Source organism: Triturus cristatus, chromosome 6 (assembly GCF_964204655.1).
Source record: "Triturus cristatus chromosome 6, aTriCri1.1, whole genome shotgun sequence".
NCBI lineage: Eukaryota > Metazoa > Chordata > Amphibia > Caudata > Salamandridae > Triturus > Triturus cristatus.
Genome location: NC_140589.1, coordinates 1,728,821,742 through 1,728,893,830, shown reverse-complemented (window position 1 = coordinate 1,728,893,830; position 72,089 = coordinate 1,728,821,742).

The window sequence follows — 72,089 nt, the reverse complement described above, 5'->3', positions numbered from 1 at the left end:
GCAAAACACATCAACACCACGACAAAATGCCATGCAGCAAATATGTACAGACATTCCCGCCACACAATACAGCCTCTAAAAATCTTCTATCATTGTATGGTGGTAAAAGGTGTTTGCGCAAACTTAGCACTGCTTTAACTTAACACCCAAGGGGCATATGTATCAAGCCCTTTTCCCGTTTGCAAACGGGCCGATTCTCAGAATCGGCCCGTTTGCGAATGGGAAAAGGCCTTTTGGGATGTATCATCCCAAAAGGGAATCGCAAGGTAGAGAATAGCAAAATTTGCAATTCTCTATTTTGCGTTTGCATTTAAGGAATCGCAAATTGTGATTCCTTAAATGCAATGTATGAAGCACAGAAAATGTGCGATTTGGCCTTAAGGAGTCGCAAATTACAACCAACTTCAAATTGGTGGTAATTTACGATTTCTTTGAAAAATGCACTTTTTTGCATTTTTCAAAGTGCCATGTGGCACACATACATGCCTTTAGGGCATGTATGTGCACCACATGTGCACACATACATATTTCAGGGGTGCAACAGCGTGTCCTTTTGACACCCTGGCACCCTTGAAATTGCATTCTCATTTTGCGAATCTCTAATTGCAAATCGCAAATTGAGAAGGTCTTCCCATTCATTCCTATGGGCCTCCTAGCCCATAGGAATGAATGGGAAGATATTCCTTAATTGCGATTCGCAATTTGCTAATCACAATTAAGGAATCCAAGAAATCGCAAATTATTTGCAAAGTTTTCATTACATCCGGTTTTGCGATTCTCAAATAGCGATTATCTAAAAATCGCTATTTGAGAATCGCAATAACGGTATTTGATACATATGGCCCCAAATGTTTCAGATGTTGATGTTTCCTCAGGTTTTTCATTACATGCATTTCTTTACCTACCCATTCCAGGGCAATTATGTTATTTTTAGATTGGATTCTGCAGCCTGATTTCAGCATTCCTGTCTCAAACCATTTTCTTTCTCCTCTAAAGTTTGATCTCAATTCGGGGTTAAGCTGCACTTTGCCTCGGAGCAGTTAACTTGTGCATTAACTATAAGTTGTAATCAGGAGCGAGTAAACCACACTGGAAAACAAAAATACCTGTCACCCTTATATGAAAAGAGGATTTTTTTCAAAGAATAAATCTTCAAAAAAGCAGGTAAACATATCACTGCCCTGTTGTTTGTATTTAGCAGGGTAATGCATCAGGAAATCCTGGCACCCTCCTGTCGAGTTCAAAATATTTTATAAACACTTTGAATAGTCTTGGAATCCCACATATCGTCCTGGTTTTACCATTGACTTTCCGAAAGTCACCATCTCTCCTGTACTATCTTTCATTAGTTGATTGAATAATAAAGAAAGCTCTGTAGGTTGCAGGATTAGATGCACGGACGTCAATGCCACAGAATATCAGTGGCAGCGGAATTTACATTACACACCCTTTAAGCAGTGATGACATCACATCCTGTGCTCCACTCTCAGTCCCTCCCAGCCCTCCTATTTACTGCTGAGGGACCATAAGAAAGTCAAGGTGGGAAACTACAAATCTACAAAAAAGAATGAGGGTCATAAAGTCCTGGTCGATTGCTGTTCCTGTCTCGTCCATCACCACACCTGTATCTTCTGGTAGCAAGAGCACCATCAAAGTACTAAAGGAGAAGCTTTGGGTTACATCATTCTTGCTACCTCTGAGTGACCACGTGAGTCAATAGGGAGAGCAAAGAGCATGTTTAGGAACATTATTTTTAAACAAAGTTATTGTGTTATTTGAATAAATATTAATGAAATATCCTACCCTTCACTCATGTCAACCCTAGGCAACGTTCATGCTGGAGAATTAAGGTCTTTCAATGGCCATTCCACAAGAACACCGGGAGGCTGATGAGTGCATCTCTGCCCTCACTGCCATTGCTGTCCTACATAACAAGAAACGACCAGCGTCATGCATTTGGTGGCAGCAGTTGGATGTGCTACAACACCTCCAGGGCTTGGTGGTATCTGCACAATTCCCTTGACTAGCGAGAAACATTGAGATTGCTTAGGCAGTACAAATTGCATTTCGCAAGTAGACTCCAGTATCATCTACGTTTAGCTTGTATAACTCGTTTTAAATCTAGGGGAGTTAGGGACAGGGAAGGGTTGATGGTGCTTCGATCCTAGCAACCAAGGACTTCATTTAGGCACCACTCAATTACCTCCTTTATGCACCATATTTTCCCAGTGCCGTAACAATAGCCCCCACAACCCCCGTGGTGCAGGGGCTTCTGAGCTCCCAGGAGCCCCCTCTAGCACTGTGCAAGGGGGGGCTGAGAGCTCCTGACTGGGTCTGAAATGTGGAATGCCTCGACCATTCACTTTGCAAGTTTTGTTACACAACTGGATTCTCCAGTCTTCGGCATACAGGGACTGATGAAGGTCATATTGTACTCGCGACTCACATACATTAACCAGCGCTTTTTGGCTAATAAAGCCGCAATCTTTAGCCCATGGGAGACTGACTTCAACTATATATTAAACATCACCTTGCCATCTCTGTCTTTATGCCAAATTCCAAAACCCACAAGCAGAGAGAGGCAATTCACTACAATAAAAATGGGATCACACTTTCAGATGCTCATTAGGCCAGGAAAAGGCCTGTATTGATAGGGGACTGACTGGATCTTTCTGGATAGACACCCTTTCCTACCACCAGCTGGTACAAGTAGGCAAAGCTCTGGATCACCAGCATTATTGCTTTCACATATATCCTAGTGATTTTATAGTCCCTTTGAAATAATGTGAGTATGGAGAGAAATTGAGACTAGATGCAGACTGTGCTTGCTCAACACCATCCCATTCTCTAGACACAGCCATTACATTTTTCAGGAAGCCCACATTAATTTTCTGCAAATGGGGTTTGTAGCTGTTGGGGTCTCTATAAGTGGTTTGAAGGAGAGTAGTATAGGAATGTACACCACAATGGAAGCGCAGGGCCACGGGAGTGGCCATTCTATTGACACCAATTTCTAAATTCTACTTTATCTTTATTCATGAAATTTGAAAGAAATTCTTCATATAAGGGGTGGGGTTGAATATTGTGCCGATTTCATCTTCCAAAAAAGGATGAACCCATTGAAAAGGGTGTCTCAGACTATGCAGGGAACCTGCTGATCTCAAGAAGGATCTTAAACTTCCTTAAATCACCATATTGAACTGACTGGGACATTTATTCTGTCCAGATCAGATTAGTTCAATTCTTCTATGTGGAGGACCAAAAAGGCAAGGAAACATTACAGGGTCTTTAAAACTAAGCAGCCAGACTTTGCACCTCCTAAAAAGTAGGTGCATATCACAAAAGCACTAAAAGAGCTTCACTGGCTACCAGTAGTGCGAAGAATACAATTCACACTTCTATGCTTAGACTTCAAATAACACAAAGGCACTAGATCAATCTACCTGCAAAAGTAGTACATTGCCAGTTGAACTCTAACTTCACAAAAGCAAAGTACATCCCAAATAGCAAAGTAGGAAAACCAGTTCAGTTCAGAGCACACAACTTTGGAACCGTTTACGTCCAGATTGGAGGAATCAATCAAACATGGCATCCTTCAAAGGAATCTTGAAGTTCGGTGTCTTCTTAGAGGCATTCTCCACCACCCAAATACCACTGGGACCCCCACCCCCATGTAAAACAAAGGTCCATAGCGGGGTTATTGCATGCAGCATTGCATGATTGTATTATTGCAATTAAGTCCTTACCATTCTGCATTAATCCCTTATCATCATTCTCTTAGCTGGCTAGATTTAATTATGATTAAGAAGGGGAGATGTGGTACCTAGGCCACCTGTGCCTAGGTAACTAGGTGACCACTGGCGTTCTGGAATCTGGGGATGGAATGGAGTGTGGATGGGAGTTGAAGTAGATTATGTGGCATTCAGACATAATTGGGGCATAATTGTGTCAGTGATGGTTTTCAACTTTTGTGTCCTGAGGCCCTTATTCTGGTGGCCCTGAAACTGGGGGCAAAGTACCCATTTTAGCACTCTCAGAAGGTAATAATGTAGAGAAATGCAAGAATGACTCAAGGAGGTGCTGTGAGGTAAAATCTCTTGAGTCAGCATTACAACTTATAAAAATGGTTGTCCAGTTGTTGTAAATTGGCTGCGATTGGATTAACATTAGCGGAATCCATCTGGTATTTAAAGGCTATCTTGTCCATTTTCTGGAATCCATTTTGTATTTCTGGCAGCCATTTTGTTTGCCATGTGCTCACCATGTGCTTTGTCCTCCTTTAGTGTTAACTGCTCTTGTAATCTGCCTAGAAACAAACTATATTTAGTATCTTCTACCTTCGCACATGCCCAGTTGAGTTTACAGCTGTTAGTAGTATGTAACTGTCAGGATGTGTTTACTAGCATTGGCAAACTGTTAACTCCTCCTACTTGTCGACTGTGCAGTTTCTGTATGACCATCTATGTGCATAACTCTTCTCATGTGTACTTGTACCGCCTTTTTTCAGCCCCTGTGTGGGTATAACAGGACCATGCTCTTTCTGTTCAGTGTGCTACTTCACTCAATACCGAAGGGTGCTGTGTGAATGTAGTTCCACCTCATGAGGTTTATTAAACTTTGTATTTTCTATTCCAGTTTCTGTGCCAACTTCTTCCTATTGGTCTGAGGACTCTGTGCAGAAAAGGGCGAACCCCTTGCACTGGTAGGCCTAGCTGAGGTCCACTTCTAGAAATTGGCGCCCAACCAGTGGGGCTCATCGGCGACTCGGATGCCCAAAGGATTGGTCGCGATGAAGGATTGGAATCTCGCTCTGGACGCGATCGCTGCCCGATGAGACCCAAGTCTTTGCAACCACGGCGTTTTTCCTTTCTTTCTGATCTGACCATCCAGGTGGTGCCGGTCCTCGACTGAGATCTCTTCTGTTGCTTCGCCGTGCAGTGACCATTTGGTCGATTTTAGAACTTGGCAGTTGGAACCTGGACACCAAGTGATTGGTAAGTGTCCTTCTGCGGCGCTTGCCGTTGGTTTTGATGCCTGGGATTGGTAAGGTAGTTTAGTAACACTTACTGTGGCTTTTGGATTTCGGAATTTGTGTTGGCCAACTTGGTTTGTTATGAGATTTATATATGGATTGCAATCTATATAGGCAAGTAATGAGGAGAATTTTCTCTATTTGAATTGATTTGAACGGCACATCGTACTAAAGGTACCTTAAGTGCTACTTTGATTATAATACTGCATATTCTGCACTATTTTTGGCATGCCTGTTTTTAGCACACTTCGTAGGATGTGTTGCTTTTGTAGTGGTACCAATTTGAGTCTCGATGAAGCACAACCGCCCCCCCCGGAGGGGACACCTAATAGGGATATGTATATTAAGCATGGTCTTTCTTCTATAATGTACAGCACATTATGGAATAAATACACTCGTAAGGATCCTGAGTTGCGTTGGCCTATGTATGGGTCATTTGATTTACGAAAGATTGAGTATGTGGAACAATGTCTGTGTAAGCGAAAGACTAGGCAAGATATGTTTGATTGCGTACGAATGTGGGAGAAAGAAGTGCGTGAACGAATGAAGCGTGAGCAAGTCTTGATTGAAAAAGAACAGCGAAAGAACATTTATGTGAAAGCATTAGAGCTGAAGAACAAAGAAATAAAAGAGTTAAAAGAGAGAGAAGATAGGGAGCTCAATTTACAGGTAACTGGGCAATACGCTGTTCGGCGGCCCCTTTATCCTATACTTAATAAACCACAAGATGATTCCTTATTATTAGATCGTCCTCCACCTCCGTATACTGTTCCTTCTGCCCCTCATGAGTCAGATGAGGACTCTAGTTCGGAGGAACACAAGACACGAGAAACTCGTTCGATGTTGACCGCTGCGCGTTCGACCCAGCTTAGATCTGCTGCTCGTAAAGCAGTTTGTAGCATTGCCCCCGCCTCTGAACTTCTAGATAGAATGAAAGGGTGGCAGGAAAGGGAGCAGCTGTATTTTACTGAGGTGTTTGCCGCAGAGGTCCTTGAGCTGTTTAGGAAATATTCTGAGGAGTTAGAGCCCGACGATGTAGCAGTTAATTGTAAGCAAATGCGTGATGGTCTTTTTGTTTTCCCCCAGGTGAATGATACAATAAGGCGTTTGGTTAAACTGCGTGTTGATGCAGTCCGTTTGCGAGAGGAGAAAAAGGCTGCAGACGTAGCTGCACAGACATCTCAGACCGGCATGGCACAAGCTTCTATCTCCGGAGCAGATAAGACTATGATAGTTCATGCGAAACCTATGGGGGAGGCCGCGCCTTTGTATGTTCCTCCTAAAGGACAGGGTACAAGTGATGATAAGGCCTCTATCGATGCAAAGGGTTATTTTATTTATAATTGGGTTTACACTCCTTGGAATAGGACGGATGTCATGGCACTTAAAACTGCATTGCCTGTTCCACGGAAAAATCCAGCCGCTTTTTATGAGGAAGTTGAGGGTGCTTTAGCTCTTGTACTATGACTTTGCCTGATATTGATTTATTTTTCGGAATGATATTACCGCCTGATATGTGGAGAACTGTTCGTAAAATTGATGATAGTGCAGCGTTTGGGACGTTATGGAAAGACTTAGAACAAATGGATGTAGAAAGGGAACCCGCACAGAAGCCATGTCAGTTAATTCTAGATCTTCCCGCAGCTAAATTAGTTAAGTTACAAACGATTATCAGCCCTAAAAGGATAGATTGGACTGTTTTAGCATCTTGTAAGCAAAAGGCAGATGAATTGGTCTCTGATTTCTTTACACGCTTTGAAGAAGCATTCCACGATTTTAGTGGTCAGTCATTGACAGATGACACAGGCAGACATCTGTTTGTCGATAAATATGTCGCAAACCTGTTGCCAGGAATAGCTAGTCGCCTAAAAGCCAGTGACAGTTCATGGACTACCTCTTCCCCGGTTTCTCTCTTGACTATGGCTCAGTATTATGAACGCCAGGAATTAGAAGCAAAGGGTAATGAGGATAAGAAGACTAAAGAATTAAAAACAAAGGTTATGTTGGCTCAGGCTTATGGTCCGCCTTTTAGAGGTAGTGATAGAGGTGGACGTGGATCTTATGGTTCGTCTTTCCCTTCTTATACTCGTTCGAATTTGGGCTTCCGATTGTCCAGCACTGTGTGCTCAGCAGTGTCCACGTGGTCGGGGACAAATGAGAAATCGTTCAGGATATTCAGGACCTAGAGGAAGCACAGGTGATCGTGCTAGGTTTGATGCTAATATACGTGGGCAGAATGGGTTTAACACTTTTGATAGAAAGAACCAATATCAAATGTCCGACTATGTGCCGTCTGATTCTCAAGATTCTGCTTATGCATAGGATTGCCTAGGATGGGGTAATGAATCAGTTGAAGTTCCAGTAGATCAGAGGGGTCCCTATGTCACAGCGAATGTTTTGGGTTCTACTGATCAGTTTCTGGTTGATGCAGGAGCTACTCGTAGCGCCTTGTCTAAACAATTGGTTCCAAGGGCTCCCCTGTCTGGCTTAACCATTACATCGATAGGTTTCGATGGAACCCCTTCCCTTAGCCCACTGTCACAACCACTTGCATTCCATGTGGATAAATTTACTGCTCCGTATCCATTTTTGCTTTCCCCAAATACACCAGACAATATTGTAGGTCTTGATATGCTCAAGTATTTCAGGGCTATGATACGATGTTCTGCAGAAGGTGTACGTGTTATCTTGAATGACAACCATCCTGTGATGGAGAGAGCTTGTCTTGTTAAAGAGGATATTGCATTAGCTTCACTCCCTAGTACTTTGTGGGCTACTTCAGACACCGATGTAGGGCAAATGGTTATTCCACCAGTACACATTAGTGTCAAGGAGGGCGCTGTGCTGCCACGTTTGCCTCAATACAAAATTTCACAGGAAGGTGAAGAAGCACTCATACGTATTGTCCATGATCTCATTGAAGTGGGGCTTGTTGAGGAAGTTCCTTACAATGTTTGTAACAGTCCGATTCTTCCTATTCTGAAAAAGGATACTGACACTAGGATTTACCGATTCATTATTGATTTGCGAGAAGTTAATAAGATTGTAGTACCACAATACCCCGTGGTTTCTGACATAACGACACTTCTTACTTTGGTTCCTCCGACAGCAACTACATTCTCTGTGATAGAATTGAAGAATGCTTTCTTTTCGATCCCTATTCATCCTGATAGCCGATATTTGTTCGGTTTCACTTTGAATAATCGATCGTATAGATTTTGTAGAGTTCCTCAAGGCTACACTAAGAGTCCTAGTATTTACAGTCAAGCATTAAAAAGACAACTTGATTCTTTTGTTTTGCCTGAAGGTGTGGCTCTCATACAATATGTCGATGACATCTTGTTGGCAGCCGATACCCCTGAACAGTGTGAAAAATGTACTTTGTCCTTGCTATCTTTTCTTGCTTCCCATCATCACAAAGTGTCACGAAAGAAATTGCAATAGTGTAGGCCGAAGGTAACCTACTTAGGTCACCTTCTGTCTAAGGAGGGCCGTGCACTCACACCAGATCGCATTCAAGCTATTTTAGACACACCAGTGCCCCGTACTCAGAAAGATGTCCGTGCATTCATTGGTCTTACTTCTTTTTGTAGGCAATGGATATTGGGATTTTCGCATATTGTCAAACCCTTGCTAGTACTTTTGACTAAAGATACTCCAATGCCCCTCCCATGGACAGATGAATGAGAGACTGCTTTCCGACAGTTACGACAAGCCCTTTGTTCAGCACCAGTGTTAGGTACTCCAGATTATACGAAGCCTTTTACACTAGGGTGCCGATTACGATCCGGCAAAAACCGGGTACGAACCGTCGGACGGAGGCTTTTTTCCGTCCGATTCGTACCCGGTCGGAAAACTTTACAAACATGCAAGTACGATTCGCACGGAAACACCATTTCCGTACGAGTCGTACAAAACACCGACCGACGAAAAGATACATACAAATGGGATCCGGGGAATGCGCCGACGTGACGTCTGGACGCTCTCAGGCCGCGTTTCACGACCCAGGAATTACGATTCGAACCGACAGCAGTCCGGACGGCAATATTTTTCCGGCACCCAAAAAGTGCCGGAAAAGCGAAGTACGGCGTGAAACGACCAGAGTAGGTGGCCCGGTAAGCGCCGTACCCCCCCCAGCCCCCGCATGTATGCGCCGTACCCCCCCCAGCCCCCGCATGTACGCGCCGTACCCCCCCCAGCCCCCGCATGTACGCGCCGTACCCCCCCCAGTCCCCGCATGTACGTGCCGTACCCCCCCAGCCCCCGCATGTACGTGCCGTACCCCCCCAGCCCCCGCATGTACGCGCCGTACCCCCCCAGCCCCCGCATGTACGCGCTGTACCCCCGTGTATGTACACCCGAGTACGTGTCAAACCCCCGTGTATGTACACCTGAGTACGTGTCGAACCCCCCGTGTATGTACACCCGAGTACGTGTTGAACCCCCCCATGTATGTACACCCGAGTACGTGTCGAACCCGCCGTGTATGTACACCCGAGTACGTGTCGAACCCCCCGTGTATGTACACCCGAGTACGTGTCGAACCCCCCGTGTATGTACACCCGAGTACGTGTCGAACCCCCCTACGCGCTGGGGGTACGCACCGTACATACACGGGTGGGGGTACGACTCGAACATACACGGGTGTACATACACGGGGGGGTTCGACACGTACTCGGGTGTACATACACGGGGGGGTTCGACACGTACTCGGGTGTACATACACGGGGGGGTTCGACACGTACAGTTCGACACGTACTCGGGTGTACATACATGGGGGGGTTCGACACGTACTCGGGTGTACATACACGGGGGGGTTCGACACGTACAGTTCGACACGTACTCGGGTGTACATACATGGGGGGGTTCGACACGTACTCGGGTGTACATACACGGGGGGTTCGACACGTACTCGGGTGTACATACACGGGGGGTTCGACACGTATAGTTCGACACGTACTCGGGTGTACATACACGGGGGGTTTGACACGTACTCGGGTGTACATACACGGGGGTACGGCGCGTACATGCGGGGGCTGGGGGGGGTACGGCGCGTACATGCGGGGGCTGGGGGGGTACGGCGCGTACATGCGGGGGCTGGGGGGGGGTACGGCGCGTACATGCGGGGGCTGGGGGGGGTACGGCGCGTACCGGGCACCTGTTTGGACGTCTCCATGGTTGCTATTGGAGTTCGGTGCGGACGGTCTTTTAACCATACGGTTGTACATTCGGACGCCCGGGACGGATCGTGATTCCCCGGTCGGACTTCGCTTTTCACGTTTGTACGGTAAATCGTCCGAGGACGTGTCGGACACATTTTCCGACCCGAGGACGTGTGGGGAATAATTCCCAAGGCGGTTCGTATGGACTTTTTACCATGCGAATCGTGATTGCCAGTTTGTACGGCACTTGTACGATTCGTACGGTAAAAAGACCGGATACGAGTCGTACGGGAATTTTTTTTACCGGATCGTAATTGGCACCTATATGTACATGAGAAAGATGGATGCGCATTGTCAGTTTTAGTGCAGACACACGGTGACAAACAGCGTCCCTGTGCATATTTTTCAGCAGTACTTGATCCTGTTGCTCGTGCGTTACCTGGATGCTTCCGTTCAGTTGCAGCAACAGCTGTGTCAATACGTCAGAGTGAAGGGATAGTTTTGTCACATAAGCTGTTGGTGCTAGTACCCCATGCGGTTGATGCCCTTTTAAATCAGACGAAGACGCAACATTTAACTAGTGCTCGTCTGACAGGATATGAATTGACATTGTTGGCCCCTCACATTACACTAAAGAGATGTGCGATACTAAACCCAGCCACTTTGTTGCCATACCCGGTGACTCAGTCTCAGTCACAGGAGTCTCATGATTGTATATTCCTTACTGAGGAACAGACAAAGGTTTGTGTCGATTTGCAAGACACGCCCCTTTCAAGTGTTGATGGGGAACTATGGGTTGATGGGTCCTGTTTGAAGTTACCAGATGGTACAACGTCAGCTGCATATGCAATTACAACACTTCAGACGGTAGTTGAGACAGCTCGTATTCCACAGACGTCAGCTCAAGCAGCTGAGCTAATAGCTTTGACACGAACGTGTGAACTTAGTATTGACTTATCTGTGAACATTTATACAGATAGCCGTTATGCGTTTGGAGTGGCTCATGATTTTGGGCTACTCTGGAAGGAGAGGGGCTTTCTTACATCCCACGGGGTACAAATAATGCATGGAGAATTAGTACAGAATCTCTTGACTGCTTTAACATACCCGAAGAGAATAGCAATTGTTAAATGTAGCGCACATAAGAAAGTAACTGATAAGATAGGACAAGTCAATGCTTTTGCAGACCAAACAGCCCGTGAAACTGCCATGCAGCGAAGCACCTCGTCTATGTACGTAGTGAAGTCACAGGCTGAACGTTGGCATGATACCAGACAGGAAGTGCTAGATATGCAGAGATCTGCTTCTGCAGAAGAAATTGAGCAATGGTCTAAGGAGGGAACATTGGATGATGAGGGCTGTTGGAGGAATAAAGAGATGAGCAAGTGGAGATTGCCGACAGCCTATTTACAACCTATGATTCATATGGCACATGGGCCGGCACATGTTGGAGCCTCCTCGATAACGAAATTGCTCACGCAAGTTTGGGAGCATCCAGAAATTGCCGGCACAGCTAAAAAGATGGTGCAGTCTTGTCTGATTTGTCTTCAGCATAATCCTGGTAATGCTCCTGGTAGGAGGGTTTGCTACGCCAAACGCACCTTTTGAAGTTTTGCAAATGGATTACATCCAGCTTGAGCGCTGTACTAACTTAAAGTATGTTTTGGTAGTGGTATGTGCCTTTAGTAAATGGATAGAGGCATACCCTACGAAGGACAATACAGCTCTCACTACAGCAAAGGTGCTTTTGAAGGAATTTTTCCCTAGATTTGGTGTTTGTAAACTTTTATGGAGTGATAACGGATCCCATTTTATTGGGCAAGTTGTCGAATATGTCCTGAAGGGGTTGGGGATAAAGCAGAAGTTCCACGCTGCTTTCCATCCACAATCAGCAGGGTTAGTGGAAAGGTATAACGCCACACTTAAATTAAAACTGGCGAAAATACTGGCTTCCACATCCTTGAATTGGCCAGATGCATTACCTTTGTCCATTAGATCAGTGCCACATTCGCGATCTGGTCTTACACCATATGAGGTGGTGTTTGGAAGGCCTATGAACATTTGGGGAATTCTTAAACCACGCCCCATACATGATGTACCATGTGTGTTGATGAGTGACTACCTATCACAATTGACTGACAGTTTAGTTTCTATTCATCAACAGGTTCGAGAAGCTCTTCCTGATAGGTCTGCAGGTGAAGGCCATGGACTTCGACCTGGAGACCAGGTGATTCTCCGATCATTCCAGAGGTCGAGCAGCTTGGAACCGAGGTGGCGCGGCCCGGAGCAGGTGCTCCTTTCAACGAGAACTGCGGTCCGAGTGACGAACAGAAGGAACTGGGTGCACTCCACCCACTGCAAGAAAGTTCTGTCTACCTAGGTGGATCCTGTTGCTTTAATCGACCATCGAGACATCCTGGATACAGAGAAAGGCCAAGCCATATCACCTGACGAACCTGAGGAAGTCTTCCCGGACCACACAATTCCTGGAGTATCTCGATACCAACTGAGACAATGGAAAGAGCCTGGATTGCTGAAATAGACTGGTTGAGCAACCTCCCTGGGTTAGTGAAACGGAATGCCGATGTGGCAAGGGAGGAGGATCAGTCTTGTATAGTGTAGCGACACCCGTCTTGACCCTCGGTGAAGAAATCAACGGCTCCCCAGGGATAAGAGCTCCAACGATTGATTTCAACAATAAGCTGATCATGTCCACAATGAGATCAACTGTTGCTAAGAGAAAGATCATTTGTGCTATAGGGTTTGTTGTTGCTATGGTGGCTGTAGCAGTAATAACCTGGTTCGTTGAGAAAGTGGCTCCTGCTCAAGAACTTTTGATCGCCACTACTCCAGTATCAGTTGAACACCAGTACTTTACGCTTCCCTACCATGAGCAGAAGCATCGACAATCCTACTTAAATAATACCTTTATCCAGATGTTGCATCATACTCATAATGCCACAAATACTACCAACAGTTGGGTGTGTGGGATGATACCTGCACATCAAAAGAAAGGAGGAACACCTTTTATTCCTCTTCCCTTTTCTCATAATGGTTCTTGTCAAGCTTGGTATGCGCTTTTGTTTGCATCTGAAAGACGCACAGTAGGCGGGCTTCTTTTTCGCCTTAATAAAGTATGCTACCAAGATAAAGATGGTTATCCTCAAGCCAAAGGGACGGAATGGGAAGAGTATCAACCGGACAATATTTCAACACAATATATCTTCACAAATATGAGCACTTTTACCAGTAATAAACAATTTGTGATTTCTGTTACCAGAGCTAAAGCAGATTTATGTGTAAGCAGTATTGGAAGAATTCCAGTGGGGAAAAGCGAATGTACTGTAATACTGTCTATTGAAGGTATAAACAATAGCACTTTCATAGCCTCACACAATACGGATATTATCAACTACCTGCTGGGTGGTCAGGCGTGTGCTATGTGTCCTTTCTATTGCCCCCTGTGTTTCTGGCACCTGCATTATATCACCGGGACCTTAAATTATTTAACGATATCTCTAGAAATAGATACAAGAGGACAATAAGTATTGACGAAGTAGACCAAACTGATACCACTCTGCAACAATATGTCGAATTTAATTTAGGTTTGTTCTCCTTTGTGGGTGCTGCATTAAACAGTAGGAAAGTAAGACGATTAAAGAGTTGTGGAAGCTGTTACCAATCAGACAGCTAGGGCACTTGGAAACATTACGGAGGAGCTGCAAATTGCAAGGATTGTAGCTCTCCAGAACCGAATGGTCCTAGATGTGGTTCTGGCTGATCGAGGTGGTGCATGTCGCATCATCGGTAGCAGCTGTTGCATATTCATACCTAATCACTCACCTTCAGTATATGACGCAATATCAAAGCTGCATAAGATTGCTGCAGAAATTCATATAGAGACTGGTACTTGGACTTTGGCTGGATGGTTTTGGACTCTCGTTTCTGCTTGTGGCTGGAAGTTACTAACTATCCTGTGTAAAATTATTACGATACTTTTTACATGCTGTGTATGTAGCCAATGTGGTCCAATGCTTTGCTCCATTTGCATTTCTGTCTGTATACCTGTCAAAAGGAATATTGCAGAGACAAAGGCCCAACAAATGTTGAATAAAGAAGTGGCCAAAATAATGCTAATAGATGTACGGGATGCATATTTAGATTACCCCAGAGGAACAGATGTCTTCAGCTAATGCTAAAAGGGTCGTCTGTTGTAAATTGGCTGCGATTGGATTAGCATTAGCGGAATCCATCTGGTATTTAGAGGCTATCTTGTCCATTTTCTGGAATCCATTTTGTATTTCTGGCAGCCATTTTGTTTGCCATGTGCTCACCATGTGCTTTGTCCTCCTTTAGTGTTAACTGCTCTTGTAATCTGCCTAGAAACAAACTATATGTAGTATCTTCTACCTTCGCACATGCCCAGTTGAGTTTACAGCTGTTAGTAGTATGTAACTGTCAGGATGTGTTTACTAGCATTGGCAAACTGTTAACTCCTCCTACTTGTCGACTGTGCAGTTTCTGTATGACCATCTATGTGCATAACTCTTCTCATGTGTACTTGTACCGCCTTTTTTCAGCCCCTGTGTGGGTATAAAAGGACCATGCTCTTTCTGTTCAGTGTACTACTTCACTCAATACCGAAGGGTGCTGTGTGAATGTAGTTCCACCTCATGAGGTTTATTAAACTTTGTATTTTCTATTCCAGTTTCTGTGCCAACTTCTTCCTATTGGTCTGAGGACTCTGTGCAGAGAAGGGCAAACCCCTTGCACTGGTAGGCCTAGCTGAGGTACACTTCTACACAGTCAGTAACTTCTCTTTAAAAAAATGAAAGGTACTTTTGTACATATAAAAACACACACACATAGACACACGCACACACACACACACATACACACATATCCCCGCATACTAGGCACAATTTACAAATGTACCAATCAGCAGGTAGAGAAATCAATTAGGACTCCTTCTAAAGATCCTAGTAAGGTATGGGGTGTGCCCTAAAAGAAAGTTAATAAATCCCCTAAATACAAACTAGACCTCTATCAAATCTCCTAAATCCAGACTAGACCAGATAGGTCTGAGGAACCTTGAAAGGTTTATGCGCAAGCAAATCCTAACCCTTAAAATCACAATACCCCCATAGATGCCTATAGCAAAACATGCAGAGGTGCATAATAATTAAAAGTAAGGCCTATTGGCTTTGTCAAAGGGTATTCACAAATCACTCAGCAATGGAAAATGGTCATTTCACTGTGCATTAGCAATTCAGTGTATTATCATAATTAATATGACTTTTTGCTTTTCACTATTGAAAATCTAGAAATATTGGATGTGACACACTTAATATCAAGCAATAATAATTTTGCCAAAATTAAACCATGCAACATAAACTTTTCACACGGTTGCCAAACAACCACTTAGGGTGCTAAAGGCTAATGAACCTAGTCACAAACTCCATTTTGTAGTACATTTAGTAGAACTGTAGTTCTACTAAATGTACCACAGAGTGCAGTTTGTGACTAGGCTTATTAGCCTTTTGTACCATTCATGTACTACAAAATGCCCTTTATAAACCTATGTGTGGAAACCTCCGTCTCTCATTCCTTTTCTATGTGGAGTTCTCCATCCCAGTAACAGATGTCTCCACACACATAGGTATACATTTAGGGCACAAATATGAGTCTGGCAGTCCACGGACCACCAAACTCGGGGCGCAGCGGTCTCCTGACCCCCTATTACAATTAGGGCAGTCGGACCTCCATTTCCCCACCGCAGCCACCAGGGAACCGCCATTCCCTTGTGATGTTGTGGCAGTCAGGAGGCACCAATATGCTTGACGGACCGCCGCGGTATTAGGAGTTCCCTCTCCACCATGGTTTTCATGACCGTTCCTCCTCCATGAAACCCTGGTGGAGAGGAAACATACTCATACCTCTGCACCCTGTGGTGCATGCAGGGGGGCACACCATGTGGCCCCCTGTGTACATGCACCTGAGTTCCTGCACATTATGGGCTTTTCAGTCCAAGCCGTGCAGTAACTGTTTTTGGCGTTCCCATTGGGTTGCCTATTTTTAGAGGCACTGCAGTGGGAGCCACATATAAAAAGCCTGCCAGACAGGAGATAACTCCTAATCTGGTGGCCGGCCTGACCACAGCTTTGGCGGCAAGGCGGATCTGGCATTGCACCGCCAACGTCATAATCAAGCCTTTGGTAGTAATATGGGAGAAACCTGGGGACCATTTTGGAACATGGGGAATATTTACTACTAAGGGGTCGGTTCCGATCCGGGTCGGACAGCTCTCCAAGAGCTGTTCGTCGCCTTACCTTGCGACCGACTCGTATCCGGAACCGGTCCGTCCTGGCAATGAAGTACTATGCGCATAAATGACAAAACTCCGACAAACACATAGGCTGTGATTCAAGCTTCATTCTCCGTCCGAGCCATATATCCGAACGCCGAACCGGAAGCAGTATCCATAGCAGTTTCTGGCCGGACAAGTACGATGCGCACATCATACGCACCGGACGGGTCGCCACGTATGGCACGTCAGAGCATCCAGAAAAGAAGCATATCAGGTACGATTCGCACCAGAACTCAATCCACGGCCACGAGATGGACCAGCTTGCAACGGGTACGAGACGGAGCAACAAGCAGCGTGTACGAGATGAACACATCATGAATCCCATTGCGCAGGTCATACCAGTACTGTACATCTATGACCGGATCAGGAACTGACGAGAACGGCGCAGATGGTAAGTCAGACCCCCACCACATAAAAAAATGACATGTACCCGAAAAATGTCACACACACACAGGGGATCCATATCCTGGTCACTAGCAAAAGGCCAATCATAGTGGTTGCATGGCCAGCACCACTACCACCCCCACTCATAGGCCCTATGTTGCCCATCACTAGTGCCACCCCCACCCATAGGGGACCTGTTGCCCAGCACTACTGCCACCCCCACACATAGGGCTTATGATGCCCATCACTACTGCCACCCCCACCCAAAGGGCTTATGTTGCCCATCACTACTGCCACCCCCACCCATAGGGGACCTGTTGCCCATCACTACTGCCACCCCCACTGATAGGGCTTATGTTGCCCATCACTACTGCCACCCCCACCCATAGGGCTTATGTTGCCCATTACTACTGCCACCCCCACCCATAGGGGACCTGTTGCCCAGCACTCCTGCCACCCCCACTCATAGGGCTTAGGTTGTCCATCACTACTGCCACCCCCACCCATAGGGCTTATGTTGCCCATCACTACTGCCAACCCCACCCATAGGGCTTATGTTGCCCATCACTACTGCCACCTCCACCCATAGGGGACCTGTTGCCCATCACTACTGCCACCCCCACCCATAGGGCTTATGTTTCCCATCACTACTGCCACCCCCACCCATAGGGCTTATGTTGCCCATTACTACTGCCACCCCCACCCATAGGGGACCTGTTGCCCACCACTCCTGCCACCCCCACCCATAGGACTTATGTTGCCCATCACTACTGCCACCCTCACCCATAGGGCTTATGTTGCCCATCACTACTTCCACCCCCACCCATAGGGGACCTGCTGACCATCACTACTGCCACCCCCACCAATAGGGCTTATGTTGCCCATCACTACTGCCACACCCACCCATAGGCGACCTGTTGCCCATCACTACTACAACCCCCACCCATAGGGGACCTGTTGCCCATCACTACTGCCACCCCCACCCATAGGGCTTATGTTGCTCATCAATACTGCCACCCCCACACATAGGGTACCTGTTGCCCATTACTACTGCCACCCCCACCCATAGGGGACCTGTTGCCCATCACTACTGCCACCCCCACCCATAGGGCTTATGTTGCTCATCACTACTGCCACCCCCACCCATAGGGGACCTGTTGCCCATCACTACTGCCACCCCCACCCATAGAGGACCTGTTACCCATCACTACTGCCACCCCCACCCATAGGGCTTATGTTGCCATCACTACTGCCACCCCCACCCATAGTGGATTTGTTGTCCATCACTACTGCCACCCCCACCCATAGAGGACCTGTTACCCATCACTACTGCCACCCCCACCCATAGGGCTTATGTTGTCCATCACTACTGCCACCCATAGGGCTTATGTTGACCATCACTACTGCCACCCCCACCCATAGGGGACCTGTTGCCCATCGCTACTGCCACCCCCACCCATAGGGCTTATGTTGCCCATCACTACTGCCACCCCCACCCATAGGGGACCTGTTGCCCATCACTACTGCCATCCCCCCCAGAGGGGACCTGTTGCCCATCAGTACTGCCACCCCCACCCATAGGGGACTTGTTGCCCATCACTGCTGCCACCCCCACCCATAGGGCTTATGTTGTCCATCAATACTGTCACCCTCACTCATAGGATGGGTGATGCGCCACACATCCATCATACACCAACTTTAGGTATGTCAGCAAAATACATCCCCCCTAACATCATGACAACAGTGTGTAGTCTCTGACAAATGCCCACAACAGTGATTAAGATTTCGAACATACAATGTAACTATCATCACATGTGTGACCAAAAACTGAGTGTGGCCTACACAAGGCAAGCATCACAATAGCACTGTGTCAATGTGCACTAACACCCCCTCACTTTGTAGAACAAAAGTTAAGTGTGTGGTTCCAAACTGCAGCAAATGTTGAGCATTGTGGTGATGGGGTCGAAAACCCCCCTCATCACAGTGACCAAAAGGTAAGTGTCATCATGTTCAAAGCTGCAAATGCCAAACAGCATGTATAATTTCTGGTCCCAACACATGAAACACTTTTGGGGCTAAGTAGTGGTTGTGTCTCATACCCACCGAGATGTGGTGAGGCTAACAGTGCTGTGAAACACAAACATACTCTTGGCCATGTGCAGACAAGCACCACCCATGGGGGCTGACAATGTATACAGTGTACAATGACACAAAAGCAGAAGTGATCATCACAAAGCATACACACATCTTGAAAATAGACAGACAAATCAAAACAACCTGTGTAGACTGTAGGTATCAGGTCACAAACTCCCATTCCATGCCAGCAATGGGACCTAACAACCAGGATAAATGTGCAGAATGATGTGATATGACTCACAGGAACAGCAGGGAAAATCGCAAAAACAACATCCAGACAATGGCCCACAACAGCAATACCAATGCACTGGTGCAGATGCACAAACACAAACAGGCAACCTCACACTGCACATCTGACACAACATGTGTGTGTGTGTCTGAACCACAGTGAGACAGATGTGGACACAGTGCCATACAAAGGTAAACCATCAATGGTCTCCCCTTAGTGGGCAATCAGGCATTGTGAGATGAGAGGGTGCACAACAGACACATGTGACACAAGCTGGAATGAACATCAACTAACACAGCAAGAGACTAACACACAACAGCACTACCCCCAGGGACCAGACATTGGGGTGACACAAGCACGCATGACACATCCACTGTGCTGACAAAGGTAGATGTAGTACAAACTGTGAAACCCAGACATGTGTCCTGTGCCACAAACGTACATCACACCTACACAAACACAAATCACTCAGCATGGCCCGTCATCCATGGACAAACGGGAGCTAGGGGCCCATCCATGAAAACATTTACATCAGTCCACCCTCAACACCACACACCCTGAACTGCACCAATTAGCATCTGTGAAGCCCACATGGACAGGTGACATTGCACATGCACCCATGACAAACACAGTAAAGTTGGGAGGAACTAAGGTGCACAGACTCATCACACAAGGACAGTTTGCAACCCTAGTGAATGACAGACATACTGCACAGTATGCGGTACATGGCCAAGACGTCAAAGCTCACGTAACCTTCCGAATACCTGCCACAGTTCCAGGACAATGCAGAAGCCAAGGAGAACCACAAGGCACACATGCTGACACCTGCAAACATTGCAGCCCTGAACCGGACAAGTGGGAGCAGTCACACACACATACACGTCTCAATCACTGAAAGGTACCACCTAGGGACAACTACATGATATTGCGAACAAACAAGTGCCTTGGTGACCCCTGACTGTGTCAGATCAGCGTCTGATCACATCATCACCACTCAGAACAGACAAATCCCAATGATGAAACACCAATTAACAGTAGTGTGTCATGCACCCACACATCTGGTAACCCATGGCAAAGTTGTGGGATGTACACAGTACCACTCAGCAAGCATCAACAAAAGGAACATATCAAGGGAACACTGCCTGTGTATGAAAAGGGATGTGGACGCACACACACATGCCCACACAACACACAACATGGTCCCAGGCAATGTCACGGAACAACACACTTACTTGAGGGGACTCAAATCCTGTGGAAGCTCAGCAGTGCCAAACATAGTCCCAGCAGGTCTCAGTCATGTCAGCAGAACACTTGGTCAGTCAGCCATCAGTCACCACACAATGAAGGCTCTGGTCACAACAGCCTGGGTACGGGAGTCTCCCTTAGGTCATCTGCACATATTCAATACATATGTCTAGCAAGTTGCACAGAGGACCCAGTTGCTCCTACACCACTGATGCCCACACTTACATGTCCAGTGGAGATGCGCCCACAGTCAGGGAAATAGAAGAATTGGACAATGGAACGCACATCATATGTGCATGTGTGCAAGCCACAGATGTGGCCATGCAAATAAAATGTTTACAGAGATGTCCACAAACTGTTAATCATGACACACCCATTTAGCTGCAAAGGATGATATGGATAACGACGAGAATAGGATACATATCCCATGGACCACAAAGAGTACCTCACATCAACACCTCAGTATTTAAACATTTGAAATCCAGTATTACAACTGCAAGGTCATGCTAAACATCATCAACATAATGTACAGCTAAATCAAATTCACAAAGATAAAGAAAAAAGCTTTATTCAGCAATTTTAAAATGCAAAGTCCTTTCAAAACAAAGGTCAATGGCCAGTCCATATCCTAATGACAAAAAGTTAACTTGAGTGACAACTGTCACACGTTGCTTGCCTGCACAGGTAAGGACAGGAAACATCCCCTCGGAGGGGCATACATGGGGGCAGGCCAGGCACCGCAGGGACAGGATCAGGGCGCTGCAGAAGGAGGCAGTGAAGGGGTGGTGGATGCAGGAGAGTCACTGGCAACTGCAGTGGAGCTGACTATAGTAGTGGGTGCAGTCACAACTGTGGGGCACAAGTCAGATGGGGTGGGTGCCAGCACAACTGCAGTGGGCAGGTCAGATGGAGTGGACTGGGTCCCCACTGCAGTGCCCAAGTCAGACGGGGTGGACATGGACTCCACTGCAGTGCCTAACTCAATGGGAGCGGAATGGGGTTCAGGTGAGGTCGGCAGGACAGGAGGGAGACACGGTCCACACATCAGTGGCACAAACTGTCTGACCGGGGGTGGAAGAGCAAGTGGTAGGGGGGGAGGGCCTCAGCATTTTGGGGATGGTGTATCTGTGGGTGGGGGAACCTGAGGCAGGGTGTTGCGGGGGAACCTGTGGAGTGGTGGCCTGGGGGATGGAGGATGGAGACTTTGTCGTGGAGCTGCGGGCGGGGGTGGGGTCTTGCTCTTCCGGCTCCAGGGGGACTTGCGGGTGGAGGCCTCAGTCTGACTGCACCTGGGGGAGGGTGTGAGGGGTACTCTCCTCTGTGTGTTGGGACTTCCTCTTCCCCTTTAAGATGGATCTACTGCATCGGTGGGGAAGAGGCCAAGGTCATAGAGGAAGAGCTTCTGTGGAGATGGGGTTGCAGGTGAGGCAAGGGAAGGGGGCTGGGAGGGAGAGGTATCGGAGGACTGCGGAGTGGTTGTGGATGACTGTGTGTGTGTCTGCAAACTATCCCCTGTGAGTGTGGTATCAGTCCCCTGCGCTTGCTTGTGTGCACGTCTAGACCTTGGTTTGGGTGTTTGTGCGCTGCCCGTGTCTGTTGGTTTGTGAGAATGTGTAGGTGTGTGTGTACTAGAGACAGGTAGGGTGCTAGGAATTGTGGGTGGTGCAGGGGTAGGAGGGGTGCGGGTCTGTTGGAGGAGGGACACTGCTGTCATCAGGGAGGAGGCCACAGACGGATTTGTCCTCTGTAGGGCAGACATGCCCGATGGAATGCCCTCCATGAATGACACCAGTTGTGTCAACAGACTGGTGTGTGCATGGAGGACACTCAGCATCGATGTCTGCCCTACATGGATCTGTCGAAGCAAGTCCACAGACTCCTCACTCAGGGCAGCAGGGGGCACAGGGGCAGGGGGTGCGGTGCCTGGCACAAAGGAGACATGTTCCCGAACACCGTAGCCTCCACGGACCTCTGGGATGGGAGCCGATGGGAGGGAGGTGATGGTGATGGTGGGGGCTTGGTGGCTGTTGACACCCTCCTCCACAAGGGAGTCATCCTCTTTAGCTGCTGTGGCCCTCAGCTGGGGTTGATGGTGCTGAGGACTCCTCAGTGTGGCTCCACTCGCCCTCCGTGCAACTGGGTCCCTCTGACTCCTCGCCTTCTGTCCCATTCAGGCTCTGTCTCTGTGGCTCCTCCTGGCCCGTGGAGCTGTCCCCTCCTGTGGCCGTGGATGTATCTGGATAGAATTAGGAAAAAAGAGAACAACATCAGTCACCTGCACTGACTGCACACACCACAGGGAGTACATAACATCACAGGGCAAGCCATGGCATCATCAGGTGAACACTGCTCAAAGTGCTCACACTGTTTGGAATAAGCCAATTGTCAGTGTCACCATCAACCATGGCACTCATATCCCTCCTGGACTTGCACCCATATGTCTGTTGCATGTTGAATGCTAATGCCCCAATGTGCCGACATGCACCACCTACACATTTGTTGGACATGCAAGTGAACATGTAGGAGTATGTCACTATACACACATCACATCTCTTGTCACTGAATCAGTACAGGTGTCAGGATGAATGGATGGGCAGAGTCTCATTTCACATTATTGTGATGCATGACAGCAACACACACTTTGATGATCTCATGTCCTGGTAGTCAATGCCACAATGGGGTGCATGGAGCACATTTGAACACAATGCAGGATCACTCATAGCAAGTTAAATGCCATGGCACTGGCATGCCTGGAAAGTCAGTCAACACTGTCTTCTGTCACAGGGGCAGGGCATACAGACAACAAGAGTATGCACTGTGTCACAATCATAGCTCATGGGTTAAGCAAACTCTGCAGCTGACAAGTGCACTTGCCCATCCCCTGCAAACAACATATCCCGGACCCAGAAGACCCCACATCATACAAAACAGACATATGAGTCTCTATGAACACAACTTCCTGTACATTAGCACATCACAGTCTGCTGTGCATGTAACACAGCTGCCTGAAGTGCACAGTTGCATACACCATTGTGCACTGTCAAGTGATCACACACCTATATGTCACACAGGTCTTGTCTCTCATAGTCACATCTCAGATGTCCTGCTGACCCTCAAACTCATGAACACCACAGTTGTATGGAAAAGGAAGCCACACCACACTGACACAGAGGCAGACACCTGAAGGCACATGTCACTAAGCACAACCTGTAAGTTGATACACAGGAGTGGGATTACAGAGTGTTTCTCAATGCCCTTGAGTAGGCATGACTGCCCAGGTCTACGTGACACAGTGTTTAGCCCTGGACAGTAGGCAGGTGGCTAAGCAAGTGTGACACACTTGATATACATACTCCTAGGCACACCAATTGTAGTCCCCTGCTGCATGTGTTTGTTTGAAATACCCCAGCCACATGTGGTGAGTCAGACCAGCAATTGTAACACATATCAAGAGCAGACACAGATCACATGTCAGATCTCAGGCATTGTGTAAACAATTGACCCACCCATGAAACACACAACAGAGTCACGGTAACAGATGCAGTCCGGAACCTGAAGCATAGCTGACTGCAGGGACACAGTGCCCTAGTGACACAAGCAACAGACTGTAGGGTCCACACCTGTGGATCAGATGAGGAGGGTGCATCACACAATTGAGGGACATGATTATTGTACTGCAAGACCTACGTAATGTGGAAGTGTGACCAGGCCAAAAGACTGCAATTAGCATGTCCGACATAGTACACAGATTAGGCATGGACTTACCCCCTCCTTGCTGCTGTCTGGTCCGGGAAGACCACCGCCAGCATCCTATGCATGTGGGGGGTCAGGGTCCGGTGTCCACCCCTCCAGCGAGGATGCGACAGCTTCAGCTGGACCCTTGCGATCCTCCGGGTCCAGCCCCAAAGTTCCTGCCACCTCTTCTGGCATTTGCGGATCCGGCGCTTGTAGACCCCCACCGATTGAACTGCCCGGGCGATGGTCAGCCAGATCTCCTGCTTCTGGTGGGCATCAACCTGCGAGGATGACAAAGTTAAAAGTCCATTAACACACATGCCCCATATTTGTGCTGCACTCAGTGGGATATACATGTCGTCATCACAAAGGAAAAGGAGTTACACAGGTAGTGCACCCCATGGAAAAGGACAAATGCCCTGCATGTCTGACATGTTAACAATGCCTGGGAAGTTGAAGCTTGCACAAATGCACTTTAGCTGCAGAACACCTGTTCAATACATGTACCTACACACTTTGGGGGATGAAAGTACTCAGTGAGTATGCTTGCCACTGGTGTACACACTGCTTGTACTGCTAGTCAGATAACATGCACAATTAGGAGGGCAGTAGACTGCACACTCACATGCTCCCCTGGTTTCCCATACAGCTTGCTTTACTGTGGAAGGAGCCCGTCCAGCAGGGCCTGGTTCTCCTCCTCAGTGAAGGCTGGGGCCCTCTCCAGAGTATGTGTCATAGCAGTAGCCAGAGGATGCAGAGACAGGAGCAGTGGTAGCAGGGATGTGGTCCAATAGCTTGTAGTGCAGGCAAGTGAGCCCCCTGGGGGACAGCCAGCCTTATATCTGTGCTGCAGAGGTAGACTCTGTGCCATGTGTCCCAAGTGATAGGTCCAACACAGCTGCATTCTATGAATCTGGCCAATCCATGGAAATGTACGACTCGTACACATCTTCCGCATCGTTCAAATCTTCACCTTCATAAAACCCTAGTAATTGCAACATTGGTGTAGGCATCCAACTGAATTTCCAGCACACGACCCGTACATGTTTTGAATCTGCATCCGTCTCCATGACAGTCCAGAGCTAATGGGTGCGCCCGGCTCGGTCAACTGACTGTACAACGCGTAGTTTGAAAATACACATGCACCCGTCTCCATACGATTCAATGGCCAAGGCGTACGTCGGTCTCGGACCATGCCTGCCCGATGCGTATGCATGATAGTCACCCGCGTCGGACCTCATTGTAGTCAATGGCTAAGCGTACGCACGGCTTGGTCCTGAACTGTGCAATGCGTACGCATAGTCAACCGCGTCGGATCTCATTGCAGTCAATGGCTAAGCGTACGCACGGCTCGGTCCTGAACTGTGCAATGCGTACGCATAGTCAACCGCGTCGGACCTCATTGCAGTCAATGGCTAAACATACGCACGGCTCGGTCCTGAACTGTGCAATGTGTACGCATTGTCACCCGCGTAGGACCTCATTGCAGTCAATGGCTAAGCATACGCACGGCTCGGTCCTGAACTGTGCAATGCGTACGCATAGTCACCCACGTTGGACCTCATGCAGTCAATGGCTAATTGTACGCACGGCTCGGTCCTGAACTGTGCAATGCGTACGCATTGTCACCCAGGTCGGACCTCATTGCAGTCAATGGCTAAGCGTATGCACGGCTCAGTCCTGAACTGTGCAATGCGTACGCATTGCCACCCGGGTCGGACCTCATTGCAGTCAATGGCTAAGCGTACGCACGGCTCGGTCCTGAACTGTGCAATGCGTATGCATAGTCACCCGCGTCGGACCTCATTGCAGTCAATGGCTAAGCATACACCCGGCTCAGCCCTGAACTGTGCAATGCGTACGCAGTCACCCGCGTCGGACCTCATTGCAGTCAATGGCTAAGCGTACGCATGGCTCGGTCCTGAACTGTGCAATGCGTACGCATAGTCACCCGTGTCGGGCCTCATTGGTGTGACTATTTGACGGCTTCACTACACAATTTCTTGCCAGGGACTCAGGTGCACACCTACCACACTACAGCATTGGCCACACAGTGTCCCATGGCATGTAAGGCTGCATTCCCTGTGTGTTTGGGGGGGCAACATTTGGTTTGTTGTGTGGCACTTTTGTGCAGCCACTCCCACTCTGTGCACGTGTTCAAGGGTACAGAATCCTTTGTGTGTTGTGCACATTACCACTGTGATGTGCAACTGTACAGTTATGGGCATGAGTCATGGACACAGTTTCATGTTGGATATGTCGCATACACCCTAAGTCCTGGGGGTGATGGCATGTACGTCACAGTGAGACCTGTAGCCACAATTCTGATGTACACCCACAGTCTGTGTGCATGTTGTGTCTCAGATGTGGCTGATCAAATGTGCCCAATGAGAGACAGTCTCCACATCCATGTGGTTTGTGCATCAACATTGATGTTGTGTGTGTGTCTACGAGACATACATGTAGGGCCTGCAGAGACAACAGTGGCCACTACCTGTGGGACTCATGGTTGCCTTGTGGCATGTACATGATGCGCCATGTCATGCCAGTGTCCATGTGGTAATACAGGGACCCTGGGTATCTGCATGGCAAAGATCTGTGATGCCTGGGAGACATCAGGCCTCACTTGTCACTATAGTGTGTGTTTGTAACGTCACAGCAGTACATAGGTAGGGTGACACAGCCCAATGATTGGCCATTGCACTACATGGGACTTATGTGGACATGTGGACTTGAGATGTGAGGTGATGGCCAAGTAGGTGACATATGTGTCCATGCCCAACAGCACACACCTCAGTACATTGTGTATTGTCATGATGTATCATGGGATATTTTGCTTGGTCATAGCCACATGGGTGGATGAACCGGCAATCTTCCTTTGTGCATCTCTGTTCTGCAGGGCACCAGCTGTCCATAGACCGTTCCCAGACCTTGAAACCATGCAGGAACGCGACTGCATCCGACGGTACCGCTTCACCAGGCCACTGATTGAGGAGTTGGAGCAGTTGGTGCCACATCTGCTACCTGGCCAGACATACCCTACAGCACTGACCCCAGAGGTGAAGGTGATGGCAGCCCTGCACTTCTTTGCTACTGGTACCTTCCAGTACACTGTGGCTACTGCTGGTGGTATCTCGCAAACTATGTTTAGTCGTGTGCTACGCGATGTCTTGGAGGGGATGTTGCATTTCCTTGACCTGTACATCAAGATTCCTATCCCAGGTCAACTCACTGAAATAAAGGATGCCTTTTATGCACTGGGGAGGATGCCGAACATCATCGGATCTATTGATGGTACACATGTGGCCCTGATACCACCACAGGAACATGAGCAGGCATACCGAAACAGGAAACATTTCCACTCCATCAATGCTCTGGTGGTATATCTTGCAGACATGTGTATCACACATGTGTGTGCACGTTTCCCCGGTTCTGCGCATGATGCCTACATCATGAGGAGTAGTCGCATTGCAAAGCTGATGTCACAGATGCCAGACCAGCGTGCCTGGCTTGTCGGTGTGTACTGACTGTTTACCATTGTGTGTGTTTGGCAATGCTGTATTCCACCCTCCTTCAAAACTCAGCTAATTGTTCAATTGTTTGTGTGTAGGTGACTCCGGATACCCCAACATGCTGTGGTTGCTGACACCCCTCAGGGACCCTGTGACACCAGCCGAGATGTGCTACAATGAGGCACATGGTCGGAGCAGGAGGGTGATTGAGCGGACTTTTGGTCTCCTGAAAAGCCGCTTCCGCTGCCTGGACAAGACCGGAGGGGCCCTCCCATATGACCCTGCAAAGGTGTGCAAAATTATCCTTGTATGCTGCATGGTACACAACATGCAGTGCGGAAGAAGTTGCCTCTCATCCAGGATGATGATAATGACCTACCTCCGCCACCTGTGGAGGATCCAGGCCTTGGACACGATGCCAGTGATGATGACGATGAGGGTGAGGTCCACACACAGCTCATCAACAATTTCTTCACCTGAATGTGAGTTTACAGGGTTTTTATGTCAATGTAGGGAGTTAGCCTGAAATGTGTTGTGGCTGCTCTGTTGCTGTTTGAGTGTGTCTGTGTGCCACTTGGCTGGATGTATGCAGTGATGTGTCCATTCAGGTAGTCTGTACTCCACAATAGTGTAGAACTGCTAACTTGTTGCTGTGTAGGTTTCTTGTAACATGTTTTGTGCATGTGTGTTGCATTTCGCTCCTGTTCTGCTGTGCTTTTGACTGTGTCTTGTGTCTGTCCTTCCCAGGGTACTTTGCCTGTTGTTTGGTCAACACTGACCCCCAACACCCAGAATCCAACAACAGTGTGGGAGTTGTCAATTCCCATCAAGTGATGTGCCACACACCCCTGGACTTCAATTCTCCCACACTTTGTGACCGTGTGTCCACTGTAACGTACAATTACCTTGCAACTATTGTGGAATAAACATGTTGCTGATGTGGAATGAACCTGTGCTATGCTTTGTTAGGTGCATTGTCTGTCTTCCCACATCTGACTGACATTTGCTTACCTCACCTGTGGACTTGTTACCACTGACTGTGGATAGGTGTTGTGTCTGTGCATACCAATGTATTTCAGGTCAACATCATTGTGTGGGATGAGTTACATGGACATGGTGAGTATGTGTTGTGGTGCCATAGTGGTGTGTCTCCCTCACATGTGTCACATCACCATGACTCTCATAACGGTGGTCACATTGTTGTAGTATTTGGCATGCAGTGTGTTGTTTAGCAGATCAACATCTCCATGACACATGACAAGTTGGAATCACAACAGAGGCAAGTATGGTGTACTGGTGAGTGTATTTACAAACATGTGTGAGGATAGTGCACAGGATGGTGGGTGCTGTACATTGGGTTTTGAATCCAAAGTTCACAGTAGAGTTGGAAGTGTTGGTAGCTGAAATGTTAAGAGTAAAGTCCACAGTCATCTGCTACATTTGACCAACATGGACCCTCCATGTCATGTAGGCGAGTTGTGTCAGATGCGACAAGGTGAACGGGTTGCGCACAAAGAACATTGTCCAGAACAGGTTTAGAGGCCCTGGGGGATGTGCAGCGACATCTGCGTCTCACTTGTCCTTCTTCGGACGACTCCTCTTCTTCTTGGGGGGGGGGGGATCCTCAGGTGAAGGCGTCTGCTGTGCAGGGGACTCTCTGCCAGAGTCATCCTCCCTCCCTGTGGCACTGGCAGATGGTGTGGCAACAGATTTTGTGGCCACACAGGAAGGTGTGGACATGTTTGTGCTGATCTGGCGGAGGCATAGGAGTATGTCCTGATGCACCGCAGTAAGTGCATCCCACTTTGCCTCCATGCGGGCATGGTGGACAGCCTGCTCCTGTTGAATGTCCTTGAGGATCCCCACTACCTGGCCAACTCCTCCTGTGCTATCCTGGTACGTATCTATGATGCATGTCAGTTGGGGGTTATCATGTAGTCCAGACCCCTCTGCAAGGTGCGCCCTGTGCCTCCCACCCCTACCAGCACCCCTATCCACATGGGCAGGACCTGCGGCGGCACACACAGGTGCCACTGGGACCCCTTGGGTGTTGTTGCTGGTGGTGTTGGCTGTAGCTTCCTGGGGTCCTGTGTCCCTGTGCTGTCGGTGTTCAGTGGCCTTGGTATGTCTGTGTTGGCGGGGGTGCCCTGTCTGTTTACAGATGCTGGAGGCGTGGGTACAGGGGGTGCAGATGTTGGTGCTGCTGGTGCTGCACAATGACTCACACCGGAGGTGCCAGGTTGTACGTCGTCATCCGAAGAGGACAGAGACGGATCCACACCAGAGAGCTGAGGGTCCACCAGAGTCTGGGACAGGGACTCCTGTTCATTTGGTGCTGTGTCCCCAGCACAACCTGTGTTTGGAAGAGACACACAGTGTAAGTTAGGTTTCTACAGGCATCAATGGTTCACATACATGACATTTTCTACTGTACGTCCGGATGCCTGCCTGTACACTGCTTTGTCTAGGGTTGTCACGGACAGAGATTGATTTTGTTGGTGCACATTGCCCAGCCAAAATTAAACATTTCAATGTGCATGTGGAAGTGTGTGCATGTCCAGCTCATGTATAGATTTGTCTGTACATGACCATTACTACTCAAGGGCCATCACATTGCTGACACAGGTGTGTCATCCCTGTATATATGTGAGCTTTAACAACTGAGGATATGTTGTAAGATTGGGGCTTGTGTGGTAGCAGATTTTGCTAGTCTTTGTGTGCCACATTGGTGTATTGGTATGAAATGGTCACAGTCCGGTATGCCTGTGATCTCTTTGGAGGAAGTGTTTTTTTATAGTGTTCGTAGTTCCCATCTCATTTCATACAAGTGATGATGTCACCATTGTTAGTGTGTCTGGTGCTGAGTTTTGTACGTGCATATGTGATTTGACTTGTCAATGTTCTCCATGGTGACATGGATTGGGCAACGTAGCACTCTGGCTTTTCAATGCTCATGACAGTGAGGGCCGGTGGTGTGTGTGTTGCAGTTTGGCTGCTGTGAGTAGCATGTCTCCTCCAATGCAGTCCAGGTTAGACCATGTGTCTACAGTGTCTATGTCAGTGAATGGTGTGTTGTGTGAAGGATGCATATGCTTCAGCATGATGTAGGAGTGGAATGCAGCTCACAACAGCACAGAGTGTGAATGAGACCATGCTATGGTGTCGGCTATATTGGTGTGTCCATTCCATTCACTGTCAGATGTTCCCTGTCAATGATGTATATGTGAGTTCCTGTGTGTTTTGTGCAATGTACCATATATGGCTCTCTACACTTGTCACCTGCAAAACACACCTCCCCAGCCCGGCCAGGGGGCACCCCTGGACACTGCATCCCCAGACAATGAGTTTGAACATATGGTTGCAATGGCTGTGTGTGCGACCGTGTTTTGTTTGGCCAGTGCATGTGTGTGAATGTCAGCCACATAATTTCTCAGGCCCAGTGTCAGACATCTTGTCAGTCCATTCCCACTCCCTGTGAGGCGAGCATGGTTTAGTGTGAGCTTGATGGACCATGTGGGGGGGTGGGTAGTGTCTGTGACTGCAACTCCCGTCATGCTCTTGGCTACACCCTCTTTCCCAGCATGCCCATACTTCCTTCCTTTTGACTCTGCTTCCCTGTGAGCAGGTGTGACAGCAACGGCAAGGTGGCTGACTGTGCAGTCCTGGTGTTTGTTGTTGCCCATTTCCCAGCATGGCCTTGTGCTCCCCACAACAGAGCCCAGTGTCAGACATCTTGTCAGTCCATTCCCACTCCCTGTGAGGCGAGCATGGTTCAGTGTGAGCTTGATGGGCCATGTGGGTGGTGGGGACAGTCTGTGACTGCAACACCCATCATGCTCTTGGCTACACCCCCTTCCCAGCATGCCCATACTTCCTTCCTTTTGACTCTGCTTCCCCGTGAGGGGGTGTGACAGCAATGGCAAGATGGCTGACTGTGCAGTCCTGGTGTTTGTTGGTGCCCAGTTCCCATCATGGCCTTGTGCTCCCCACAACAGAGCCCAGTGTCAGACATCGTGTCAGTCCATTCCCACTCCCTGTGAGGCGAGCATGGTTCAGTGTGAGCTTGATGGGCCATGTGGGGGTGGGGACAGTCTGTGACTGCAACACCCATCATGCTCTTGGCTACACCCCCCTTCCCAGCATGCCCATACTTCCTTCCTTTTGACTCTGCTTCCCTGTGAGAGGGTGTGACAGCAATGGCAAGATGGCTGACTGTGAAGTCCTTGTGTTTGTTTGGCTACAAGTCCAAAGAGAGCCCCTGTGCTTCACACAGCAGCACCCAGTATGGTGTATCTTTGGGTGATATTTCACTATGGTGTGAGTCAATGCATTCTACCCGGTGAGTTGTGTGGAGTTTGTGATGAGGGGTGTGTGTGTCTCCACATGCTGGTAAGTATGGTCAGAGCTGTCAGTCCTCCTTCCCACCCGGCCATACATCCCACCATGAAACGTGCTTCCAATGGAGAGCGTACAAGTTGTCTTTCAGGATGTCAGTCAGTGGTGTCCTGCTTCTGATTTGCGTACAAGCCCTACCAGGGCCTTGTGCTCCCCACAGCAGGACCCAGTGTCAGCCATCTTGTCATTCATTTTCCACTCCCTGTGATGTGGGCATGGTTAAGAGAGGTTTTGATGGGCCAATTTTGAGGTGGAGCATTATCTTCACCTTCATACCCACTATTCCTTCCTGTCAGTCAGCTGCACTGTGAGGTAGTGTGTTTGTGGTGGCAAACTGTCTGGCAGCGTTTATTTGGCTTTGTGCCACTGCCTTGCTCTATTTGTTTGTATGTTGGTACATGTCATGACACAGTTACAAGTCACTATGAGATGGCAGGTATTGTGTTTGAATAGTATACACATCTTGGGAGGATAATCTATTGGTTACTGTGGCTTTGCTAACGGTGCATGGTTTCACTGTCCCCTTGCCACACAATATTGAGTATATTGGTTGTGTACTCATTAGGCTCTGGTATGTCTGCTAGACCATGGACGCTCTCTGGTGGTAAGATGTCCTGCACCTTCTCCTCCCAGGTCCTGAAGTATTCTGGTTTGGCAGGAGGGCCACCACTGGTGCGCTGACTCAAGGCGTGATCTTTCTCGATGATTTTCTTGGCCCTCCTGCGCACGTCATACCACTTGTTCTGGATATCGTCCTTTGTGCGCAACGTTGGTGCTTGTGCGTTCACCTTGTCCACAATCCTCGCCCACATCTTTGTTTTCTGTGACATGGGGGTCCTTTGGACCAATGTACCAAACAAATGTGGCTCTACTCTGATGATCTTGTCTACCATCACTTCTAACTCATCATCTGTGAACTCTGGATTCTTCTTTGGGGGCATGGTGATGGGTGGTGGTAGTGAGTGATGTGTGTGTGGGGGTGCAAGTGAGGGTGGGTTAGTGTTGGTTTTGCTAGCTGTATGTGTGTGTGCGTTTGGTGAGGTGCTAATGGTGTGAAAGTTGTGTGATGGGTGAGTTGTGAGTGTGTCTGTGGTTGCTGTGTGATGTTGTTTGCGGCTGGCTGTTGTCTCATTTTTGCAAAGGATCATGGTAGTGATTGATGTCCTTTTTATAGGTGGAGTTGTGAGTGTGTCTTTGTTCCAGGTTTTTTTTTTTATATTTCTTGACTTTGTCATTGCTTGTTTGGTCCTTTTTTTGTATTTTTTCCTTTGGTTTTTCTAGGCATGAAGGAGGCGTTCTTCTGACCGAGACGGATGCTGATGTTGGCTGGTGCGGGCTTCTCCGGCTCGTTCACGCTGACTTTCTTCTGTGTTTCATACGCGTCGGTCGCGGAGATCTCTATTGCTTGAGGTCCCTGTTTTCTGTGCTCGGTCATGCGGCTTGGGCTCCGTGCGAGTCGGTCTGGGTTTACACGCATTGCATCGTACTGCGCGGATCGGACATCGCGGGTACGTGTCAGTCGGGTTCATTCCTGGTACGTGTCAGTCGGTGTAACTCGCGGCAGTTTTCCGGGCGAATCACTGTTTTCTCTACGGCTCGGTCGTACGGCTTGTATTCCGTACGTGTCGGTTGTAATTCACACGCGTTGCATCGTACTGCACGGGTCATACGGCACCGGTCCGTGTCGGTCGGTCTCCGTTCCGGGTCCGTGTCGGTCGGTACGTTTTGCAGCCTGAATCGGAATCGGCCCCTAAATTGGAGGAGATTAGGGAGAGGTAAGGAGGGGCTTAGAAAGTGATGAAATGATGTCTAAGGAGAGGCATGCAAATGCAAAGACCCACACCACACACACAGCCCTTTGTTATTCACAAACTGTACTTCTAAAGTTACTACGGCCAAAAAAGATTCAAAATAATCATATATGTACTCCTGCTCAGCTTTGGAGTAACTCAACCACCACACATGGCCACTCATAGTTACGTACACATACTTCTATAGAATACAATGATGACTTGAAATACCACCCAAATGGGAAATATTTTTAAAAACAAAATCAGTTTGAATATGTGAATGATATATTTATTTGTTAAATGTTTTATTGAAATTTTAAGCGTTTAACTTTTCGATTAAAAATAATTAAATAGAACTTTTAAACTTTTAATTAAAAATTAACATTTATTGAAATAAATAGAAGAAATAGGATTCAATAAAAGTTTGTAAATATTAATTAAATATATTATAGTAAGGTTGGCATTTTGCACATTTTAAATATTTGACTTTATAAATTGAATTTATACATTTGATATTTTTAATTATTTATTAAACATTTAATTTGATGTGTTACTATGCTGCATTGTTTTTCTTTTTTTAACTTAGGCTAATAATAATTACTTAAAGTTAATTTAAATTTTTATTTCACATTAAATTATGTTTTTTTTTAAATAATTATTAAGCTTTAAAATGTTACCTACATAGAAAGATCTTCGTCTAGGTAGTGGAGTCTTCCGCCTAGGTGTAAAAAGATACTTGTAGTAACTTTTCACCTGTTTTCAGGGTTGGTGATGTATCAGTAGTAAATTTACACTCTGAAAAGCTGAAGAGCAAATAAGTGTTAAGTTGTTACTAAGTGGAGTACTAATTTTTCACAAGAGTAAATCTACATGTGTAAATTTACCTTTGTAGCTATCCCCCATGAGTCTAACAACACTCCCAGGTTGGGTTTTTGTATTATCTCAAAATAGGCTTGAATGTCAAGGCCTCAGGGGTTGGATTGATCTGCCTGGTATTTTCTCATTATGAATTCTACTCTTGGAATGCAAAGATCCAATTGTAGCACTGGAAATACTGCATAGTAGCATCTTCCTTTTTAGGGATAATTCAGGCTCTGTTGGGCCAATTTGGAAGCAGTTCTCTGTTATGTGCTTTTCACAGCATATTCTAGTCACCAAGGGCAACCTTTTGGAATTTGCGGACACCCAAAATGTACCTGCTTGATCACTGACACTGCTGCATACGTCGTTTCCACAGCAGCAAAGATGTAGGGGTCTGTAGCTACCTTCTTTCTCAGCTGTGGTGGTCTCCTGTCCTGGTATCTTCCTGGAAGCAGCTCCTCAAGGTCCTCTGGATAATCACTTTCCCTATCTGCACTTTCCAAGCACCCTGGCTTTCAGACACTTGCAAGGTGTCAGGTGGAAACCTGTAAACCCCAGTCATGTTGCACACACAAACAGAAGCAATACACAGATATTTAAGAGGACTACTTACCTTGAGGATCCCCAGCAATGCCACCCTCTACTGGTCTTGAGAGGGAGTCAGGTAGCCAGTGCCTCTAGCCCAGGAGGCAGAGGACCAGATTTAGGGTTTCACAAAGGGGGAGGACTAAAATAAAGTAGGGGTCATCTCACCTCTCTAGGCATGTGGTTCCCATACCCAATTCAGAAATTGAGAAATGGCTGGTTAAATGTCAGATGGAGACTCAGATTTCTCCAATGATAGTAACCCCTGACAGGCAGTCTGTCCATCACTGTACCACAAGGGTCACAGAAACTATTTCGGTTGTTGCAACTGTCTCTTATTTTTTGCTGTTGTGTCTGCCATTCAAGGAAGTTGAAATGGACCACATTTATTTTATGGTTGGAGACAACAGACTCTGATTTTGGGAGTGTGTTTTCTCTAAAAAAAAGATGTTTTACGAGCAAGCATTTTAAATCGGAACCTCCACAAGAGCAGCTCCTTCATAATCCCACAAGGCAGAAGGGTATCTCTAGATAGGGCAGATGCTCCTCCTCCCACATGGCAAACCAACATGCCATCCAACAGAGTCTAAATAAACTCCAGGAACAATATAAGTCCCTGGAGTAGGTCCACAGCATTACAGGCAGGTTCATCGTTCAAACCTTTTGCCTTCACCCTTCCTGTTTTCTGAATTTGTCTTTGTTGGTATTGGGTGTCTGGGCACAGCTGACCCATGCTAGAGTGCTTGTGCTCTCTTGTTTGCACCTGATCAAATTGACATTCACCCAATTGGCACATTTAATTTATTTCTAAGTCCTGAAGGAGAGAAAGAAAATTTCAGACCTGTGGCTTTACATGGAAAGCTGGCATTCATGTGAGCCAGGAAACCTTTGGAAAAATCTGGAGTAGCAACAGGGGATTAGTGATAAGTACAATCAGAAAGTAGGTAGAAGTGGTGTTGAAGCTCATTGGTCCTCAGGTATTTTAAACTTATCACAGAAACACATGCTGAAGGAGAGAAACATAGGCTGTAGGTTTGGGATTAAACACGGTAGCATGAAAGAATGAAGGATACAAAGTGGAGTGGTAAATATTTCAATTATGATAACACATTTTGAAGGGCAAAAAAGATTTTGAGGCATGACAAGGGCTTGTGGTGAGATATGTCATCCAGGTCAGCTTGTTTCTTTGTGTTCTGGGATTTGTAAGTCCTGTTGATCCTATTATAATATGAGGACTAAAAGTCTATGACTACACAGAAAATGCAGAAAGCCCTCATGGGTGATAGTGAGCCTTATAAATACGCATGACAGAACACAACTGTATATAACATAACAAGTAGAACTACTCTTACCTGAACCTGAGAAACTTCAGAAATCAGAAAAATAAACCTAGTGAGGCAGCAGACTTGTATAACTAGAACAAGTGACACAACCCATTTGGTAGTCCTGGCCAGCCCTGCTTTTGTTTAAACATGTTCTGTATTTTTTGTTGGCCAGATAACCATCCAAAGTCATTATGTCCAGCATTGGTATATACATGATCTAATTATAAAAAGCCATAGAAGCTCAACATGGAAGATTGGCTGTCATCGGATTTGTGGACAATTTAAGCAGAGCTTCGGTTAAATGAAAAGAACTCATTATACTTGCATTTCTCCTTGGAAAGTCTTCCAGAAATCTTACAGGGGCTTGAGCATGAAAACAAATGGCGGATACCATAAAAGGCATGCTCCTCTTCTTATATATTGATAGAGAAACTGAGGCTAGAGCTTGTTGAGGACCTTATAAATCTTGCTCCATTGCTGTTGGGGTGTTCTGTTTGGAGCAATTCCTCGACTGTGCTCAAGAGAGAAATCATTGATGAGTTTTTATCTTGTGCTGGGGGAACCGTATTCCCTGGCAACAATATATTAGAACAGTATGTATAACCCTAGTTAGACAATCTATTTTTTTCAGTCAGAAACGCCTACCCAAGGGCGAAAGGTTATGGGTAAAAAAATAATTCCTGGCCTTAAGGCAACAGGAGCAGGACCCTCTGAAGTTCACTAAAACTCAGATTAAGGAATACATTTTGATCAAAACCTCCCCTGGGGCAGAGCCTTATTTCAATCTTGTTTTACATGCTTGGGTTAGGTCCTCCCTCACTAGATTATGATTCGGAATCATTAGATGGCACCTATGTTTCCCCCTTGAGGCAGTTTGATCAAGTATCTATTCTCCTCTGCCCATGCGTTGAAAGATTTCTGCAAAGCCTGCTTCATATTGCATTTTCCTGTGGATTTTATTCTTGTTTTACAAGACGATTTTTAATTCCTATTTTAAGGGGATCAGGTTGCAGCAAGTCTAAATTTGATTTATTATATTTGCAGAAGCTGAGCACCCCCGAGAGCTGTATCAATGTTTGTCTGTTTCTCAAAAATGCTTTGCGCACAAGGAACAAATTGACTTTTTAACTGGATTAGCCTAGTGATTTTGTTTTTCAATGAGGCTGGAAATGTGTTTGACACTGAGATGTATCGATTTTATTATTGGGATTGTTGGACATATTTATTATTTTTATGTATGGAGGTATGGGTATGATATTGATGTTTTTAAGGGAGTATTTTATCATGTGATGTTTATTATGCACGCTTTTATGATCATTGAAGACTGTTTGAATAAATCTACCACTCAGACACACATACACACACCCACATACTTCTAAAATGTTCACATATATAATATTGAATTTAAACTACTCAGCACTTTTAACATAGGTATGTTTAATTGCAATATATACACATTCATATATTTAAATCAAAGCTGCTGCTGTTTCATGCAGGTCTCACAAACAAGCACCAAATATTTCCAAAGTCCTTTAATTCTTCTCAGTCCCTAAGTTGGCTGTCCTGTTTTCAGTGTTTTTTCAGATGTCTAACACCCAGAATAGACAAACACTATGCTTTTCCAGTGGTTACAAAGCATGTTGTTTTTTTGTAGTGACTGTTATAAAGCACATATTTAATTTAAAGGAGAAGTAATGCAGGGTATGTAGTGTTTTCCCATTTCCAGTGGTTACAAAGCATGTTGTTTTTTGTAGTGACTGTTATAAAGCACATATTTAATTTAAAGGAGAAGTAATGCAGGGTATATAGTGTTTTCCCATTGCCAGTGTGTCCAATGGATTTATGTTAGATTGTTTTAAGCAGTGAAATTCTGTGTATTGCACTCTCACTCATACCCTCATCTCATTACCCTCTCTCGCATCTCATTATCTATGACATTCACTCTGCCAGGACTGAATTTAGGATTGTGAAACAGGAATTAGATATACCACCTTAAGCGAGCTGATATAAATTTTCGGTTGATGCAAGTAAGCAACACTTGCAGTGCTTTATGCGGGTCATTTAACCCACAAATGTTCCAGGAGAGCTGTTTTATAGAAGTCATTTGGATGAGGGTGCTATGAGATACAGATCTGATGAGTGAAGTAGGATAAGCTTGTGTGATGGACCCTAGTGGCATAGCAAATCCTGGTGGTAATGTAGCAGTGTACAAATAGGTCACCCTCTGATAATCATATTTTAAGGAGAAAAGACAGATATTGGCGATAAATAGCTAATGAAGTATCAAATATTAAGACATTTAAACTTTCTGACAAATTTCAAACAGAGGATAATGGCCTGATGTTCAAATGTATTTTGTAGTTGCAAAGTCTGTAATTGTACTAATTGAAAAAGGGCTCTTTTATGATCGTCTTGCCTCTTTCTACATGGCATGTAGTTGTGGGGCGGCTAGAATGTGTGAGTTTTCTTTATAGAAAAGGGGAGGCAGGCCATCCACACCTGGCACCCTATCTCTGGGGATACTGCATATTACTTGTTCCACATCCTTGGCGATGAAAACAAAGTTGTGGTATTGCCAGTGGGTATCATCAAGATAAAGGAGTTGTAGGTAGTAGAGATAATGGAAAATGTGTTCTGAGGTGGGATTGGTACTCGTGCAATAGAGATCGGAATAAAAGGAGCAGAAGATACTCTCAATTTTATCACCGCCAAAATAAAACTGGCAAAAGATCAAATATGATTTTAATATTTCCAGATTATCTACAGTTTATAGAATATTTAGATCAGACCTAAAATATGCTTCTGAACCCTCCACATTTAATCCAAGCACATAAAACAGGAACAAACAAAAAGAAACAATATTTTAGTGACATCCCTAAACAATAAAATTTGAGCAGATTAATCTTAGTCCAGTCTTTCTTGCTGCCACCTTGAATAACAAAGTCACATTGTCTTGGCACCTCAGGGAAAAAAAAAAATTAGTCACTGTCTTACTGTCCTTTCTTGAATGCCATTTTAGTTTGTGGATGTGTAAGCATTTATCAGCATTTATATGTTTACACTGATGAGAGCTGTTTCTCTTTTGGTGGGGTTTTATCAGTTACAATAGTTGTAACCTAAAACAGGATAACCCTCATATAAACTATCACAATGAGTTTTGAACGGTAATGAAGCAATTTTGTTTAATCCAAACTTCGGTGCATTACCTGAAATGTTATGGTTTTTTAGCTTGTTTTACAGAGGTAAGCATTGAAGAAATGGAGACTAGACATTACTCACAAAGCCAGTGCAAATGGTTTTGTGAATTAAAAGTCTAGTGCAAATGGTTTTGTGAATTCAAAGAAAGACTAGTTATGTAATGTACAAAGAAGTGCACAGTTGTAAAAGGAGCTGTAGTTTAAAGCTAATAGCTGTTTGCATTACTTGAGTAGAAGTCCCTGTTCATACAATTAGACTGTATTGGCCTTAGGTGCCAATTCATTACGTGGCTATTGCTGGTATATACAGAATCCATAGCCCGACTAAACATCAACGGCTTTGTAACTCCGCGTTATCCATTGAGAGAGCCCAACTGAAACTAAAGGAGAATAGAGTTAGCAGATCCACCACAGCTCTTATGCATTTCTCCAAAAGATTGGGTTCGAGACCCATGGAAGCCATGACTCGTATTTATAGAGCCAAATGTGTGGCAATTGCATCCTATGGGGCAGATATTTGGGGCTACGTTTCAGCCCCAGGCATCCAAATTGCAGAAAGCAATTTTATACGAGCCTTGTTATCACTCCCGAAATCATTTCCTACATATTCAATCCATAACGAAATAGGCTTGGGACATGTCACTGATCTCTTAAAAATGTCCCCACTGTTATGTTGGATTAAAACCTGGACAAATGAGGAGATCACATTGAATCATTGCATTCTCAAAGATTGTATGACTCTGGATAAAGCAGACAGCATACCGTGGCTGGCGTATGTTAGAGCGGCATGCGCTAGGCTAGGGCGCCCGGATATGTACTCTTTTCCACAGAATCTTAAGAAAGAGGATGTAAGGTGGGTCAAGCAGCACTTTCGAAATATGTTGGAGGCTGAGAGGGAAACGGTTGAGCTTTGTAAACCAATGGTAAGATCATTTTACCAACTTTCGTCGTCCATGGCTATGGAACCTTATTTAAAATATGTAACCAAACCATATCATCGTTTCCTACTTATAAGGTTCAGGTTCAACCTGATACATCTTGTGCTTGGCTCGTACACAAAGTGGGGTACTCCAGAAGATTCCCCACCCTGCACCTGCGATTTTTTTTCCACACAGGACACTCTGCACCTAGTTATGCTTTGTGAACATTATTTGGTGGCCCGTAAAAAATTTCTTTTCCCTATCTTGAAAGACTTAAACTTTGCCCAGGTACGGCCGGCTCTATTATACCTACAGATGTTGAACTCGGTACAGGTCACATATGGTGTAGCTTGTTTTTTGGTAGCAGCCGTTAGACAAAATAAAACAAGACTTGTCCCAAAAATCAACCACCAAACCTGACACTTGCAAAAAAAAAAAAAAAAAAAATAGAATTTTGGTGGGAATGTTTAAAATATACTGAAATGGGTACTTCCTATATCTATTTTTTAAACTTGTTCTTGTAAATCCTTTTTTAACATGTTTTTTATCCAGGATTGGCAATCACCTTTAAACTTGTTTAATTGTATTTTAACCTTGTTTTATGTACTATGTATTGCTTTTATGGTTTTAATTAACCGAATAAAGTTCTTTGACTGACTGACTGAGAGAGACACCAGACCGGGGGGGTCCTTTGTCCCCTCTTCTTTTTGCAATCGCAATGGAGCCCTTCACGGCCCGGCTATGCCAGGCTATACCAAATACTAGACATCTGGTCATATTTATGTATGCAGATGATGTAGCACTCTAAGTGAAAACACCACCGTTAACCCCGTCCCAATACTAATGGAGTTCATTAAGTATGGGACACTCACAGGTATTGCCATCAATTGGTCCAAATGAGCTATTTTACCTATAACGGCTGCCACAAATACATTTGTTTACAAGTTTTTGTTGTGATGGTCTGATGATGCCATCAGGTACCTCAGAATATGGATTAGTAGGGATCTAGATATTATTTTCCATGACAACTATAGCAGGGCACTCACATGGCCAGACAATAGGGTACTTGTATGGACTTGGCTGCCATTGTCTCTGGCCGGCAAAATTGCTATTCCCAATATTGTTGTTCTACTTAAATTCCTCTACCTGTTTGTCAATGTGTCAATCCCTTTTACTCAACAATTCTTCTGCCACCTTCATTCAAACCTTGTCAGTCTGCCTGCACCAGCAAACAACCCAGAATCATCTGAGAGATACATACTTACATTACCTTTCGACTAGAGAGGCCTTTACGTGCCCGACCTGGAGTTACATTACTACTGCACCCAAGCTCAGTTCACCCCCACATCCTTCTAACCCATGTTACTAATTAAGCTGATAACATGGCACCTTTCACCCTCAACAGTGCCATCTGCTTACCTGTACGCCATCGTAAAAGAGCGATTGACACATCTGGGTGCACTATACGGACCTGGGACCGCTTGAAGCACCAAGTCGAGTTTGATTCTCTATTTGAGGCTGAGCTTTCCCACTCTTTGCCATTGGTGGTGGACTGTGGTGTCGGCCCTCAACTAAAACAGCTCCTGTTGTCTACTCTTGTTGACATATATACAGATGGTAGCTTTATTTCTATGACATTAATTTAGGAGCACCTATGTTGCATGCCCCTAGACACCTTCATGGACCTCCGGCTCAGCACCACTTGTTGGACGATCCACACCTCTTTCACGAAGGCCCCAGCCCCACTACCTACTCCGGAGATGCTGCTGAGATCATCATCCTCCAGGAGACTTAGCACTTATCTATACACCGACATGCAAGTCATGCTGCAATTTTGTACCCCTTGGTCCCAGATGGAGTGGCAAAAGGATATAGATCCAACCCCACAGAGAAATAGTGGTGATATTGCTGTTCCCAGCCGGGGCCCATCTCCCCCAAGTATAGACATTAAATTCTTGCATAGAATTGACCTCATCCTGGTGGCACTCCAAATGATGGGCCTTGATGGGGACGCAAGCTGTGCATGTTTCCGACCACCTGACATGGACTTTATGCACCTGCCTTGGGGGTGCCCATATATTACTCTGTGCTGGTCTTCTATATTTGATACTATATATTTTATTTCAGATGTTCAGGCTCCTAGGACCCCTCTTGTGGCCCTTTACTGGGATGGGATGTGGGTAGGTTATCATCAAAATGGAATGTGCTTATAGCACGACTAAGGTTAGCAGTACTGTCAAAAATGAATGTGCATGGAAACAGATATGCGCTAGGGATTCTTATCCTATGAGACAGAAGACATGGATGGCCAGAACCATCCTCCAGAGCTCTTACCATAGGACCTCTTGCCACAGAGTCCACTGGTCTGGTCATTTTGCGCAGTCCAATAGCCTCTGGCCACAGATGGTGACTTTCAGTGATGCCTTGCACTTGGAGACCCAGCCCCTATCACAGCCTTATCAATGCCATTGATTAAATCAGTGGTGATAAGTGAGGTCATCATTGATACCCATAGTATATTACTCCTTGCTCTTAACTCGGTGGCAGCACTGTTGGCTCGCTGCCAGTTTGCGGTGGCCACTGCTGCCCATCTAGTTGAAGCCTCTGAGATACTGTGCCATGATCACGCCTCACTATTGCTGCTTGCTATGTAAAAGCACATTGGTATTGACTAATCACAGCATCTTTCTATGTCTTTGAGATATGAAATACATTTGCTTTGTAGTGGTTACAAAGTTCAAATGAATTCAAAAGCACATCTATGAAAATGTGTTGAGGCAAGTTTATTTTTACAAATACGACGACTCTCCACCCTGTAAAAGGAATTATTTACATGAAACAAGTGGGTTTCTTTTCCTTTGGCACATGTAATGCCAACCCTGGCAGCAGAGCCAAGTGCAGTAAACTGGGTTGCATCAAAAGTACCCTATTACTCTTATTGTGTCTGTATAAAGAATGTATTTAAATACTGCTTAGAATTACTTTTCCAGAGTAACACTTTAATAAACACTAGTTTCTCTTGAAAGCAGATTATGCAGTGAAAATGCAAACACCCAAGAGAAGGAGGTCAGTGCTTGGAGCCTGGAGGCGGTCCATCTGGTATTTAAAACCATGCGCGTTGGCAGGAAGGTTATATGTACTACATCAGGCGCCAAAACAGTTCACATCAGTTCCTCAATATTGGAAAAACTACTTGGAAGAAAAACAAAAAAAACGATTGCCTTTTTTTCCTTATTATATAATGGTTTGAGTAGAGGACCAGTTTCTTTCTAGGTAATGTGGTTTAGAGGCATGATTGAGATGGAAAATTTAAGGAAGATGAATGCAATTTATTATTAAGCCGGATATCTTTACAAGCCACCCAGTAGAGCTGAATTTAAAATTCTGTATCTAATATTCCAGATGAGATTTCCAGGCGGGTGTCCTGTTTCACACTTGGTTACAGAGAGGGTGTTCTGAAGTTTGTACAATGGCATAGGTTAAGTCGGTTTTAACACTTGATGAATCATAGGGTTGCCTTTGTTACCGTTTAACTCCAGTGACTTTTTGTTGAGCAATTCCCTAAAAACCTACAGAGCAGCAGAAACTGTAGGAGCCCAACATAAATTTGTTAATGCATTTCATGGCTTCTTCAGGGAGAGGTTAAGGGAGTAAATTTATGGTTTTGCAAAAGAGTCAGAGCAATTACTGTTTATTAATTCCCAGAGGCAAAAAAAAGTGCCCTTAATGGCTGAAAGAAATTCTCGGCTGATGATTATGTTTGGCACACACATAGGCGGGCAGATCTTCTAAGTGAACCCAGAGAAAAAGTCACAGAACACCTATGACGCAGTCAGGCAAATAACAGCATTAATAAAACTGAATGGATGAAGTGACCAAACCGCACACTCCCTACACTGCACGACTGTTCTATGAGTGGTTCGCAGGTATTAAGGGTTTATTGTTTTACATAGCAGAAGTTAAACTTGCTTAACACAATAGTGGAGGCTCACGGTGCCCGCAGCATGAAAGAAATGAGCCCCGCATAGAAGATGCTGAGATAGTCTCAGTCAAGCAGAACCCTTAGGCCTTGTTTAAGGGTATAGGTGTTCATTATCTCACATGATAAATAACAATACCATGGCGTACGGTATTTATTGACTGCAACTAACCCCATCCCTGCGGGGGTAATTCCCCCGCGGGGGGCGGCGGCGCTGTACTCGTGACGAGCTGAGCTCGTCATGACTCACAGTGGAGCTGTGCTAATGACGAGCTGAGCTCGTCACAACCCCGCCCACTGATTAATTCTCCCGCACAGGCGGGGAATTAATTGCACGTGGCCGGGCCGCGGCCGTTATGACGAGCTCAGCTCGTCATGAGCACAGCTCCACTGTGACTCATGACGAGCTGAGCTCGTCATGAGCATGCAACGGGTTAATACCACCTCTTACTAGTTGTTGGGGAATAACATGCAGATTTTGGTGTTTACCTCACCAGAATCCGCATTATACTGTAAATACCGTTAATGAGGAGGTGCTCTGTGATATTTACATAAAGCTAGGTATGGGGAGGGGACGTGGAATGGCGGGGGCGCGTACCTGTTGTCTACCCGATGGGAGGATTGATACTGGGAGGGGAAGGCGGACCTTATGACAATGGGCGGGGGGGGGATTACTGCACTGGAGTTTAATTGCACCGTTTGATTATCTGTTGTGCCCTCTGGGCTGTTTTTCCTTTGATGTCACCTTGAAAAACCAATGAAAATCTGTTTACCAAAAAAAATATATATATATATATACTCTAAATACCGTATGGTTTTCCCCGTTAAATTTTGGTAGGTCAAACCTGCCAAAATTGAAAAAAAGTTGAATTATTTAACACATTCGATTATCAGATGCGTTAAATACCTAAAACTCGTAATTACAACCCGTCTGTAAACAGGCATTTACGAATGGTTCAGAATTAACCTCCCAACTCGTAATCAGGCCCTTAGACTATTAGCACCGACTCATTTTGTTTATCTGCAAGCTCCTGGCCAGCTGAAGCTGCTGGGCTGGCAGTAACAATTGGCTTTTTTGCTTGCTTACCAGGGAGGGGGTGAGTTCGGGAAGGATAATAATTGCCAATGGTTGCTAGTACTTAACAGCAGTTAATTGTCCTTTCCCTTTGTTACGCTCACCTTTAGCTTGGGCCCATAGTTTGACAGAAGGCAATTAAAACAGTTGCACATTCACACACTCTAGCGCATATAAACACCCCCCCACCCGCAAGCATGCACACACCATATATTTAACAGATTTTTTTTTACTTGCCTTAGCTTCCAGATAGGGTCATACTCCAGCTTATGTACTCCATTTTGTATTACATTAATAGTGAATAATTGTATTCTCTAATTGTATATTAAAAAAAATTGTCAGAAATCAGGCAGGTGCAGCTCCAACCTTCCTCCATTAGGAAGAGGTGCTCCTGAGCTCCAGACACTGATTTTGCCACCTCTGAGGCCTTGGGTCGCAAAAGCAGTGGCAGGGGTAGTAAGTGGCAAGTCAGGGGTCGCAGCTGCGACCCCTGCCAGCCCCTAAATGACGTTCATGAACGAATTCCTAAAACCTGAACGCACCAGAAGCTTCAATGCTGTAAAGCCATTTGGCGGCGCTCATTGGTTTCTGAATTAGACGAACTGCCTTATTGTAGCTTTCATAGGAAACTTTACCAACATGCCATATTTCCATAAACACAGGTTTCCTTGAATTGGAAGCGATTTTATTAACTGGTAGGCGAGAGTGTTTTATAAATGCAGCCTCAGAATGTGCTAGGTCTCGGCGAGAAGGACCAGGATATGGTACACATTTAACCCTCACAACCTCTCTGGGGAAACCTTATGAGCTCAGCACGGCTGTATCTTATGTCTCTCATCACATGTTCACGTGTGTAAGAAAATATCCTGGCATGTCTTTTTCAAAATATGCCGTCACTCGAAATATTGAAGAACTGTATAACAAAACGTGATTTAGCCTTTGAGAAAAAACCGCAAAAACCTTTTTTTAGTAGAAAACAGCATGTTTTACTTATTCTGTGAAAATCACACTTCTCATTATTGAACATCAGCATGAATGGGACACCTCATCAAGACACATGCCCATCAGTTTTAAAGTCAACCTGTGTGGAAAAGCTCTAAAATTGAAATGAGAAAATTGATATTTCTGATTTCTTTGGTGTCAAATGTCTCCTCAGGCTTTCTCTGTTGTGGAAGCATATGACTGACGTATGTTGTTCCTGCAGCATCCATTTTATAATGCCTGGCAGATGCTACTAGTCGCTGACAAAATGGTTTCCTAAACGTTCATGACTAATTGAGCAATATGGATGTAGGAGTGGACCTTGCCATGTGGCAGCCTCCTGGCACGTCACCACTGGGCTTCAGGGGAGATGTAGGAGGTGTTAGAACTAATAAAACGAAAGAACATATTTTTATTGCATCAATGCACAACGTTTCAGAATCAAGGTGCCCTCTGTGCATACTGCAAAGGTTTTTCATCGACAGCAGTTAAGGTGATGGAGTTTGTTTGGGACCCAAAGAATATAGGGCTTTATTTACAAGAAATGACGCATCGCAGTGGTGCGTCAAAATTATTTGTGCCTGGGGCAGAAATCCTTACGACACCATGGATGTGTTGCATTTACAATAGGCAGCTCCATGGTGCAAGGAGCCATGGATGTGCCAGACATACTGACACATATGTGGGAGGATGCCGCAAGGCATGAGGCCAAAAACAGGCGCATTGCTGTAGTTGGTCATAAGACTAACACTACTACAGCAATGCGTCAAAAAACATAGGATGAATGTATTGACTGATGCAAGTAGCCTACTGTATGGTGTCCAGTGTAATAGAGTGTGGAAAGGTAAAAAAACTCACCTTAGACTCTACTACATTGGTCCTCTATGACTCACATACAAGTAGGCAAAGGGCACTTCTGTGTACCACTATGCCTACGTATGTGTGACATATTGTGTGAGACTACATGTCATTATTTTTGTGTAATGTGACATTTACTGTGTTACCTATCTCATGTGTGCACTTACCTGTTGATGGGATGTGATTTCCTTGCAGATTACATTGGTGGAAGTGACTTCAGCTTGTCAGATTTCTATGCCACAGCCAATGTATCATTCCTGTGCCTGGCTTTGAGAGGTGTAGGAATTTTGAAGCACTGCAAGCGCAGTGAGCTGCTTCCCGATGATGTGTCACTTTTCCAAAAAGTCATAAATTCCACTGCATTCGTTTTACAGGGTAATTTACGTGGGAAAGCCTATCCTGCATATATTAATTCTAACGCAGGTAAGAAGGGACGCAGGCCGGTGGAAAGTGATGCATCTGCCTAGATACATCGCTTTGTAAATATGAAGCAAAGAAAGTGCCGCTAGTGCGTAAAAAGAAATGAGGCAATGGCGGCACAAGGTCCTTGTAAATAAACTCCATAATGTGCTATTGTTCTGTCCTTTGTGTATGTGTGCAACATAAAGTTTCTGTTTAATTTGTTGCATTGGGGCTGTTCTGCAGAGCTGCATCACTATTCATGTAGATACCATCATGCAATGTTCCATGTGTGTGTTCGTATGTGTGTGTGTGTTTGTAGGCGGAAGATGAAAATGCTGCTGAGATGACAACACTTTGCCCACAATTGGTTTTGTTGCTTGATTGTGTGCATATGGGTGCTATGTGGTAGAGTGAGTGGTACATTGGATTGTACTGTGGCAACAATGCATGCATACATTGCTGCAAGGTTTACGATAGATAGATAGATAGATAGATAGATAGATAGATAGATAGATAGATAGATAGATAGATAGATAGATAGATAGATAGATAGATAGATAGATAGATAGATAGATAGATAGATAGATAGATAGATAGATAGATAGATAGATAATTTGTTAAAATAATGTATTGAATAAAGAAAGATATGTTATCAACTCCTTCACAAGCGGAAGGAGACCTCGACTCCTTTGGCCCATGTAAGTTCTTAGGGCCAGATGTACGACCTGCAAAATAGCACATCACAAATTGCGAGTCATTTGCGACTCGCAATTTGCGAGGCGCTATTTTGCATGTACAACAGTGTGTTTAACACTATTTGTGATTCCCAATGGGGTTGCAAATTGCGAGGCTCTTGAATATTAATGAGCCTCTCGAAATTTGCGAGCCCATTGGGAATGACAGGCCCTCCCAGGGATGGTGGCCTGCTGGGCTCAGCAGACCACCATGTCTGGGACTGCTTTTAAAAAAAGCTTTTTATTTCTTTAAATGCAGCCCGTCTTCTTTGAAGGAAAACAGGATGCATTTAAAAAAAAAAAAATTAACCTTTTCAGTTACATTTTTTAAAGCAGGAAGTGGTCTCTGGGACCACTGCCTGCTCTTAAAAAATATTTTCCAACATACTCACAAAGGGGAAGGGGTCCTCTTTGGACCCCTTCCCCTTTGCGAGTGGTTTACCACCAACTTGAAGTAGGTGGTAAACTGCGAGTGTTTTGCGGCCACAAATGCAGTCTTAAAACACTAGTAGGTAACATGTTGACTCACTATTAGGAAGGGAGGCCTCTTCCTAATAGCGAGATTCGCAAATGCTATTTTGTGAGTCAGTGAGTCTCAAAATAGCATTTGTACATGCCATTACCCTTTTCTGCGTACGCAAACGGGAGGTTCTCCCATTTGCAGCCGCAAAAAAGGGTCATACATGTGGCCCTTAGCCACAACTATTCCATTCATTGTATATTTTCCATCAGTAGGATAATCATCATCGTTTGAATGAGTAACAGAATTCACAGACTGGAGTGGCGGAGGTGTAGAGTCCTGGTGCTACCCCCAAGTGCACAGATAGTAGCTGCAAATCCTTAAGACAAGACGCAGAGAATGGGGAGACCGCAGTGGATCATTAAAGGAGTGGAAGGATGCAATGGGAGTTTGAAGGAAGTTTGAAGGAGCAAAGCAGGTGGGCCAGAATCTATGAATGTAAATGTAGAACACCTCTAATGTACTACACATTTATATCACACAACAGTAGAACAACTATAACAGTTTGAAACTGGCCAGGAGGCTGAGTGTAACACATGAACAAACCACTCTGAGAGACCGATCGCCCTTGGACTGTAGGGTAACAATCAGGACCGGCTCTAGGGCGGTGTGACCGGTGCCACTGCACCGGGTGCTGGCTTCCCGTGGGAGTCATGTTTGCAGGTTTATTGTTAATTTAAAGCACCTGCTGCTGCCGCACTAGTTTCCTCCAGCAACTTCCGGGCAACAAAAATATGTCAGGATAAATCCTGTGATTAATGTTGTTCCTGAAGAGAGATTGGAGTTTTGTTTAATTGGGGGTTTGACCCAAGTAGTGCAGAGGGTTAATATGCCTGTTGCAGAAAACAAGTACCGAACAGATTACAAAGTGCATAGAATGTAAATAGGTCAGTGGGTTACTCGTTTTAAAACAGGCATCATTTTGTTACTTGCAATTTATGGATTAAAATCCTAATATAGGGTTTGAATTTATAAATTGCAAGAAACAAAATGATGTCTCTTTTAAAAGCAGTAACCCATTGACCTATTTGTATTCTAGGCACTTTGCAATTGTACTGAACACTCAACTTTTATCAAAGAACTGCATGCACCCTGCAAAGTATAGATTTGAGCAAAGATTAATGTTGCAAAAAGGATTAATTTAGGCAGAAAGCTATTCTCATTATCGAAGAGAACCCCCAAATATGGTGTTCCTTTTTAAATTCTGAGGACCTCATTTATGAGGTTTTGCCATAGGGCAGCGCAGCAGGCCTTCCTGCTCTGCATCCCTACGGCAAAAGTAAAGGGCAGAAATGCGCTGTATCTATAAGATACAGCACATTCCTGTCCTTTTCCCCATGCACCGGCACACAATGGGCTGCCGTGCGCCAATGCAGGCACCTTTGCACCATGGTGCAAGGGTGCCTGCATTTCAGGGATGATTATTTTTGTACAGGAAGGGAAACCTTTCTGTACAAAAATAATGACAAGAGGCGTTTTCCTCTTTCTATGTGTGCTGCAGAATGCAGCACACATAGAAAAAGGAAAAATGAGGAGAAATAAAGATATTTCTCCTCACTGTGCCTCACTTACACCTCCCCTGGGGAGGCGTGAGCTTTTGGCACTGCCTCAGATTAACGCTTCTCGTAAATCTGGGGCAGTGTCAAAAGTCCATGGATGTTGTTGGAAACGCCCCCAGCAACACTCATTGCACGCCCCTTTAACGCAGAACACTGCACTAAAGGGACTGATGTTTATCTGACAACATTTAGCCAAAAAAAGTGGCTTAGTGCTGCCTGATAAATATCACGCAGGCTTCTGTGTCACGGAATGTCGCAAAAAGTGATGTTCCGGAAGTGCAAGGCATCTCATAAATGAGGCCCTGAGTTTGTGCTTCTCCAGACCAAGCACTATTAAACTTTTCTGCCTACCAGTATGGATGACATGTGGCTCCTACACCTAGTAGTCCTCCGTCTTATGTAACATTTCCTATACGCTGAGTTACACACGTATGATTGAGTGTCTTTGTGTAATGCAAAGTGCTCTGACACCCTACACTGGTATGAGTGGCGCTATATATGTATCTGAGAGAGTGTTCTATATATGCATCTGAGAGACAGTGGTTATGGAGACTCTGGCACTGTTAAAGGGTGGTGCTGAGAGAATCCGTGGTGGAGGTGGTCATTGGGGAGCGCCAACAAACATTGTCGCACCGGGCGCCACCAGCTATAAAGCCAGCCCTGATAACAATGCACTAAAGTCAGAAGTGAGGACTTCCCTTATAGAAATGAATGCTTAGGTGCACAGTCATAGGTCATGGCACACATAGGAGGAGCAATAAAATCACAATACAAGGTCGACCCAGATGCTACATCCTGAGAAATAAGACTTATAAATGCACAGTGATAAAAACATCACCAAGCAAGGTCGACCCCGATTTGACATGAGTACACCTAAATACAAGTCATAATGTAGTGTCAGGCCAGAAGTGATATGATCAAACGCAATAATGAAAGTGCAACTGTAAAGCAAACACAATGTAGGGTCCATGCAGATCTTTCATGAGTGACAGCAGTGAAGTGAGTGCAATGAGGTGTACAAAAGTTGCAAAACTTTTTCCTTGCAAAGTAACCTTAATTCTCATGAGAACTATAATGAATATGTGTATAACATGAAACTAGACTTCTGCATGAAAACCTGGACTTCTGCATGATCCAATTTTCACATGTATAACCCCAAAGCATGAAATAGTTTTTTGTTTAATAACTGACATTGCTGCAAGAAAAAATAACACACACATTCATCTGTATTCTGTGGGTCACATGGAGAATGCATGTAGTGCATCGCAAGTCATGCAGCATACATCCAAGTTCACTGTTCCCACAATACATTTCTGCTCCAGTTTACGTTTAAACTCCAAGCACTCCAAAATCAAATTCAAGTCCGTAGTGTGCGTAAATTTCCAACGTCTTTTATTCAGACATTAAGTTTCATATTCTTTCTGGTAGTTCCTTTGCGCAGAATTCTTAACAAGATATAACAGCTTCATGCCACAGCTTCATGCCAACACATGTTTCATCCGTTTTTATAAGATAGGACTTCATCAGGGCTTAATCGTCACAGATATTAACACACAATAGATAGCCATTGTAATCCCAATCTGGACTTTTTATATAGCACACCACAATATTAAAATTCCATCCACATGATGTTGAGATGGAAAACATTTCACAAACATCCGTAATCGGTCGATTGAGTACTCAACCACGTGTCAATCTTGGCGTTCAATGGACTGTTGTCTATTTTCCTATTGAGGAACATTTGGTGGCTCTACCTCCTTCTTAAGCACCCTATGTAATTGCATACTTTCTGTTGGGACAATTGAAGAACATATTGGTGTGTGCGCCACTTTCCCAAGTCACCACCATTATTGTAAAATTTCTGCTCCAGCTACATCTCAAACAAGAGATGTCAGCAACTGCTGTGATGCGAGCGTAACACTAAAATAATAGGAATATAGGGTATAATAATATGCAACTTCAGCAATACAAGCAGGCCACTCATCATGTCTTGTGACCCTCAACGTCCATATACTTTATGAGGAATGGCTGTAAAACAAGTTTAACTATAAAGTAATCACAATACAGGGTTATGTTATGTTATGTTTTTCGCACTAATGGAGCTCACGGTTACCCTGAGGTGTCCTGGCGCTAAGCCCTGGGTTGATGTGAGATGACCACAGTACCAGGATTTGGCAAACCATTTACAGAGCAAGGCTAGCTCAAATGTAATGTACAAGGATTTCAAAGAAAAATATAAGAATGACAGAGCATTACTGCAAAGAAAGCAAATAAGTAGGTGTTAGACCTGGTATTCTTGGAATAGTTTTCCCCTGTAGTTTTGCATCTGCCCCCTTTATTTTTGCTGTGTGCCGAATTTTGTTTTTGCTGGTCTAGGTGCTTTGGGCACTTTGCCACTGCTGATCAGTGCCAAAGTGCAACTGCTCCCTCTGTAAATTGTGAATATGGATTGGTGTTTCTATGATTGCTTATTTGACTTACCACTACGTCCATAGTACCGTCCACTGTGTGTGCCCAGGGCCTGTAAGTAAAATGCTGCTAATGGGCCTGCAGCACTGATTGTGCCACCCACACAAGCAGCCTTTCAAAGGGGTCTCAGACCTGCCACAGCAGTGTCTGTGTGCAGTCTCTACTGCCATGTCGACCTGGCAAGTGCACCCACTTGCCAGGCCCTAACCATCTCTTTTCTTACATGTGAGACACCCCTAAGGTAGGTCCAGGGTACCCTTGTGGCCAGGGTGCAGTGCATGTGAAGTAGAACATGTCCTGATGTGTGTAACATGTCCTGATAGTGAACTACAGTGAATATCATGTTAACTTTTGAAAGGCTATCTGTCCCATGGGATAGAATAGGAGTTTATTTATAACATCTTATAAATATAACTTCCCATTAGGGAAAGATAGGGAGGTACAGTTTAGTATGGCTGAACTCAGAATATAAAGATGCATCTTTTAGTAAGGATTTTATTTTACATTCTGTGTTTGAAAATACCACTTTTAGAAAGTGGGTATTTTCTTGCTTAGCCATCCTGTGTACCTCTGTTGGGTTGTGTATTGACTGTCTGGATTTGGAGTGACAGGGGCCTGGATGCGCATTCACTGTAGACAGCCACTGGGGGGTTGAGGTGTGTCCTGCCTTTCCTGGATGAATCAGGACTGAGCTGAATAGACCTGGGCTGCATTTAGAGTAGGGGGAGGAGGTTTCCTTTCACCTGAATGGGTCTGGTCTGCCTTACACAATGCTGTCTCCACCTCCTGCCGGGAAGCTTGCTCAGAGAGCACAGAACTGGTTCTGGTTGAGCACAGAGCCTCTCTGCCACAAGAGAGCAAAGAGAAATGCTGTATAACCCAGAATTTTGGATCACTTCTGGAATTCAAGATGAACCTTTGCCAAGGAGAAGAGCTGATGAAACTGAAGGAGAAGTACTGCCCCTTTGCTGTGTGCTGTCTGGGGTTGGCCTGCAGTGGCTGTTTCTGCCAAGGAAAGGGCAAGGACCTTGCTGTGTGTTGTGTCCCCTGTTTGAAGAAGATCTCCAAGGACTTGAAGTGGAGCTTGCTTCCTGTTCTGAAATCTCAGGGACCCAAAGACTTCACCCACCAGCTCCCCTGAACTTCCTTGCTGGGGGTTTTGATCTGCCAAGAGGTGCCTATTGTTGAGTTGGCCCTCCGGAGGTTGTTCCTGCTGTTGGGAGCTGGAAAAGGGACTCAACTACGAGAAGCGCAACACATCCGCACCTGATTCCGATGCATCGTCACTGTGCAGAAAGAATTTCCAAGCATGGCCAACATGCCGCTGAAGAAACCGACACAGCACCTGCCCGCGGCTGGAGAAATCGCAACATGCCGCATCACGTGCACCGATCTATGAAGTCCGAGATCACCGCACCAATTCCAGCGCAGGCCCTGCTCTGCTCCTGCAAGAACCAAAGCATCGTGGGACTGAGGCTGGAGAGACCAACGCATTTCCAATCCCCATGCATCACACTGGGGTGCCAAATCTTCAAGGGCACCGGGGCCGCAGTAAGAAACGGACGCATCACCTCCCTTTCAGTAAGGAACCGACGTATCACCTCCACTGCGTAGCAGTAAGGAACCGACGCATCACCTCCCCTGGAGTAAGGAACAAATGCATCACCTTCCCTGTGCATAAGAAACCGACGCATCACCTTCCCTGCAGCTGTTTTGTTTCTGATTTTGACGCATCCAAGGTACTTTGTGTTGAAAGTGCCACATCTATAGTTTGATATGGACAGAACTGGTTTTACATTCTAAGAAGTACATTTTGATTACTGTATTGAGGATTATTGTCATTTTGGTTCTAAACTGGTGTGGTGTCCATTTGTAGTGCTTTCACTGTATTACTGTATGTGTGCACAATTTCTTTACACATGGCCTCTGAGATAAGCCTGTCTGCTCATGCCCAGCTACCATGCGGGCAAACAGGGGTTATTTTAGAAGTGTATCCTCGTTACCCTGAGTAGGAAGAAGGGACCCTAGGTGGACAAAGGTGCAAACCATTGCTTACTGGAAACCCCCATTTCTAATAGCAGGTAAAATAACAGTGGAGTGGGTTGTTGTGGTTGTGGTAAAGGAGAATTGAAAGAGGTAAAGAGGTGTAGCATACAACACTTGACAGACTATAAAAGGCCTACATTGGTGAGATATGACAGGGAGTCACCCTTCACCTCATATGCTCTTTCAAAGAGGGTGCCAGAGGTCTAATGTTATTTGCACTCAACTGGGAAACAAGTGGGCAGGGAGGATGGGGCAAGTGGCAGGAGAAGGCACATGTGTGCAGCCACTACAACATGCTAAGATTGTTGGCGGGATCAAACAATCCTAGCAGTGACACAAAATTGGGGGGATGTATTGAGGGAAAAAGGAGCGAAATTGAGGAGGTAAGGCTCATCCTAATCCAAGGGGAGTACAAGGGAGAGGGGTTCTAGGTGGTAAAGACTAACTAAGGCCTTTTTAGGAGGTGGCCAAAGGTTGCAATAACGTGACTCCAGCTGTCAACTTCGAACAAAGTCATCGCGTTCAGACAATTACCTTGAAGGAGAGGAGAGGAGGGGTGAGGTGACAACCATGGAGCCACCAAGAATCCTGTCCACCCATCCCCCTGACATGGGTGATCCAAGGATCTCGGCATCCATATTTCCATCATGTACTATCACCATTGCCAAATGTGGTGATCCATCTGCCGCTGTAGATTGGGTAGCAGAATGGTTGTTATAAGTTGAGCTGGCAGGGCATCTTGGAAGACTCAATGACAAAGTTGGAGGTGTCTCTGCTCAACAGACCTTCAAAGCTTATAGAGACACAGACTGAAAAAACACAATTTATGTCACATTTTCAATTACTGCCTTCTCTACCTTAGCACTACTGTTTGATAAAAATGTATTCCCAAGTCTAAATGTGAATGTAAACAGGGATCAAGAGCTGATAGGACATTGAACCTTTGCGCCCTAGCAGAAGGCCCTTTTACCTTCCCAAAAAGACTCTGTAGCAGAATAAATAGCTCAAGGTTTTCAGACACTGTTCATGCATTATTCATGGCAACAAACTTCAGCAGATAATAAAAAAGAGTGATTTTAGAATTAGATATACATTTTAATTATGTTATTGAAGTTTATGTTGCTATCAACTGGTAGTTGTTTCTAATTAGCATAACAACTTATTTATTCATTCTCATGTTGGGCTTAATTGGTAAAGGTCTTGAAACCTGCATTTAGGCAACATTTTTCTAACTTAGGTGGTAATTTTGAAAATGCTGTGTACATTCCAGGTTTCTTTTGTTTTGTGTTTGCACTCTTGCGCTTGGCTATTGGCCATGCCTTTACATAGTCTTGAAACAAGGTATTGCATAAGTGGCCCTGCTTCTCATATCAGCCTCTCATGGTTGCCTTGGAGCTTACACTTTCTACAATTTCGTCAGCTTTTCTGTCATTACATTGTTTTATTTAAGCCATGTAGTGGTCATTAGTTGCGCAATATGGCTGGAAAATGTACATTTGTGCACATATTAAACACACTGTGACTTGAATATAAACAGCTCTACTGTCTTTATTTGAGAATACTAAAGCTTTCTCTCAACACGCTTTACAAATATTTGTAGATAAGGTTGTCATGAAGCTGTTTGCTGAGGCCAAGCTATCTGCAACTCTGGTGAGATGAAGAAAGGTTTTTGGCAAATCAGGGCAATTTTCTCCTAAAAGTATAGGCGATCTAAACAGGCAAAGTTTAGAGGGGCATATTAACAAGGGCTTTATCTCCGCATTTTTGGCTTTAAAAGCAAAAGAAGCGGAGATTAAAATATCGCCCTATCAACAACAGGGTGCTAACATGCAAAATCGCATGTTAGCACCCTTTTTCACTACGCTTCCCTTTGCATCTCTAATGAGATACAAAGTGGGCGTTCCAGAACAAAATAATAGGAGAAATGTCGCTAAGCGACATTTCTCCTATTATCAAGCTTCACGCTAACACTATTAGAGACAAAAAAAGCAGCGCTAACCACGGTTAACGCTGCTTTTGTACGTCTGCTAATTTTCAGACTTAGCCATGTAATCCAATGGGAGGTGGATTACATGGCTAAGTCCACCATGGGATATCAACAAGGATATCCCCATCCTTGTAGTTTTATCGCTGCATTACCAGCGATAACCTCCCAAAATGCCACTATCGCTGGATTTTTTATTGCTTAGGCGGTTAGCGTTGTTAATAACGCGATAACCAGGCAATATTATCCAGCGATAGCGGGCGTTAAAAAAATTAACGCGAAGCGCCCTTAGCGTTAATTTTCCCTGTTCCTTGTTAATATGCTCCTAAAAGAGCTAATGTGCGCAAAAAAGAAGCATGCAAAAGCATGCATGAAGAAATGCTATTAGCAATTATTATATAGCCAAATCGAACAGTTGTGCGAGAGATGCCAGTTCCTTGTTTGAGGATCTCGATACACATAGAGTAGATGGAATCGTACATGTGCGGTGTAAGATCCATTCATTAGACTCTATCTCCTTTTTTCATTGATGCCGTTCCAAACAATGGAGATTTGACAATCATTGTCAGTAAAGTGGTGTGAAGTCTATCTTTCTTATTCACATTACATCCATTGATGGAACAGATTATAAATAATATAAATAAAGATAAAAAATGTAGAGCGTCAGGGTTCCATGGTCCTGAGGAAAGTCACTGACCTGTCTGGGTTTTATAGCTAGCTGAAACATGTCCACCAATAGATGTAGGAATAATTGAACTCCTAGCATCTCATTTTGACTTTTAATTTTACCAGTGGCATCCTTAAATATATTTGTGAGATGATTCATTAGATAATTTTGAGCATGTAAATTCTTGATCCTAACTTCTACTTACAAATTTCCTCTCCAAGATCTTTTTACATTCCGAGCGGATTCGGGGATACTATCTGTCCAGAAAGAGTAGAGGACCTTGCTTTGAAGTATTATGAGGGTACTACAAAGGATTACCTTTAGAATGCACCTCTCCTCCACAGTATAGTCATAGTTTGTTCACTGTACATTTGGTTTGTGTTTATGTTACGTTGGGAAGACGTTTTAGGAAACCCTCCTTTCTTCTCCCTCGCCCTCTATGTGGACATTATTTTAGAAGTCATAAACCTCAACAACTCAGTGTAACTTAGCAAATGGGTGCACTGACATGAATGTGGACAAGAGACCTGCATGTAAAGAAAATATATTTCTTTATTTTCAGTAAACAATTCAAAATGGCCTGCTTCCAGCAGGGCTAACCTCTGACATGGCTTACCTCTGTGCTGCACAGCAGTAAATGAAGTAGCCGGCATTTATTTCCCTGTCTTAATACTACTCCCTTCCTTTGCAGATTGGCTCAAGTATAGGAGGAAGATAGAATGGTGGCTCTGCTCTCCAGGTGTGCAAGACTCAGCACATGGCCCACAGGCATCGCCACAGTGCAAAATCAGTGGAGATACAAAGTAGATCTCAGAAATATTTTCAACAAACGTGTTATTTAACATTATAAACTAAAAGAGACCATTGATTCTTTTTTTGTTGAATTTCAGAGAAAATACAAACAATAATGCGTTGTGGGAACGGCAGTGGGCTTAATTTGAACCGGTGGTTGCTGGTGGGGGGCACTTTCCACATCCGATATTCCCTGAGAGCAATAGCAGGAAAACACAGACATCAGAAAGAGGGATTAAGACAAGGACGGAAAAACCGTCACAAAGAGAAAGAGAAAGAAGGAACATGCAAGAGTCAGATAAAGGAGCAGGGCGAGTCTTGTAGTGAATTATGAAAAGGCCGACATGTAATTGCACCAAACCTCGGACTTCTGAGTAGGAGTTTTGGTCACCCGGCACTCTTTCTTTCACTGGGGAAGGGTAATAATGGTCGATTAACCATGTATTACTAAGGGTGTTACTTGATGTCTTGACCAAGGGAATTTTTCAATCCAGAGCACAGATGGGAAGCATTGACAAAATCAGAAAACTAAAGACTAAACTAATCTGCCTTCACACCTTGCTTATTAAAATGCACCACAACATTAGTCATGTAGATAGCTGTCTGCACAGCATGAGTTCTCGCAGATTGCAAAGAATGTTTCTTTTTATTTTTTTTATTTTTTTATTAAATCAACAGTTACAGTTTACATCTTGACCCGGCGTTACAGTTGTAGCTTCTCTTGTACAGTTGCAATACATGACAATTGTTCAACAGTGTTAGCCCCCACCTGGCTTGTCTCAGATACCCACAATACCACATATCTGATCAAGGACAATAGCACTTAAAGGTCAGTAGCCCTCACTGTGGTGTCCCGCGGTGCCCCTGCCCTCACAGAAAACGTCCACTTCTTATGCTGCTTTTGTTGGCTCTACCTCCACCATGTGGCTCTCCTTTCACCTGTCCTCCACTCTATTCCCATTTTCAACTCCTGTTTCTTTGCTAATTAGATAGGATTGACACTCCCCCCAGCAGCTTTTGGGCCTGCTGCAGGGAGGGAGCAGCTCATTAAATGCATCAGATTGTGTGTTGCAATACATCATGTCTTTGTACCAGTCTTCAATTTTCGGCGTCGGGCCTCTCGCCCACCTCATCGCTACTCTTCTCTTAGCTAGCAGGGGACCAACAGCTATCAATAGTTGGGTAACTTTCTCCATACCTAGGTCATATCCCAAAGCTGCTGAATTCGGGTCTGGTTCTAGGTAGCACTTATTATGATCCCCAAGTCGTGGAACACCCTGCACCAGTACTCAGGCCTCCCAGGGCAGAGCCAGGCCATGTGCATAAACCCAGCGGTTTCCTCACCACATCTCTGTCATCTCGAGTCTTCCCAAAACCTGTATCGATGCTGCCTTTCAGGTGTGTAATAAGCCCTATGCAAAACTTAAAATGGATAAGCCTGTGCCTCCAATTCATTGAAATGGTATTCGTTTTGATGCAGCAATATTGCCATTCTTTGTCTCTGAGGGGGGTACCTGAATCCTGCTGCCAGTTTAGCATGACTTTTAACATTCCCAGCTTATGCTCTTCCTGCGCTCTAGTATAAAACTTTGCTATTAGTCTAAATGGCTTTTCTGACTTTATCAGGGTCGAGAGCATGTCCATATTCTGAGGTTCTGCCATATCCTCCCCTAACACCTCTTGCATTGTGTTTCTAGCTCGATGGTATAGATATCTGGCCAATCCCATCACATTCTGCGTCCTTTCATGGATACTGTCCCATCCTCGCATCGCCCCGTCTGCAAAGAAGTCACCCTTAGTGCTTATCCCCAGGGTACGAAGTGCCTGTCGTGCCCCTTCCTCCTGACCCAACGGAAACCACAGACACCAGTGTAGTGGGTTCTCTGGGGCATATAACTGCGCCCCCGCTTGACTGTTCAGTAGCGCCTGCCATGCCTGCGTCGTGACCCCGAGCGAGTCAAAGACCCTGTGTTGTCTAGTTGGATGATGAAAAATAATTTGTGGGAGAGTAGCTGGGGCTACTGCGTCCTTCTCTAAGTATAGGTTGGCATCTTTTGTGGGCCATGAATCCAGTAATGCTCTGGGCAGTTCTATAGTACATCTCCATGTCTGGAGCATTCAGGCCACACTGGGCGTAAGGTAATGTGAGTGAGTCCATCGCACTCTGGGCTGTCGCCCTGCCCAGGCCAGTCTAATCAGTAGTGTGTGCAGCTGCTTAAACAGTGTGTGGAGTAGTAGCAGCAGTATGTTCTGGAGCAGAAATATAAATCTAGGCAAGAGCACCATTTTCATTAATGCTACCCGCCCCACCAGCGATAGAGGGAGTCTGATCCATCTATCTACTTCCTCCGTGAGCCTCAGCATGGTCACTCCATAATTTTCAAGGAGCACCACCGAGGGGTCTGTGTGAACTCTAATGCCCAGGTACCGCTCTGAGTCTGTGGTCCATTGCAAAGGGTACTCCAACCTTGGGGCAGTCATACCAGGAGTGAGGGGGAATATGATCGACTTGTCCCAATTAATGCGCAAGCCTGAGTGACCGTCAAATTGAACCACCTCTCTCAGTATAGGGGAGAGATTGGCTTCGGGGTCCCGAACATATAGTAACGTGTCATCAGCATACACTGATATAATTAGGTTATAACCAGGGAATCTCAGGCCCCTGTGACTGTGATACACCCAAAGTGCACATGCCAGCGGTTCAGCCACTATTGCATATAGCAGTGGCAGTAAGGAGCATCCCTGTCTGGTTCGCCTTGAGATGCCGAAACTATCAGATACTTCATTCCATACTTGCACCCGGGCTGTTGGCGCTGTGTACAATAATGAAACTAGCCATATAAAGAGCCCCCCAACACCTATTTTACAAAGACTGCAACCATAAAGCCCCACTCAACAGAGTCAAATGCTTTCTCGGCATCTAAAAACACAGCAGCCGCCTCGACCTCTGGGTCCACCCACTCTATTGGCCAAGATTTATGCATATATTTTTGTGTCTACGTTCAGCAGGGATAGTGGCCTGTATGAAGAACAGAGGGTGGGTTGTTTACCTTGTTTTAATATCATAACAATCATGGCTTCTCTTAGGGTGGGGGGCATTGTTCCTGTCTCAGCCATCTCTTCGTATAGTGTTTTGAGGTGTGGCAATAATACCTCTTGGAATTCTTTGTAAAACGACACAGTCAGGCCCTCAGATCCTGGTGCTTTTTCAGCAGGCATATCCCGCAGTGCGGTCCTTATTTCGGCCAGTTGGAGGGGCACTATCAAGTGTTGTCTATGCTCTGAAGTCAGCCAGGTCATTTTTATGTATGTCAAGTAGTCCGTCATTGCCTCATTATCAGTCAGGGTTTGTGAGCTGTATAATGTTTTGTAGTATCGACTAAATTGCTGCGCTATATCTTCTGGGGTATGCAAGGTTTGTCCCTCATCATCAACTATGTCCACAATCACGTCTGAGGTCCCCGGAGGTCTGAGCATATGAGCCAGTGTCGCCACTGGTCTATCCCGCTCTCCATAGGTGCGTGCAGTGGCATATACCCCATATTCGTAATCCCATCATTAGCTGTCTCCTGGAACTCCACACGTTTTTGTTGAATGTCTGCCATACTGTGTGCCCTTCCCTCCCTCTGAAGCTTACCTTCCGTCTTACCTATTTCTCTCTACAGCATATCTAACCTTCCCCTTATGGAATAAATGACTCCCGCATGTTTGGAGATTGTGATTCCCCACACATAAACCTTTAAGGCCTCTCATACCATTGCAAATGAAGGGACCAAGTCAATGTTACGTTCAAAATATTCTTCAATTTCTTGCTTGAGTTCTGTCTTAAAGACAGTATCCCGTAATGAATACAGCGGGAAACGCCAGGTAAACGACAGTATCCTACAGGCCCGATACTCTAATGTCAGCTGTACTGGGGAGTGGTCTGAGTAGGTTCTGGGGAGGTGGACACAATCTGTCATGCGTGGTATCAACTCCTTGGAGACCAGCCTCTAATCAATGCACATGTGGGTGTCATATACCGTGGAGTGATGGGTGTATCCAACTGTGTCAGGGGACCTATACCTCCAGACATCCACGAGGCTCCCCCTCTGCATCAGACTCAGTAAGACGCATTCTGCAGTTGAGGGGTACCTAACTGGGCCTTTGGGGCAATCTATATCTGGATTCAGGATGCAGTTGAAATCTCCCCCCCCCCATACCTGTGGCAGGCGTGCCCTTTGGTGTGTCCTAGCCTCTACAGTGTTGTAAAATTGTGGATCATCATAGTTTGGCCCATACACCCCGACCACCAAAAAGACCAAATCATCTTTGCGGCACTTTGTTATTATATATCTACCTCCTGGATCTATATTTAATCATGTTAGCTTCACCCCAGAGCTGCGGCCAACCCAAATGAGCACCCCGCTGGCATGTGAGTTATAACCCACCACGTAGCACTCGCCCTGCATTCTGCGTTGGACCAATGTGTTGTCCTCAGGTTTGATGTGTGTTTCCTGTAGGACTGCTATTTCTATCTTATACCTCTAGATGTATGCCACCACTTTGAAGTTGAAGCTGTGACCAAGCGGTTTCCTGGCGCTGGTAGATTACAGGAGGCAGACGGAGGGGCAGGGGGGATCAGTGAGAGAGGAACGCTAGGGTAAACAAGTGAGTCTTAAGTGCCTTCCTAAAGTGCGAATCGGAGGTTATGGACCTGATAGAAAATGGAAGATCATTCCAGAAGCGGGGGGCAAGGACCGAGAACCTAGTACCACCTGCTCTCGACTTGCGAAAACGGGGGATAGTGAGGAGAGCCTGGCTGGATGAGCGGAGAGTACGGCTGGGGATGTAAGGAGTGACCAGCGAATTGATGAAGAGAGGGGCAGTGTCAGCCCGGGCCATGAAAACTATGCATACCATTTTGAAAAGGGTGCGGTGCATAATGGGAAGCCAGTGAAGGGATTTAAGAGGGGGGAAGGAATGGTGAAATTTGGGGAGCTGGTAGATAAGGTGAGCCGCCTGATTCTGGATGGTCTGAAGGCGTCGCAGCTCGTAGGCGGGGACACCCGCATAAAGGCAGTTGCCATAGTCTAAACGGGTGAGGACCATGGCTAAGACGATTATTTTGAGGGCATCCAGAGAAAAGAAACGAGAAATCTTGCGGATAATCCGTAAAGAGAGAAAACAAGAAGAGACAACGGAGCTGATCTGAGGGCGCATGGAGAGGTCCTGGCTGATTTTGATACCAAGGTTTTTCACTGAGGCAGAGGGGGCCGAGGGGGAGCCAAGGCTGGGGGGCCAGAAGGCGGAGGACCAAGGGCTAGAGGTCCCAGCAGTCAGGATCAGCTCTGTTTTATCCGGATTGAGTTTAAGATGATTTAGACTCATCCAGTCAGAGATAAAGACGAGTGTACTTTGAAATTTGGGGAGGGGGTTGGAAGAGGAGGAAAGATCAAATATTAACTGGAGGTCATCCGCATAGTTATAAACGGAGATCTCCAATTTAAGCAAAGAGGCAATGAGGGGGTAGATGTAGAGGTTAAAGAGGAGAGGGGAAAGAGAAGAGCCCTGGGGGACCCCGCAGGACACCGTGCGCGGTGGAGCAAAAAAGCCAGAGAGCTGGACAGCCTGCGACCAGCCTTGGACACGATCGAGAAGGATGGAATGGTCAACCGTGTCGAAGGCGGCAGAAAGATCAAGAAGCACCAAGGCTTGAGGGCTGTTGGAATCCGCCTTGTTCTTGAGCTCGTCCAGGACAGAGAGAACCACTGTTTCGGTCGAGTGAACCGGGCGGAAACCAGCTTGGTGGGAAGCCAAAAGATGGTTATCCTTAATGTATGTAGACAGGCAGGAGGTAATGTAACTCTCAAGGACCTTGCCTAAATACGGGAGCAGAGAAATAGGCCTGAAATTAGAGGGGAGGGTAGGGTCGGAACCGGGTTTTTTTAAGATGGGGATGACCGTGGCAGATTTGAATTGAGACGGCACGATTCCCTGGGAAATAGATGAATTTAAGAGGGCCAAAGGGGGGTCAGGACAGCCAGCGAGCAGCTCTCTAAGGATGCGAGCTGGTCCGCAGTCGGCTGGAGAGCCCGATTTGACCTTCGTGAGCAGAGTCAGAAAGGATTCTTTTGAGATGGGGGGGAAGTGGGTGAGAGAAGAGGTCAGAGGGGGAGGAGAAAAAGGGTGAAATTGAGAAGAGGGTGGTGAAATGTTTGATTTGATAGTGGTGATCTTGTCAAAAAAAAATCATTGGGAGATAGGCAGAGAGTGTGTGAAGGAATAGGGTTGAGGTTGACTCTGTCCGATGAGGCCAGGTTATGAACGATGGAGAAGATCTCCTTGGGTTTGTTGGCTGCTAATAGAATTTTGCCAGAGAAATAGTCAGATTTAGCTGATAGGATCGCTCTCTTATAGTTGGCTAGGCGGGGCCGATATTGGTCCCTCAGGGCGGGACAGTAGTTGCGCCTCCACTGGCGCTCTGACTGGCGAAGAGCCAGTTTGAGGATTTTAAGGTCGTTAGAGAACCATTTGTTAGCATCGTGGAGGCGACAGGCTTTGACCGTCCTGAGCGGGGCGATCCGATCACATGAAGTGTATAGCCAGGTGTTGATGGCGTCTATTTGAAGGTCAAGGCAAAGGGCTGACAGGTCAGGGGCGGATGTAGTCAAAGAAGAGTGGAGGGAGTTGAAGTCGAGCCGATTCCAATTACGGGCAAGGACGTTTTTGGGCAGGGGAGGCTTACAAGTGACTGTTAAATCAATAGAAACGGAAATAAGCGAATGGTCGGACCAGGTGCAAGGAAGAATGGTGGTCGAGGAGAGAACCCGATTGGCTGACCAGATCTGGTCAAGAATATGGCCATGAACGTGAGTAGGAGCGTGAATGTGGGAGATGAAGTTGAGACAGCGGAGAGTGTCAGAGAAGTCCTTGGAAGCATGGTCTTCCTGCGGTCACCGGGCCAATAATTAAAACCGCCCAACAAGAGGACTGAGAATTATTGACCACGAGAGTAGCTAGAAGTTCCTGTAAGTCGGGTAAGAAATGGGGCGTTGTGTAAGGCGGGCGATATACAAGGACTATGGTGAGATGAGAGGACAGATTGACCGAGCGAGCCACAACAAAGTCAATTTTGGGTATGGGGGAAAGGGCAGGGGCTGAAACTGAAAAGCGGACCTAAGAATCGATGCCACGCCCCCACCGACTTTCTCGTCAGGGCGATCAGCCCGAAGTATGTAATACGAGTCGGGGAGAGCAGATAGGAAATCAGGCTGGGAGTCTGCGGAGAACCAGGTTTCCGTCAGACAAAGGAAACCAGGGTGTTCAGTGTCCAGGAGGTTCTCCAGCTGATGTCTGCCTGCTGAGCGGGTATTGAGAAGGTAGGCAGAGGCCGCCAACGAAGGACAAGGGGAAGGAGAGGGAGAATGTGTAGGGGAAACATTAGCCTGCTGGCAGAGTGAAGAGACGACAGGAAATGAGACAGAGGGGGCAACAATATTCAGCGCCTGAATGCGATTGAGAGTGATTGAGCTGAGAGGCCAAGAACCCTGGCAAGAGTAGAGCTGGTCAGAGTTATAGACAAAGGCAGAGACAGGGTATGTGGCCCCGGGTCCCGACCGGGCGCGGACAGGCGCAGACGGGCTTGCCTTTGGCGCGCTTCTAAGAGGTAGGCAAGCGCGCATTGAATAAAACCAAAATTGAGCTTTAGAGTGGCACACAGCATCAATCCAGTGCAAACAGCAATTTAAATGATAAAAAACACACACACTCACTCACTGCCCCCGGCTTCCGCCTCAGGGGTAACACACAAGTAATACTTTTCTGACGTTTCTGTTGCAATTAAGGCCCCTGACATTCCAGGTAAGTAGCCTCAATGTCTGACCCTTTGTGTCTCCCGGAGCCTCAGGGTCTACATCTGCAATTGTTGAAATTGTGGTGCAGTGCCGGTGTATTGTCTGGTTCGGAATATAATCATGATTCTACCCGCATAAAACCATGTAACAAGCCCACTCCCATTAATCCCTCCCACGCTATGTATTTCCCCAACTTCCATAGCAATCCCTCCCTTCCTCCCTGCAATGTACCCAAATGATCAAACCTCGTTAACAGTATTACTCTAGGTGGAGCACACTTGGGGGTAGATGTTGCCAGCTCTCCTGCTCCCCGATCCTTCCCACCACACCTTGTTGCGCAGTTTATTTCCAGCGCCCAATAACCTCCCCTAGACAGTCTGTGGCAGAATAGCTACTGCAAGTCCTCCATTATTCCAGAAGCTGTAGGCGGCCCATACTCCACACTGTGTGCCTAATTTAACATTAATAGTCGGGCAATAGCTCCACTTCATAAGCATGTTACCTTCATTAATATGTATTGTAACAGTCTTTCCAATAATCAGCGCTTCAGGATCACTCTAGGCTTTCAGTCCAGGATCGTTCCCACTGATGCACCTGGCAGTGGGATAATAACTGAAAGTCCACAATAAAAAAAAGTTCAAAATCTCAAGTTGTCTCCAGCAAGTCTCTAATGTGGTCTTTTTTGCCATCGTTCCCCCAGTGGCTTCAGTCCTCTTCTGCGCAATTCCTCAGTGTCCTGAGTCTCGCCTTTATTGCTTTGTTGACCTCCAGGAGAGTCCGTACTCCCTTCTTTATGAATTACATTGTCGACTTGGGGTCTGTGAAATAGTGTATTGTACCCTCTAGTTTCACTCTCAGTTTAGCAGGGTATTGCATGCTGTAGTCCATGTTGAGTTCATGAAGCCTCTTCTTGGCGGGGATGAACAATCGGTGCGCCTCCTGGACATGGAGTGTAACGTCTGGGAACAAGGATATAACTGCTCCTTCAAGCTGCAGGGTTCCCAGTTCCTGTGATTTCTTCAGAGCTGTGTCGTGGTCTCTGTAGTTTAATAATCTAGCGATAATTGACCTAGGAGCTGCTCCCGGCACTGGGCGCGGTGCTAGCGAGTGGTTGGCGTGCTCCACAACAAATATTTCTGAGAAGGTTTCTCTGCCCAAGAGTTCGGCCAACATCTGCTCTACATGCTGCTCCTTATTGCTGATGTTGCTCGATTCCTCTACTCCAAGGATTCTGATGTTGTTCCTCCGTGATCTTGCTTCCAAATCCTCGGTTTTAGACTGGCGCGATTGCAGAAGCTTGTCCATTTTTGCAACTTCTGTCTGTAATGTATCTTCTGCATCTGAGAACCTCTGTTCTATAGTATCTAGCCTCTCAGTGTGTTTGTCTAAATGTTCTGACATCCTGTCCATGCGAAATGTGAGTGCATCTATTTAACTGTCGATTGTTTTGCTAGGGTTTCTGTATCATCAACTGCTGTGTCAGGTTCTACGGCAATTGTCTCATGAGACCTGGGGTCTTGCGGAGATCAAATTGAAGTTTAGGTTGAAATTTGTCTGGTTTTCCCATATTGCAACCCTTGGTTAACGTCTCCTCTGCTCTCTCAGTATCTATGCATTGTCGTCTACATTTAGTGCATTCCTGGCAGTTGGTGCCCCCTGTGTGCTCACTTTATAGGGGACTTCCCTTGTCTCCTTTTGGATCGGTGCAGTTGCAGGCGTATTCACTGGGTCACTCCTGCTTTCACAGCTTCTCCAGGCCCGGTCCGTCAGCTATCACAGCTGGGTTGTGTCGCTCACCCACTTTAATCTGTGTTTGTACTGAGCATCTGCTTGGTGCGTTTCACTGTTGGTCTCTAACCCTTTGGTGATGGATTAACTCAGCAACATTCCCCCACTATTTGGGAACTTCGTGCTGTCTCAGAGACAGCTGCCAGGGGAAGGCGCCTCACTCTGCTAGGTTTTCAGAACCTAGGTGCTTAAGCAGCCCCACTCGTGCTACCGATTCCACTGTTTGCTCTCTGACCACTCTTCTCTCCACAGACGATTCCAACCCTCGTACTCCTCAGACTGGTTAGGGTGAACGCAGCGCTTTGTCTCCCCTTCCGTTGTGCACCCTCTTCGGTGTCCCTTGTACCTGGATGGCGCAGATCTTGTAGCCCATGAACCCCTTCTGTGCTCACTCCCTCCTCCTGTTCAGCTTGTGAGGGGTTCCCAGCTCATTGCTCTCTGCTTGCCTGCTGGGCCCCAGGAGGTTTCTTGCTCCCGTCACCAGCTCGTCTTGCGGCCGTGCCTATGCTTGGCTCCGTCGCTGTTCTGCGTCACTTTTGATAGGCCCCATCTGCCTCCAGCCTCAATCAACTGACTCCCGGCATCTTTTCCTGCTAAGGCAGCTATGTAAGAAAGGGGCCTCCCTCCTTCTATTTTCAAGGGTGTTGGACTCGGCCCTTCTGGCAGGTTCACCCCTAAACTTTTGCTTTTTATTGTGACCTGGTGTTAGTCATTTTTGGCTTCTGCGCACTTTACCACTGTGTCCCAGGGTAAAGTGCGTGCGTGTAGTGAGGTTGGCCTGCCCTCCCATAGGAATGCATGGGGGAATGTATGTGTCCCTGGTAGTTCCTGATGCGTGGGGAGTGCAGGCGCGAGTTTAGTATGTTCGGACTCGTGTGATGAAATGCTGCGCGATGATGTATGCGGCGTCAATGTACCTAGTGTGGAAGTGCCACTTCTAGAAGTTGGCATTTCTGTGTGCAGTGTGAGATAAGTGCCTTGTCTGGCGATTGGCTGGCTGAGGTCATGTGATGGGCTAGGGAATCCCCAGAGTCAGGAGGAGTCACTTAGTGGTGAATGGGGAGATCAGCAGCCAGATGGGTGGGAGGAGTACACCTGGGACCTGAATAGGGCTGGGCTTTCCCCACACAATGCTGGCTCCACCCCCTGTGGTGCGACTGATGGCCCTGGCCTGTCCTGTGAAAAGAAGGAGAGGAGCTGAGCAAAACAAAGTGCTCAAGTGCTCCTGAACCAGTTGTAGCTGGTTCTGCCCAAAACCCTGTGCTGTGCACAAAAGAAAAATGTGTATAAAAAGGGGCTGTGACCCCTTACAAAATGTTCTTCTTCTGATCCTAAATGGAGGGGGGCCTGCTGCTGCTGCTGGGCGCCAGGAGAAACCGCCACTGGGGACTGCCTCCCTGCCTGGAGGGCCCTGTGAGCTGGCCCCTGGGCCCAGCCCTTGCCCCCCTGCATCCTGAAGGACTTTTTCCTGGATTTGGAACCTTGCCTTCTTAAATTTAGAAGCGCTCCACTGGTTAATCCTGGACTGGTGCCTCTAGCACCCTGGGAGCGCTGTTGCATTTATTTCACTAGAGCGCTTGGCTCTTTACCCGCCGACGAAGGAGCGCGTCCCGTGGCTGCTTGCAGCGCTGAGCAGGCGGACCTTGTCGAGGGAATCCCGACATAGGGATTCCCCCGGTTGTGCTTCCGAGCGGGATCCCACCCCGCTGATTATGCTGTGCACTATGCGGGAGCCTACCCCGCTTATTTAATTATTTAGTTATCGGGTGCCCACCCCGTTTCCATATCCTTTTTTAATCAGTAGGGAGCCTACCCCTCATTGCCGCTGTAAGGAAATCACCACCGCGGCCCAGGAGTTGCGGAGACATTGCCGGGCCGCTGCCTGCTGTGACCCGGAAGTAAGCAGGGAAACCCTGGTTGCAGGCGGGACCTCGTCACGAAGGCAGGAAGAGGCGGCGAGTGAGGCCAGGAAGGACGGGAGCCTACTCCGCCTTCCAGGAAGTCCGGAGGAGGACGGGAGCCTACCCCACCTCCCCGCGCTCAAGGAGAAAGTCCCGGGTCCCAGGAGGGGGCCCGGGTGAAGCGGCGAGGCAGAGAAAGGACCGCACACCGCTTACTGCAGACAACGCGGGAGTCCCTAGAGAACAGCCCGGTGAGTTGGGAAGGGCTGGAGGACTCCGTGCGTGTCTTGTGGGTGCCGGTCCCAGACCGGTCTATCTCCTGAGCGGCCCCCCCCTGATAGAGGGGGGCACTCCCACGTAAGGAGGCCATGATTCATTTAGAGCCTGTGAGGCTCCAACGAAGGGGGCAGCAATAATCACGAGCCCAGAAGGCTCCAACTACGGGGGCATTTTCTTTTTGTGATAAGAGCGGCCCCGGAAGGCAGCGGGCCGCTCCAACGTTTTGGGGCATATTTGTGTCTTAGAGCCCACGAAGCTCCCACGCTGTTTTGGGGCATATTTCTCTTTGGGTGATCTAAAGCCCACGAGGCCCCCTACGCGCTGCACAATTGATCTACAGGCACAGTGGTGCCCAGACTCCTTTCCCAGCTGCCCAGCACTTAGTGGGCAGCTGCAACGTTTAGGTTGTGCCCTGTGCGCTTTGGCGTGCGCAGTCTAGCCCTGACATTTGGACAAAGGGCGTTTGAGCCCCTGAGAGGCCAAGTTGGCCTGGGGACCGTTTCCCTGTGTTGTGCCCTCACCTAGGGTACCTGGTGATTTGTATATATGTACTTTTGCGCCTGCGCAATGCCTTTATGCTGTTTTCACTCCTAAACTGTGTTTATGCATTGGAGATTGTTTTTCCTAGTATAGATTATACTAGTGTGTTCATGGTTCCCTGCGTGATGTGTACCTAAGGTGTTTTAGGATTGCGTAGGGTGTACTTACCTGTTACCAGTGGTTACTGGTTGTGCGCTACATTTATTATTTGTTCTACCTTTCTACATTTACAATTTGGTGATTTGTGATGATTCTGACAGTGGTCCATGTGGCCCTGTCTTGTGTAAATAGTCCCCTGTATATTCTGCCCAGTGCCAGTTGGCACAGTGTAAATTGTGTGAATATTATCTAATGTGTTTGGTATAATACAAAGGCTATTTTTATATATAACCTTGTGTGGAGTATCTTTTGTGGGTGGCCTTGGGTGTTGTTGCTGGGTGCGCGCGCAAACGCTTTACACATTGCCTCCGGGATAAGCCTGACTGCTCGTGCCAAGCTACCAAGAGGGTGAGCAGGAGTTATCTTTGGCTTGTAACTCCCCAGCCCTGACTAGAGTGGCCCTAGCCAACCAGAAATCCCATTTCTAACAATGGGACTGGGCATTTTTCCTGGTTCATGGCCAGATCGACTCTTTAATTTCGAGCCATACTGGCGTCTCTTACAGCTCTGCTGCTTCTAGTGAGCACCTTGCTCTGTCTCCCCATGATTCGCCCCGCAGGCCTCACTCGTCCCCTTCTCCGGTGTACACCCCCTCCGCGTCCCTCAGGGAAACAATCCTGCTGCTCCTAGGCTCCCACTCGCCTCT